Here is a 72,089-nt window from a genome sequence, read left to right as displayed (position 1 = left end):
AAAAAAATGAGCCAATAGAGAAACAATTCAATGAGATTAGGAGTTTCTTCACAAAAGAGATTGAAATCATAAAGAAAAGCCAATCAGTGCTGATGGAGATGAAGAACACAATGGAGGAGATAAAGGAGAATCTGGAATCTTTAAAGAACAGAGCTGACAATATGGAGGAAAGAATTAGTATTATAGAAGATAAGAATGCAGATATGCTCCAGATGGAAGAGGAGAGAGAATTAAGACTAAAAAGAAATGAAGAAAGTCTCCGAGAAATATCTGACTCTATTAGGAAATGTAATATAAGAATTATAGGTATTCCTGAGGGAGAAGAGAGGGAAAGAGGAACAGAGAGCCTATTCAAGGAAATAATAGCTGAGAACTTCTCAAATCTGGGGAAGGAGCAGGAAATATCAGTAAGCGAAGCCAACAGATCACCTAAATACATCAACAGGCAAAGGCCCACTCCACAACATCTAGTGGTAAGTCTGGCCAATGTCAATGACAAAAAACAATATTAAGGGCAGCTGGACAAAAACAAAAAATAACGTACAAAGGAACTCCCATCAGGCTCTCAGTGGATTTCTCAGCAGAAACTTTACAGGCTAGGAGAGACTGGAATGATATATTCAAATTACTGAAAGACAAAACTTTCAGCCAAGAATACTCTATCCAACAAAAATATCCTTCAAATATGATGGAGAAATAGTAACTTTCCCAGATAAAAAAAGCTAAGGGAGTTCATGGCCACGAGACCCCCCACTACAAGAAATATTCAAGTAGGCCCTCAGGCCTGAAAAAAAGAAGAGAAAGGGAATACAAAGCTTGGAGCAAGGAGAAAAATAGGTAGACAAACTCAGAAAAATAGTAGATCTTTACTGGAATAGGTTAGCAACCACTTAAATACCAAAATCAAAGATCAAAGGAAGGAATTAACAAAAAATAAATTTAACCTCATCACTGTAAACACACACCCACAAGACAAGATAGAATAAGGTATAACAAGAAGGACTTAGAAGGGGAAGACGAAAGTGATTGAATTGACTTAGTATAAGGAAATAGGCCATCAGATAATGGACTATCTCATACACAAGATTTTTTACACAAACCTCAAGGTAACCACTAAAGAAATAATCAAAACAAAATCACATATGATAAACAAAGAGAAAACTAGAAGAGTCATAAGACAGAACAACCAAACTGAATTGGCAGTCCGAAACAAATGGGACAAGAAACAAAGGAAATGCAAAAGAACGGGAAAATAAGTGACAAAACAGCAACATTAAGCCTTCATATATCAATAATTACCCTAAATGTAAATGGATTGAACTCTCCAATCAAAAGATATAGAATGGCATGATGGATTAAAAAGCAAGACCCAACAATATGCTGCCTCCAGGAAACACATCTCAGCTCTCAAGACAAGCACAGGCTCAGAGTGAAAGGATGGAAGACAATACTCCAAGCTAATGGCAAACAAAAGAAAGCAGGTGTTGCCATACTTATATCAGACAAAGTAGACTTCAAGATAAAACAGATTAAGAGAGACAAAGAAGGGAAATATATAATGATAAAAGGGACACTCCACCAAGAAGACATATCACTTATAAATATATATGCACCCAACATAGGAGCACCAATGTACATAAAGCAACTATTAAAAAACCTAAAAGGAGACATTAACAACAACACAATAATAGTAGGGGATCTTAATAACCCACTTACATAAATGGATAGATCATCCAGACAAAAAGTCAATAAAGAAACAGTAGACAAATGAAAAACTGGACGAGATGGACCTAGTAGACATATACAGAGCAATCCATCTAAAAACAGCTGACTACACATTCTTCTCAAGTGCAAATGGAACATTCTCAAGGATAGACCATACGTTGGGAAACAAAACAAGCCTCAATAAATTTAAGAAGATTGAAATCATAACAAGCATCTTTTCAGACCATAATGCTATGAAACTGGAAATCAATCACGAAAAAAAAAACTGGGAAAGTGACAGAAATGTGGAGATTAAACAACATGCTACTGAACAACAAATGGATCATTGATGAAATTAAAGGAGAAATCAAAAACTATATGGAGCAACTAGAAGGATGTGAACCTATGACATACAACTATCTACTGGGGCTTTGGGGGGAAAAAAATGAATAAATAAAATCTTTAAAAAAAAAAAAAAAAAACTATATGGAAACAAATGAAAATGAAAATATGCCATACCAAACCATGTGGGATGCAGCAAAAGCGGTCCTGAGAGGGAAACTCATAGCGATACAAGCCCACCTTAACAAAAAAGAAAAAGCCCAAATAAGCAACCTCAAATTACACCTAACAGAACTAGAAAAAGAAGAACAAACAAAGCCCAAAGTCAGCAGAAGGAGAGAAATAATAAAAATCAGAGCAGAAATAAATGAAATTGAGACCAAAAAAAAAACAGTAGAAAATATTAATGAAACAAAGAGTTGGTTCTTTGAGAAGATAAACAAAATTGACAAACCCTTAGCCAGGCTTACTAAGAAAAAAGAGAAAAGGCTTAAGTAAATAAAATTAGAAATGAAAGAGGAGAAATTACAAAGGATACCACGGAAATACAGAGGATTATAAGAGAACACTATGAGAAATTATATGCCAACAAATTGGACAATATAGAAGAAATGGATAAATTCTTAGACCCATACAACCTCCCAAAACTGAACCAAGAAGAAATGGAGGATCTGAATAGACCAAACACAAGTAAAGAGATTGAAATAGTAATCAAAAACCTCCCAAAAAATAAAAGTCCAGGACGAGACGGCTTCTCTGGTGAATTTTACCAAACATTCAAAGAGGATTTAATACCCATCCTTCTCAAACTATTCCAAAAAATAGAGGAAGATGGAACACTTCCTAAATCATTCTATGAGGCCAACATCACCCTGATACCAAAGCCAGACAAAGACAATACAAAGAAGGAAAATTACAGGCCAATGTCACTGATGAACATAGATGCAAAAATCCTCAACAAAATATTGACAAACTGAATATAGCAATACATTAAAAAGATCATACACCATGATCAGATGGGACTTATACCAGGGACACAGGGATGGTTCAACACCCACAAACCAATCAACGTGATACACCACACCAACAAAACAAAGAATAAAAACCACATGGTCATCTCAATAGATGCAGAGAAGGCATTTGACAAGATACAAAATCCATTTATGATAAAAACTCTCATCAAAATGGGAATAGAAGGAAAGTACCTCAACATAATAAAGGCTATTTATGACAAACCCACAGCCAACATCATACACAATGGGGAAAGACTGAAAACCATTCCTCTCAGAACAGGAACAAGGCAGGGCTGCCCACTCTCACCACTCTTATTCAACATAGTACTGGAGGTTTTGGCCAGAGCAATTAGGCAACATAAAGGAATAAAAGGAATCCAAATAGGCAACGAAGAAGAGAAACTCTCATGATTTTATATATAGAAAACCCTAAAGAATCTGTTGGAAAACTATTAGAAATAATCATCAACTACAGCAAAATCGCAGGGTACAAAATCAATCTAAAAAATCAGTTGCATTTCTGTATGCTAATAATGAACTAACAGAAAGAGAGCTCAAAAAGATAATACCATTTACAACTGCATCAAAAAGAATAAAATATCTAGGAATAAATTTTACCAAGAATGTGAAAGACCTATACAATGAAAACTACAAGACATTATTGAAAGAAATCAATGATGACATAAAGAAATGGAAACACATCCCATGCACATGGATTGGAAGAATAAACATAGTTAAAATGTCTATATTACCTAAAGCAATCTACTGATTCAATGCAATCCCAATCAGAACACCAATGACATTCTTCACGGAAATAGAAAAAAGAATACTAAAATTCATATGGGGCAACAAAAGTCCCCGAATAACTAAAGCAATCCTAAGAAAAAAGAACAAAGCAGGAGACATCACAATCCCTGACTTCAAAACATACTACAAAGCAATAGTAATCAAAACAGCATGGCACTGGTACAAAAACAGACACATAGATCAATGGAACAGAATTGAAAGCCCAGAAATAAAACCACACATATACGGACAGCTAATTTTCGACAAACGGGCTAAGAACATACAATGGAGAAAGGAAAGTCTCTTCAATAAATGGTGTTAGGAAAACTGGACAGCCACATGCAAAAGAATGAAAGTGGACCATCTGCTATGGCCATTCACAAAAATTAACTCAAAATGGATCAAAGACCTGAAGGTGAGACCTGAAACTATAAAACTCATAGAAGAAAATATAGGCAACACACTATTTGACATTGGTCATAAAGGAATCTTTTCCAATGACATGCCTACCTAGACTAGGGAAACTAAAGAATAAATAAACAAGTGGGAATTTATCAGATTAAAGAGCTTCTACAAGATAAACAAAACCAGAATCAAGATGAACAGATAATCCACCAGTTGGGAGAGAGTATTTGCAAAACTTACATCTGACAAGGGGTTGATCTCCATAATATATAAAGAACTCACACAACTGAACAACAAAAAAACAAATAACCTGGTCAAAAAATGGGCAGAGGAAATGAACAGACACTTCTCCAAAGAAGATATACAGATGGCCAATAGGCACACGAAAAGATGTTCAACATCACTAATCATCAGGGAAATGCAAATCAAAACAATACTAAGATATCACCTCACACCCATTAGAATGGCTATAATCACCAAGACAAAAAACAACAAATGTTGGAGAGGATGTGGAGAAACAGGAACCCTCATACACAGTTGGTGGGAATGCAAACTGGTGCAGCCTCTATGGAAAACGGTATGGAGATTCCTCAAAGAATTAAAAATAGAGATGCCCTATGATCCAGCTCTCCCACTACCGGCAATCTATCCAATGAACCTGAAATCAACAATCCAAAGAGGCTTATGCACCCATATGTTCATTGCAGCATTATTCACTATAGCCAAGAAGTGTAAGCAACCTAAGTGTCCTGCGACTGATGATTGGATCAAGAAAATGTGGTATATATATGCAATGGAATACTACTCAACCATAAAAAAAAGACAAAATCGTCCCATTTGCAACAACATGGATGGACCTGGGAGGTATTATGTTAAGTGAAGTAAGCCAGAAAGAGAAAGACAAACACTGTATGGTCTCATTCATATGTGGAATATAAACCAGCACATGGACAGAGAAAACTGCATTGTGGTTACCAGGGGCAATGGGGGTGGGGGTGGGCACAAGGGGTGAAGGGAGACATATATATGGTGATGGATAAACAAAAATGTACAACCTAAAATTTCACAATGTTAAAAACTATTAAAACATCAATAAAAAAAAGTGAACCACTTAAATTTTCCCTGTTAGCTCCCATGATAATGATAACTTCTATAACTACTTTTATACAACATTATAATACAAGTTATAACCATTGCAATGAGGCAAGAAAAATAAATAAAAGCATGAGGACTCAAAAGGAAGAAATAAAATATCCAATATTTAAAAAATGGCATGATTAGAGTTACATCAGTGAAAATGATAGAGTCAGAAATTCCAGAAATCCATGCCTCCACAAAAGCAATGAATAAACTGACAATAACTGTCAGAATGAACTCTTTTTGAATTCTGGCATCTAATCAAAAGTTTACAACAATCAAGAGAATGCTTAACAAAGAAAATAATAGAACAGCTGAATTTTGATAAGAGAGCTCCATGGCATTTTAACATACCTTATTACCCTCTATCACTCCCCAGCTTGGGGGAACCTCAAAGATAGCAGCCTGCATTCCTGGTGAAGTTTGATGTTACGGAGGGAGTAACAGACCTTGTTCTCCAAAAATTGTGTTTTTGTGTTCTGACCTTTCTGGTGGTTCCCTGATGGATCCCTGAAGAGTTTGCCTTTATTTCATCTGCCTTGGACCTTCCCCAGAACTGAGGTCACTTCCAGGACAGCTTTTATTGAAAGCCTGTGAAGACAAATGAAATTAGCCACTGACACCTGGGACTAGGGATAACACTTGGGGCAAACAATAGCCAGAACAAAAAATTTGAGTAGAAAGAAGAAGGAGATATAAGGAGGAATTGGGCTTCTAAAATATCCCACATATTATATAGAATTTAGAGTTTTACCAGGGCTGGACACATGCTTGGAATAAACCTGAGAAGACCTTATGTTTACACCTTGTCCTGAAGGCACCACACAAGCAGGAAGTGAAGGCTGTAAAGACACTCAGAGCTGTAAACTGAGCGTCTCAACACACAGCCAATCTTCAAAGACTGGAAGAGTTTTGTTTTTGTTTGCCTGTTTGTTTTGGTTCCACGTATTTAAGGAAATCTTTTTTAAATTACTAGGTGATCACCAAGCTGATGGAACAGAAATTTCAGTGGCCACATATGATGAAAATACAGACTTTACAAAAGTAACTCAGAAATATCACTAAACAAACAACAACCACAACAAGCAATAACAACAGATTCTGGGGAGATGGGAAATGTAATTTCTAGAGTTACTACTTTATAATATTCAAAATGCCCAGTTTTCAAAACAAAAACAAAAGCAGTATGAGGCATACAAAGAAACAGGAAAATATGGCCCATTTACAAGAAAAAAGAAATTAACAAAAAATTGTCCATGTGGAAGACAGATATTGATCTTACTGGAAAAATACTTTAAATCAACTGTTTTAAATATGCTCAAATGGCTAAAAGAAATCATGGTAAAGGAACTAAATGAAACCAGGAGAATGATATTTCACCAGAAAGAGAGTAATAATAAAAAGATAGAAATTATATAAAAGGAACTAAATAGAATTTCTAGAGTTATAATACAATAACCAAGATAAAAAAATCATTAGAGGAGTTCAGCATCAAATTTGAGCAGGAAGAAGAAAGAACCAGCTAACTTGAAGATAGGTTAATTGAGAGTATCCAATTCAAAGAGCAGAAAGAAAAATGAATGAAGAAATAAAGCCTAAGGAACCTGTGGGATACTATCAAGTGTTTCAACATATGCATAATGGGAGTCCCAGAGGACAGGAGAGAGAAAAAGGGGCATAAATAATATTTGAAAAAATAGTGAATGACAGATTTAGAGTCCTGACAATGAAAAACTCTGGAACAATGGTTCTATATCTGGCAAAACTGTCCTCCAAAAATGAAGAGAAAACTAAAACTTTCTTAGCTAAACAGGAATAGAGGGACCTCAATTCTAGCAGACCTTCCCTATGAGAAATGCCAAAGAGAATCCTTTGGGCTGAGATGAAAGGACAACAGAGAGTAATTTGAAGTCATATGAAGAAATAAAGAATACCAGAAAAGATAACTCCATAAGTAAATATAAAAGCCAGCATTAATGTGTCTTTGGTTTATAATTCCTCTTTTCTACCTATGTGATTTAAAAGACGAGTGCATAAAACAATAACTATAGATCTATTTCAAAGGCCTCACAATTTATGAAGGTGTAATTTGTGACAATAAAAACATAATTGGGGTCTATGAAGCTGTATATGAGCAAATTTATGCATACTGTTGAAACTAAGTTGGTATTAATTCAAACAAGATTACTATAATTTAAGATAATTATAATCCCCCGAGTAACCACTAGGAAGATAACTAAAGATTATACAGTAAAAGAAATTAGAGGGGAATCAAAATGGTGTGCACAAACAATCAATTAAACAAAAAGAAAACATTAATAGAGAAATTGAGTAAAAAGAAAAAGACGTAAGACACATAGAAAACAAATAAAATGGCAGAAGTGCTTCCTTATCAATAATCACATTAAATGTAAGGTGATTAAACTTTCTACATAAAAGGCAGGAATTGACAGAATAGAAAGAAAATTAAAAAAACCAAGTATTATCCAACTATTACTATCTAGAAGACATTCGCTTTAGATTGAAACACAAATACATTTAAAGTGAAGTATGAAAAAAGATATCCCATGCAAATATACAAAATATTTGTATATTTATAACAAAAATTTTTACAAGAGACAAAAGACAGTATATGTTGATAACAGGATTAATCAATTTAGAACACATAACATTATAAAAATATACATATCTAACAATACAATCTCCAAATATATGAAGCAAAAACTGACAGAATTGAAGGGATGGATTGATTTTTTTTACAATAATAGTTGGAGACTTCAATACTCCGCTTTCAATAATAGACAGAACAGCAAATAGAAAATAGAATACTTGAACAACACTATAAGCCAAATAAACCTAACACATATGTAGAACACTTTCCCAAACAGTAGCAGATTACATATTCTTCACAAGTACCCATGAAACATTGTCAAGATAGATCTTATATTAGGTCACAAAACAAGTCTCAATAAATTTTTAAAAGATTGAAATCATACAAAATTTTTGTTCCAACCACAATGGAATGAAACTAGAAATCAATAGCAGAGGGAAACCTGAAAAATTTATAAATATGTGGAAAATAATAAATTTAAAAACCACTCTTAAGCAACCAATGAAGTAATCACAATGGATATTAGATGAGATGAATGAAAGCAAAAACACAACATACCAAAACCATGAGATCCAGTGAAAGCATTACTTAGAGGGAAATTTATAGCTGTAAATGCCTACATTAACAAATGAAGGAAGATATCAAATCAGTAGCCTAACTTTCTAACCAAAGGAAATAGAAACAGAAGAGCAAACTAAACCCAATGCAAGCAGAAGAAATTAATAGATGGAGATCAATGAAATAGAGAATACAAAAATAATTGAATCAACAAAACCAAAAGTTGGTTCTTTGAAAAGATCAACAAAATTGACAATTCTTAAGTAATCTGACCAAGAACAAAACAGATAAAACTCAAAATACAATAATCAGAAATAAAACTGGAGACATTACCAATAGGCTTACCTAGATTTAGAGAAAAGGATTTGTAGAGAGTACTATGAACAATTTTATATCAATAAATTAGATAACCTACGTGAAACAGACATTCCTAGAAGCACAACAAATACTGAAACTGACGCAGGAAAAAATAGAAAGTTTGGATAAATGTCGAATAAGGAAAGAGATTGAATAAATAATCAAAAACCTCCCAACCAAAAAAAGCCCAAATTGAGATGGCTTCACTGGTGAATTCTACAAAGCATTTAAATAATTAACAACAATCCTCTCAAAATCTTGTAAAAAATAGAAGAAGAGATAACATTTGCTAACTCATTAATGTGATAATGAAGCTATTACTAAAGGCATTACAAGAAAACTACAGACCAGTATTTCTTATGAATATAGATGCAAAAATTCTCAAAATATACTAGCAAACCAAATCCAGCAGTAAATTAAAAGGATTATATAATATGACCAAGTGGAACTTATTCCAGGAATGCAAGGGTAGTTCATAATGTGAAAAATAATCAACATAGAATGAAGGAATGAAAAAATGCATGATCATCTCGACTGATGTAGAAAAAGCATTTCACAAAATCTAACACACTTTCATGATAAAAAACAAAAACAGTAAAACACTCAAAAAACTAGGAATAAAAGATAATTCCTCAACATGACAAATAGTTTTTATGAAAAATCCACAGCTACTCGATGAAAGACTGAAACTTTCCCTCTAAGATCAGGAAGAAGACAGGGATGCCCACTTTCACATCTGCTGTACAACATTGTACTGAAATTTCTATCCAGAGCAATCAGGCTAGAAAAAGAAATAAAGGCATCCAAACTGGAAAAGAAGATGTAAGACAATCTCTATTCTCAGATAACATGATCTTATACATATAAAATCCAAAAAGAACTCTCAAAAAACTACTAGAATTAATAAGCGAATTCAACAAAGTTGCTGGATACAAGATCAACACACATAAATCAGTTGTATTTCTATACCCTAGCTCATTACAATCTGAAAAGAAAGTTTAAAAGCAATTCCTTTCATAATAGCATCAAAAAGAATAAAATTCTTAGCAATAGATTTAACCTAGGAGGTATAAGACTTGTACACTGAAAACTATAAAACATTGCTGAAAGAAATTAAAGATCTAAATAAATGGCAAGATCCTGCTGTATTCATGGATCAGAAGACCTAAATATTGTTAAGATGACATACTTCCTCAAAGCAATCTACAGATTCAATTCAATGCCTAGAATTCTAATAGACTGTTTCAGAAATAGAAAAGCTCATTCTAAAATTGATACAGAACTTAGAGTGATAGATATATTCATTATTATGTTTGTGGTGATGGTACATATATGTGAAAACTTAAACATATACAATTTATTTTACCTCAATTAAATCTCAGTGAAGCTGTTAAAAGTCAACATATTATTTTTTTCTTTGTGTTCTAAAATGTAGGGAAAACATGATAGAGCACTGACTTGAGAGTCAAGACACCATTATTATATGAGACTCCTCTGATTTCTTGTAATGCAGTGTTCCTGTAACTTTATCACTCTTTTCAGTGTTTTCAAGGGAAATGCACCACTCAAATAGTTTATGTTTGAATTTTTTGACTTTTTTAAAAATTTTAAGTCTTTCAGTAATATATTCTGAATGTTACACTATAATCAATAGTTGATATTCAACTAAAGTCTTCAGTCCTTTCCCCTATCAGAGACACTTTGATTCATTTATATTAGGCATGATTCTCTCCATTAGCCTTTAGTGGATATGCTAATGAGGGTTGAAATGATCAAAAATTAGGAAAGAGAGAAATAGAGTAGAAACAGAGGGATCTGAACAGTTCCCGTAGTGGATATACTGTTCTTGAATAATCAATGATTAACTATATAGTCAGAGCCATTGTAATACTAGCATAGCTCTCTACTTCTACCCGGGATAAAACTAGAGAGCTTTTTGAAATCTCGTTTGCCAGGATAAAACTAGTGTTACTTAGTGTCATTTTTTCTTTATTTTTACATAAATAAAGAATCATTAAACCTAGTCTAAGACCGATAATATATATGGTATTTTGGGCTCTCTGCAGAATATAACGTCGTTTTTTGTGGTTTTATAGCATCTATGTAATTTACTGCTGCAAGACTCAGCAGTTATCAGAATGAGGTATAAATGGTAATGATGGTGATTAACTCCCCTGCTTATATACACTGAGGTTTTAGTATCATGCTAGGATGCTTTTCATAATATTCTTGACTATAAGCAACACACGTTAATTGAACTTCACATCCACTTTGGACTAAATGCATTAGTAGAACATTAGCTCATTAAAAAAAAGGAAAAGACAAAAAGTAGAACCCTTATTTTGGAATCATATGAGAAGTTTACAATTATTTTAAAGTCAGAAGAAATGTTTCCACATGCCATGTCACATTTCAATGCTTTTCTTGATATATTATCAGTATTTCTATCTATCTATCTATCTATCTATCTATCTATCTATCTATCTATCTATCTACCTACCTACCTATCTATCTAATCTTTTTCCCAAGACAGAAGACATCTCATTGTCATAACTTTGCCATATAATATAGACAGAATACATTGTTTTAGGAAAGACCATTTATTAAATAAAATAATCTATTTCTTTTCACCTTTGTAATTTTATAGGCTGACCTTCCTTTCCCTTAGCTTTTCCAGTCATGAACCCTCTGATTTTTGCACAACTCTGTCCAAACGTTAAGCCATTACTATTTTCCATTTTAAAAGGGAAGAAAATGGCTCACACAAATTACAAGGCGCAAATTGTATAGTGTATTGGGGAAAATAAAAAACATAATGTGCTTTTTTGAATTAATGGTTTCTTTGGCAAAACCATAAAATGCTAGAAGAAATTGTTTTACTTTTTTTAAAATTAATCATATTTACCTCAATATCTTAGAGTTTGGGGTCACAAATTTTGACTCTGCTTACTACCTACCTAATTCTAATCCCCCCAAATCATTTCCTCCTTTCTAAAGGAAAACCAATTTGTTTGGATATCCCTTTTCCTCCTGTAACTTGTGCCTCAGGGGAAAGTGTCACAACCCCCTGCTCTAAGGGTAGGTCCTGACTGGTCTAAGCTAATCATGATGGTCCCTTTCCTCTTGCTAGTGATTGGTTTAGCTGTAGGCATGTAGTATCACTCCAGCTGATGAGACATGACTACCACTCTGCTCCAAAGAGAAGTATACACACAAGAAAACTATTTCTCTGATTTTTTTTTTCATTTCTCTAAGTGACACATCGATTTGCTAAACTTGTCTAGTCTGAGGAAACACCTAGGATTCTAAAGGTGAACATAACCTGGAGTCTTCAGGATATATTTGAGCACTGAGTTGATGAAGTCTAGATTCTTCCTATGCCTGATCTTCTTGTCATATGAGGTAATAAATTTCCTTATTGTTAAAAGTCACTCTGGATTCTTAATCATTATTGTTCCTTGCAACAGAATATATTTAGGCACCTACTAAATATTTCATTAATTTTTATAATAGTAGTCTAGGCTATTCCTAGAATTACTTTTGCTGAGAAAAAAATCACTTTTATGGGTGAAGGAAGGTATGACTCTACATTACAAATACTTCTGTAAATGTACAGAGGAACAAAGGAACATGGCATACTCAAGAAATTACAAGCAAGGTTACCAGATTTTAGATTGGTGGCAATCTGGCCACATGAGTGATGGGGGAATCACATCCTGTGCCTTCAAAAGCAGCAGAGTCTTACCAGAATCGGCATCCAGGTGGCTCCAATCACACTCCACATTGAGAAGTGAAAAAATTTAATATATTTTTTAGCAAAACTATCCTATGAAGCCTATAAGGTCTAAAGCATTTAAGGCAGAATTGATTTGATTACACCTGACCAAAGGTAGTGTATGCTTGTCTGTAAAACTACTGCTGAGGGGAGAAAACTGAAACAAGGATGAATCAGGGTGGATCTGGCAACTGAGTGGACTGCTGCTCCCATAAATGCATTCTTCATGCCAGGTATGTTTCCTTTTTCTTTTTCTTGATAGAACATTGCTTAATTTCTTAAGAATTACATATAGCGTGTGAGAAAGCCAGGTACTTTCAAAATTAAAGATTTTTAAAATATATCCAACATTGAAAATACCAAATTTATCTTTTTACTTGCTAGAACAACTTCGTCATTTTATTAGAAATGAACTTTGATTAAAGTATTGAATGCCTTAATGAAAATTAGTTTAAAAAGTCATTCAGTTGAAATAAATATTGTCTTTTGACTGGGCTGTTTGCTCCTTTCAGCTAAAATGTGGTTAACACAGGTAGTCCATATATGGGCAGTTATAAATTTGTCTTAAACAAATTAAAAAAATATAGAAGATAAACATATGTAAACATCAGCAGCTGGTTTGGGGAAGGTAGCTTCAGTATCAGGAACTACAAGGGATAATTTGATGTTTTAGTATTGCCTAATTTCTGCTTGATTTCCAAGAAACCTACCCTTAGTCAAGATAAAACAACAAAATGTGTGAAGTCCATTGAGTGGACAGGTATTTTGAAAGGAATTCTTTGGTTCTTACATCAGGAAATGAAGCTTGGAGAAAATATTTGTATATTGCCTCTCACACTGCATAGTTAGGGGCATCGTTTATCAGATGTACAGTGGGAGTTCAAACACAAGGTACCCAGTTGGGTGGGATCCTTTTTAAGTCCTATTAACCAAAATAATCGGGTTTGAGAAAAGGAAAGTGGTGGTAATGAATAGTCCAGGTGAATTATGGACATTTTTTTAACACGATTAGAAGTTATCTATTCAAAATTGTGAATTTGAAGATGCAGCGTTTCTTACAATTAGGAACCCAGTTGGAAGGGTGACCGTGACACTATTTAAAAGGTATCTGCTATGAAACATGGTATATCTCAAGAATCAGTGAGAATGATAAAATATGTTTTCTGTGCCCTGGCAGTGAGAATGAAGTCCTGGAATCTCCACACTCAGCTTTTCAGAGTCACATCTGAGCAGTCTTCAAAAAACACCTTTTTGTTTGATTTAAAAAAAAAAAAAAAATGTTTCCCCATTCACTGACACCTGAAATATCAAGACAATATCTGGGAAATTTTCCATTTTGTTAAATCAGCTAAGAATTATAAGACTCTAATATATCTCTTCAAAGGACATTATTAAAGGGCAGCGAAAATGGGATTTTCTATTTGGGTTCCTATTACCTTATCTTTGAAAATCAGTTTAAGCAATATGAAAAAGTTGCCAGATGCTTTTTTCAGAAGGAGTTGAAGGTTATGGGAGAACATGAACTGATAAGAAGAGGTAATATAACTTTAAATTAATCAATTTTTAAATGAAAGTAGAAATTTATTTTACAATATCCAATAGATAAAAGAGATCAAATTTATTCTTCAACTATGACTAGTAAATCAAACTCTGATGGAAAAATAGAATGTATTCTTCTGTAAAATGATCATTTGACATGAAAAAAAGTGGCTTGTCTGAAGGCATTAGTTTATTCGTAATTATGTCTGGAATGCAATCGCTTGGGAAGCTTGCAGTTATATCAAAGCAATGATATTTTATGTATTGTGACAGACTGAACAACCAGCAGGATGCTGAGCAAAACAATGTCGAACCAGTTTTGCTGCTGAACCAATGCAAAATCTGTGAAAATAATTCTTTCTTTAAATGACCAACTCTCAGCCTGAATGTTTGTTTCCTCTTTAAAGTGAAGAGACATTTTACATCTTGTTCTTACCTTATCTGATGTAATGAGAGTAGAAGATGCTCAGTGAAACGCATCATTGTTTGAAGAGTTTAAAATTTATGGAAGAAAATGTAACAAATAGTTGTGATTCCTCTATGAAATGCATTTGTGCAACTATCCAAGTGGAGAACTAGATATTTCTATGTACTAGTTAGAGCGTTTGAAGTTGGGGTTTTAATTTTTTAATTTCAGTTATTTCATCAGAGACAAGTAGAATCACCCCAAACCTCAGGCTCTGTGAATGTGTATATACAGGGATATGTATAAATTTAAAATCTGTTTCTAAAAAGATTCTGGAATCCTTTAAATCACTTATGTCTGTGTTCTAAACAGTTCAAAGATTTCAGATATTAACCAATAATAACAAAGCTGGTAAATTTTTGAAATAAATTCAGCAAAGGAATAACCTTTAAAATAACCTAATATAGGGGCCGGCTGGTGGCGCAAGTGGTTAAGTGTGCGCGCTCTGCTGCGGCAGCCCGGGGTTCGTCAGTTCGGATCCCGGGCATGCACCAACATACCGCTTGGCAAGCCATGCTGTGCGATGTCCCATATAAAGTGGAGGAAGATGGGCATGGATGTAAGCCCAGGGCCAGTCTTCCTCAGCAAAAAAAGAGCAGGATTGGCAGATGTTAGCACAGGGTTGATCTTCCTCACAGAAAAAAAATAAATAAAAAATAAAATAACCTAGTATAAATGAAACAAGTCATTTCAAGTGAGAACTACCATAATGTTAACTCTATAAAGATGAGAACAAGAATTTACAACAGGAATGAGTTTAATATTACTTTTTAAAAATTGTCTGAATATTTGTGTAATTTTAATTATTATGTTTAAAGAAGTATCAATATCTAAAAGGTTAACATCAATGTATCATTAACAAAAGGGCATGACAAAGAAAATCAAATGTTAATAAAAATTTTAAAAGTATTAACAGTGAAATCCAAGTTCCCTAAAATTATTTCATGATACAGGTTTATTTCATGAGTACCCATTAAAATAATTATGATGGGATTGTATTTCTTAAACTTTTATTTCATTTTTATCTTTTAATATAAGCCCCAAAGAGCTCTTTTCTTTAAAAATATTGTTTTATTTGATTAACATATATATGAAAAAGTCCATAAGGCTAAACTTTGATTGGGTTTTATATGTCCTATTTACTGCATATAAGCAATAGAAATGAGAACAAGAATGTGTATTAGAATTGTTTTTAAGTGTAGAACTCTCCAAATGTGTACAATATTTTAAAAAAGCTAACTCCTTTGGATGAGGAAAAAAAGTTGTAAACTAATAGTTTTTTCATTTCATTTATCTTAGCTTCTTTCTTTTATCAGCAAGTGGCCTTTGTTGTAGTGTTCTTGGCATCTTTTCTGTCTTGAGTAAACTTACACCATGTTCTGTCCTATTTAATTATTCTCTCTGGCTTAAAGCATAGTCAGCATTAAACCAGCTGTGCAACCTTGAATGGATACCTTTTCAATAATACATTGATTTTTTAAAAAGCACAAGGTGGCTATTAATTTTACTTGAAACCCTCCCTCCTGACTATTGCCTGTACACAGTTTTAGAAGGTGTATCCATTTGCTGCTAAGTAATATTCCTAGTACACTTATTATACCAATGGATTCTCTCAGAGTCTGACACTATGACAAGCCAGACAATCATTAATAGCCAGGAAAGATACCTTTTGAGGAGAAGGCATCCTTAGTATTATGACCATCTGGATCATAGAAAATCTTTCTAGTAGCACAAGAAATAGACCAATATATATAAGTATATAAGTAGTCCATATGTTAAGATGACCTACATGTGTTGATAATTTATTATCAACAGCAAAGTTAGATTGCTGGCAGAAAAGGCCTTAAACACTCCAAAAAGAAGCACATTAATCATGAACATGTAGCATCTAGGTCTGAATCTTGGCCAGTGATGAAGCGTAGGATTTACAGTAAATGAATTACATGGGTTTTGGCATGAATTCTAAATATCAGATTTCACCTTGGGTGACCCATGCAGCTTTATAGAATTATGAAGTTCTAAAAAATGATTGCATGCCACCATCCTATCCCAGAGAGGTTATCACAAAATCGTTGATTATTAGTGCTGGAAAGAACCTTGGTGATTCAATCCAATTCTTTAATTAACCAATGAAAACACAAACAAACTAGGAGAGCTCAAATGATTTAACAAATATGCAAAGCCTATTTCTTTTTGTCATTTTTTTTTCTTATCATTACTACTGTTATTTTGAACTTTGGATAAAATTATATGTTGTCACATATACATGATATATTGTCACAGTTTAGATCTTTATTAGTTAGCATAAATAATAGTGCCTTCTATAACAACCCCCAAATCTCTGTTCTTTAACACAAAATGGGTATTTTTTTCCTTATAAAAAATCCAAACTTAGGCGTTTCTGGGCACACGCCATATTCAGCCCGGTCGTTCAGGATCCAGGGTTTGTTGCACCTTCTAGATTCACTGTGGCGCCTTGTCCTTTGCTGGATCATCTGCAATAAGCAGCACAAGGAGGAAGACAGAGTGTGGAGGATGATGCAGGAGAATTTTATGAACCAGGCCCGGAAATTGGGTACATCCATTGATCAGGTAGCCGTACCTGACAGCAAGAGTGGCAGAGCGGAAAATGTCATTTTGCCTTCTGCCTTGCGGTGTAATAGATGCTGTGGTGTGTCATTCAGATTCCCCTTCAGGACTGAGGGACTTATTTCTCCAGTTCCTGGAGTACTGGTAGGGGATAACTTTCAGCTAAGTCCTTCTCTGGAAATTGCCCTCAGGTGAAAAGATCTGACACGGCTAAGTTCTTGCCCCATCCTCAGAGACAGCCCACTTCCATGACTGGTCAATGTGGGCTGTAAAGGTCTGGCCCACTTGCCACAAGGCAAGACAACTCTGAAGGGCCATCCCAGCTTCAGTGTTTCCTGTGGGATGGCTTCGCGGCAAATTCAGAACAGTTTAACTCCTCGCTTAACAGAATCCTACATTTTTCACTCGTGCGCACAGGTACACAAACCCATCTGTACATCTTCATCTCAGAGTCTGTTTTTTGGGGTGCTCAATCTTAGACAGGAAGGTAGGAGGAAAGCAGTATCTGCATAGTCTGTCTGACTTTTAATTAGCAAATATCTGTTTTACCCTCCCTCCCTGTTCCCCCACATTTAGGACACAGTAACCCTAGGAGACAATCCAACATCCTATCTAGTTATTCCATCCACCTTAAAATTTTCCTGGTGATATACCGTTCTCTTCAGCAGGTCCAGCCATATTCTTCTGGCCTAGCAACCAATGAACCAGAAAAGACAAGTTATCTGTCCCTAATACATCAAATACACTATGGTGGAGAAGGTCCAGATAACATAAGAAAATATGGAAATTGAAAGATACAGCATTGCAGATGCATTTCAATGTTTGATATCCTGCTGAGCACGCCTTATGAAGACTCACACTTACAGTGGATGTTAGTGAGGAAAATTGATGATTAGAATCTGTTCTTGACTTCTAGGAGAAACATCCTATTCTCTCTATTCATTGTTCACCCAGGGCCTTGGCTCCACCATTGTAAGGCATTTCTTTTTTGATATCCTCTGTGATCATATCTTATGTGAACAAAGGAGAGTATGTCCCGATTGGGGTCTACATAAGCTTGCAGTTTACCTACTGTCAGGTTTTTTTTTTAAAAAACTTGAAAAGCCAGAGGCATTTTTAGACAAGATTCTTAGTTTCTTTTGGCTATATAATTCCCAGAAAACTTGCTAAGCTTCTGATCTGAGTCCAATCTGTCCCATGGGCCAATAAGCACACCCAAGTTCTTTCCCAGACAAAATTCCTAAATACAGTTTAGTGTTGAGTTTCCTAGCTCTCACACTCTCTATTTCTCTCTCTCAACTATTTATTTACCTATTTAATTTTCACGAAACCATTGTGTTTTTTTTTTTTATACTTACTTTATAGAGGAGAGTCTAGAACAGTTGCCTTTCCAATCCTTAAGTGCTTTTGATCTCTGGATATTCGCCAATTCTTTATAAACTTTGTAACATATCTTTCTAGAAACACTTTGCTAAAGGCAGCCAATGGTACCCAACACACATTTTTACTCTGCCTTTTCCCAATCACATTCTCTAGAGCAGTAGTCTCGTTATGTATATGACTTGCCTTCCAAGTTATGACAGATGGAAGTTTTGTCACAGCTCAACAAAATTTCTAGGTTTCAAGCCTGTGATATCTGTTTTCTTGTTGTCCATTCCCTGATTGTTAAACAAATGCCACACTGTTTAGTTTTTTAATGGCAGCACATCAATTACAGTTAAATTTTTTAAATTGTTTAGGGTAAATGGGTAAGTATTATAACAAATGCACCTCTGAATTTCAGTGATTTAACACAATATGTTCATTTCTCTCTCACATAAAGAACAATACGGATATTTCCAGCCTTTGCACCGCCTTGGACTTGGTCATCTAGGGGCTTAGACTCTTCATGTTTTGTCTTTGCTGTCCTCAGGGCCTCAGAAGCTTTGATGGATTATCTGCCTCTGGCTGGCAGTTAGGGGAAGAGAGGGCTTGGAAATTACTTAGAGGAGTTTTTTATGGGCCAGGCCTGGAAGTGGTGTACTTCAACTTCAAGAATAATCCTACAGCCAAAACTTGGTCATATAGCCACATCGAAGTGTAAGGGATGCTGGGAAATGTAGTCTGGTTTCCCCATCAGGGAGTAGAAACACATTTCATGAACAGAAAATATCTGCTACAGTCTTACTGTCTATGGATTATCAGGTACACATTACAAAGAACATTGTTAAAAAAACTGTGTAACGAAGATCATCATGTAACATTGTTGTCATTGACAAATTTCTTGAGTATCCAGGGTTAATAATTTTATTTTTCATCTGCAATATTCTTATACTCTCAAAATAAGATACACAACATATTAAGCAAGTTATGTCATGTCAAAAAATTCTTCTGGGACAACTGTGTAACTTTATCAATTGGTTTTGGACAGGGGCAAGGAATGCACTCATATCCAAAGAAAATGACTTTTGGAAAATAACTATTAACTGCTAGAATGTATAGATATTCAAAACTAAATTTTATTTTGTTTCCATTCTCCTGAAATGTACCCTATAATTACATTTAATAGTCCCTAAGTAAATACCATGTAAACTGGAGTCTTCTTAAAAGGAGAGAAGCAATCACATATTCACACTGTAATGATGGGGTATTTACATGGCAATTACCAAGCCATTATATTGTCTTTCCTTTAATTTAGTCAACTCCATCTCCTAAATCTTGTTCAGGCAAAGTGGCTGAGCTAAATAACTTTTAACTACCAATGTGTATATTTCTTAAAGCAGTTGTCATTGGCATTTTTGGAGTTATTCTGATATTTGTTTTTCTTATTTTAATTATTTGGGAAAAGAACATTTTAGACATCAAACATTTATGCAAATAATCTGTCAAACTGGATGTTTTAAAAATATTCCGATCATGATAATTATCCATATTCACTATGGAGAATTGAATATTAAATTACAGATAAAGAGTACAATAAAATTATTCCAAAATACAAACTTGTATGAAAGTAAAACCAAAGATTAAGTTACAAAATAATCCTTTTAGTTACATGTCTGAGTGTCATGTTTCTTTTAAACTAAACTCTTAATTCAAATATAACATGTATACAACAGTGCACAATTTATAATTTTATAGCTTGAGGAATTCTCATAAATTGAACTTACCCATGTAGTAATTCCTCATATCATGAATAGAACATTACGAATGTTATAGAAACCCCTTTCATGCCCTATTCCAATCATTATTTTCCTAAAGTTACCTTCTATCCTGATTTCTATTGCTATAGTTTTATCTCTAGTAAAATTGTATAAAGTTGGAATTATACAAACTATAACATAATGGATCCTAGGTTGTGTTATCCAAATCTCCCTTCTAGACTAAGGCACTTATTCTCATGGCTGCCACGAATATTGGCTGCTGACAATTCACATATGTGTTCCTCTAGGGAACACATTGCCCTTGGAGGAAAGAAGCTACATCACCCAAGATTACGCACTCTCCATGGAGGCAATCTACATCTAATACTATGTGGGGTATAATAACCAAGCACCTTTACCTCAATTTGGTACCAATCTAAAGGGCCATCTCAGCTCCACAGTTCCCAATGGAATCATCAGAGACTTCTGTTGCAACACATTGCAATTGAACATTTTCCTGTACTCAATTTAACTTCCCTCAATCTCTTCAAATATTGTTTCTGAGAACATCCTCCAAGAAACTTCTGTCTTGCAAATCTCCACCTCAGAGACTCTTCCAGAGAACAAATCTAAGACAGTTGTGTAATGGGAGTGTCTCTAGGAAGAAGTCTCTAAAATGAGTTTTTGGAGCCGGATTGCCTGCTAGCAGGCAGACAATGAAACGTTATTGAAAGTAGGTGGAATACTGATAACTCCTGGTATACATTAATGGTGTAATTGTCAAAATTCTCAGTGGTGAATGAGATAGGAGAGAATGCACTAGTTATGCAATGCCTGGAGTGTTAGAGAAGTATGGGAGAAGGAATTAAAGTACTATGGACATGAACTGCTATTGCTGGGTGATCTCAAGGCATCGAAGAAAGACAAAGTCTGAGTTTCATTAGTCACCGATTAGGATAAGTTTGAAAGCCAGAGGGCCTCTTTGGAAGCTTGGAGACTCTCACCTCTTGCAGTTGGATGCATAAAGAGCTGAGGTTGAGACCTAAGGCTTAATTACATAGGGAAGCAGAACTCCAGATAGGGTGAATTCTCAAACCAAGTAGATCTCCTATTCCAAGATTAGGGCCTCTTATTGGGAAGAACAGGGACCATGAAATTTGGCATGAAAACATTTGGGTCAATTTATTTGAGAGGTTTGAAATTCTGAATCCCTATTATTCTTTGGGTCTTACCACATTTAATGTCATATTAGCTTGACAAGATGTGGGACACAAAGGGAAGGAGGAGTGAGGCTTAAAAGACATGAGCAAACATTGAAAAACGGAGTCAGGATCTTCATTACAGATACTGAACTTATTATTATTTGTTATTTTTAATGTCTGTGTTAAATATGATGAATATGTGGGTCATCTGTGCATCATTAGTTGATTTCATAGTCCAAGACTCACTTGCAATCTTTGTATAATTTGATCAATGTTGGTTTTGCCCAGTTAAACAGTATAGCCTTCAAGGGTTTCTGACTGACCCCATTGTATTTTCAAGGATTACTTTCTGAACCCCTATTTTTGTCAGTTAGGAATAGTAAAACTGCTGAAAATCCCATGGTTTTAATTTTATTTATATTTACCTTTCGGTTTCTTACCCCTCTGGTTGGTCTTCGTATAATTAGAATTTGGAAAATGCCTTCTGGAAAAGCACGAAAATAAAAGACTCATGTTTCTGTGCCTCTCTTCTCTTTGGAATCTTGGCCCCATATGTACCAAATGCTTTTAAAGCCCAGAATGCGAATTATTGCCTTCCAAGTCCTATAAGTCTACAAAAAAACGTTCTGGTTCATCTTTTCCTCAGCCGTAGCCTTCTGCTTAGATTTGCCAAAAACAGGCCACTGCCCTTAAGGCAAAATTGACTTACTTCTGTTTGATTTTCTTTTTTCTGAGATCTTAGCACTTTATTTATTTATTTATTTATTTTTTTTTTAAAGATTTTATTTATTTATTTTTGCCCCCCAAAACCCCAGTAGATAGTTGTATGTCATAGCTGCACATCCCTCTAGTTGCTGCATGTGGGACTCGGCCCCAGGATGGACGGAGAAGTGGTGCATCGGTGCGCGCCCGGGATCCGAACCCGGGCCACCAGCATCGGAGCGCACGCACTTAACCACCAAGCCACGGGGCCGGCCCGATCTTAGCACTTTAAATCTTTGCTGTCTCAGCACATCTCCAAGTCTTTTATATATCTAGCTATATATCTATGCATATTCAAATATCAATCTGATTATTTCAGTGGGATGGTTAGACTTCTGCAAGTTGTTCCATTTTAGCAAAGAAAGTCTCTCACTGACATTTTGAGATTAAAATTTTACATTTTGTTTTTAAGCCTAGATACAGAGAGAAATATTAAGTGTCTAAAAAATAAATGAGTGAATTCAAATGCAATTTATGTAAAATGTTATGGTAAGTCTGGGCAATTGTAAATTTTGTTAAGTCATTACCATCATTTCCCTATTTTGATATTTGATAGTGTAGTTCTACCCATTTTGTAAATAAATTTATTTTTCATAAAAAACTAAGTAATTTTTTAAAAATATAATGATTTTATTACTTGAGTTCAGCTCCACTCTTTTTTAATCCAAGACTTTGTATTTTAGCATTATCTCCAATTAGATAGATTTCAAATTTAGGGTGTTTTTATACTATACTTTATCATCCTGAAAGTTAGTGAATGCATTAATCTAATTTTAAAAATGAGTTGTCAACTCTACAACTCATTTTTTAGTTACCATTTAGCAAAACATTTTGCAAGTAGAATCTTGTCATATCTAAACTTGAAATATATTTTATATTTACAACTCCAATATATTGCATATTTTCTACTTATGGAGCCATATAATCCACTTTTTAAAAAACTTTCAATTCATGTAAGATTTTTTGTGTGTTCCTTTAGAAAATGGTTGATCTTGGTCAGTATCAGTTATAAATTATCTGCAGCAGAAAACTAAATGTTTTATTGTGATTTTTTTTTTTATATTGAAAATCAGTACCGCAATATAACACTGACTCTTGGGATGTAGGAACATTATGTGTGCTTTATGGGTCTTCTGTTTCCAGATAAAAATGTGCCTAAAATTGTCTGATATGTTTTAGACTTCACAACTTTTTTGATGTATTTTAGATACTAAGGGAACATTGATATATTTATTGTCTTAAGATTTAAAATTTTTACTATGGCAAATTTTGTAGAATTATAGTACATATAGGTTAAAGTTTAGAAAAGCTCAGGGAGAGCAGTGAATGAGATTCTAAGGACCTAGTAGAAGGTATTTTGTTTTTATTTTTTTAATATTTTCTCTTCAATTATTTTTATTTATGTAATTATTATCGTTGTTTTATTTATTTTTTTTGCTATTGAAATTGAGGCATAGGTGTTTTATTCCTGTTGTTATACCTAGAAAATTAAGCTTTGCTTTTAGGCCTTGAAAATAAGTGGGAATAGAGTAAATTTAAAAGCTGCAGGGTACCATTAGAAATAAACAGAGGAATGTGAAATGTTGATTAAAGATCAAAGAATAGTAGCAGAATTAATTATCTGGAAGCTGTGAAATCACTTCTAAACTGCATAAAGCCAAGGCAAGGGAGTTGAAAACTTATTACTAATTAATTCTTGTAATACATTAATAGAACAGACAAGGCACATCTTAATATTTTAGTGGAAATTTGACTGTAGTATCCAAATTCATTTCTGAAAGGTATATGATTCAATTGATTAAACTTTAAAAAATTGGCTTCAGAACATGCACATTTGAGTGGAAGACAGATTGCAATGTATGTGTAAGTGCTACCGAGTTACTAGCTTTGGGTGTGAAAATTATTAGGGGGGTTAAAGAATATGAATGTAACAGCATAGTTATAGTGAAGTGTGCCAATACCAATAACTCTGTAGGGAAAAGAAAGTAGTTCAAACCCAATCACTAATTACAGAGCAAATGATATAGAACAAAAAGCGAGGCATAGCCAAAGAGACTAAGATGATTCAATGTGAAAGAGTGGATTTATGCAAGAATTTATACACCGTGGTTTTCAAATAGTATACTAGCTTTCAGAGTAAGAAACTTCTAAACCAGGATTCCAGACTTAATGCCAACAACAACACTTTTTCCCCAAGACTATCAACTGTCTTAACGTCATGTTTATCCTTAAACTCTGACTACTCCAAGCATTGAATGAAACAAATAATCTGTTTTCACCTTTATTGTTTTAACATTGTTAGAGAAAAGTGCCCAAACTTGAAGATTGGAGCTACAAATCCATACTTTCCAGTCATACCTGGGATCTAAACACAGTCATACAGCTCTTTGTAGTGCCATAGACTCTGCAAAACCCATAGACACCATTTTTAAGTCTTTAGAAACACTGCTTCCCTCTTCTAAAAGCCATATTCATACCTCATATTTTAGAGATTAAAAATAATGTCAGAAAAAAATCCTATCCTCTTTACTTCCTAATCATATCTATTCCACTTTTTTGTTCTGTCATAGGGGTTATAATGTCTCTCATTTTTCAGAGCTCATTTCTCTTTTCTTTCCTTCTGCCTTCTACAAATTTTTGTCAGAAATCTTGTACCTCTAACTGTCTTCATTATTCTTTCTCTCCTTTCTGTCTATTGCTCTCGTTCCGTCTTTCTCTCTTTGATCCTTTATTCTCTTTCAGCCTTTGTCCCAATTCTTGTGTATAAGCATTCTTTCGCAATGGAAACAACCAACCGACCAAGAAAAAGACTATCATAATCCATTTCCTTAGAAAATTATTTTTTCCTTCACCACATATCATCTTGAAATAATGTTTTGTGTTTATTTTCTCAACTTTCTCAAATTTCTCAGTCACACATTTCTTAAGACATTAATGTCTGGCTCTCTCTGAAGTATTTGATAACGTTGTCTGTACCCTCAGTTTTACAATATGTTCTGCCTTGGCTTCTGCAGTTCATTTCTTCTGGAAGCACCTGAGTGTCCCACTACATTTCTGACCATTCTTGCCTTTGTCGGTCATCCTCCCCCATCAAACATTAAATGATGGGCTTCCTACCCATTTTCAGTTTGATTACTTTACATTCTTACTTAAACTCTTACTTGATGAATATTTTATAGCATATTATTAACTTTGATAGTTTTATTTATCATTTCTCAGCTGGGTAGTTTTTTTTTTTTTTTTTTTGGTGAGGAAGATCGGCCCTGAGCTAACATCTGCCAATCCTCCTCTTTCTTTGCTGAGGAAGACTGGCCCTGGGCTAACATCCATGCCCATCTTCCTCTACTTTTATGGGATGCCACCACAGCATAGCCTGACAAGTAGTGCTTCACTGCGCTGCCGGGATCCGAACCAGTGAACCCTGGGCTTCCGCAGCAGAGCGAGTGCAATTAACCGCCTGCGCCACGGGGCTGGCCCCTCAGCTAGGTACTTTTAAATTGATATCTCTTTCTCTAAACTAATAAATTTTAAATTCTCTGCTGAATTTCAGAATTTAATTACTGAAAGTTCATAAAAATATTTTCAAATAGAATTGCCACTTAGAATTATTTTAACTCAAACTATTTTATTGAATTCATGACTTACGTTCCCAAGATATTATACAATGTATGTAAATTCTCCTGTCAACAAATTCCATTACTATTTATTCTCTCCTCCTTTTTTCTTTCTTATCATAACCCAACTTCCTTGACGTTTCTACAGTCATTTTATTAAATCTATTAATGAAATTGCTCTTGAATACAGATTTTCCTCTCTACCACACTACCACTGTTTAAATCATTACTGAATAGCCTTTACTTGGACTATTCCAAGAGAATTATTGGGTCTGTCTACCAATAATCTCTCTTCAAACTGGCTTACCATGTACTGTATTGCCATATTTCTTCTAAAAAAACACCCAAAACTAGAGACGTGTATACCAACCGGTTGTTAGTGCCATCGAGTCCATTCCAACTCCTAGTGACCCTGTTTACAGCAGAGTGGAACCCTGCCCAGTCTTTTTGTGCCATCCTCTCACCTTCTGGTGCTATATCAGACAATGCTCTACTGCTATTTATAGGGTTTTCATGGCCAGTTTTTTGAGAAGTGGATGACAGGGTCCTTCTTCCTAGTCTGTCTTAATCTGGAAGCTCTGCTGAAACCTATTTACCATGGGTGACCATGCTAGTATTTGAAATACCAGTGGCATAGCTTTCAGCATCATAGCAACATGCGGTTTTCATAGGATGGCAACCAACAGATGGATATCAACCAGGCTTAAACTTACACACTTATCTGTGCCATAATAGATAATATCAAATTCTTGAGCTTAGTCCAAGAGGCCCTACATCATCTCTCTCTTAACTTATTCCCACACTTCACATACTCTGCCTTCTTTGTACCTTGTTATTTCCCAAAATGTATTAGTTTTTTCTTTCTTCTTTGTTAGATCGCTACCTCATAGAAATGAAGACGACAAAGATGACTGTCTACTTGAGACATTCTTTAGTTACATATGTCCTATAGTTCCATATTTTGGAAGTATTTTCCTTATTTCTAATTGCCTCCAGTTTGTTCCCCAATGTCTTGATCATATTATCCTTAGGCAAATTTTTCTTCTTGATAGACTTTGCTTATCTAAATATTATTCATAATAAAGACAGCAGAGCATAAAAATGCATCCATTGACAGGTTAGTAGACAAGACAAATATAACAAATAAAAAAGGTAGATAAATGGTAAAAATAATATTCATGAAATTTTTATTTAACAAAAAAGTCAGATAAATCCTACTCCCTATCATAAAATAGAGAATATGACTCTTAAGAAAATAAAAGCAATGCAAAGTATTTGATAACTCAGAAGAAAGAATATGATAATAGGAAGTAATAAATAAATTTTTACTTTCAGTGAAAGATACCTAAGGTTTAAATAAAGACATAAAATAGGTGAAATAAATTAGAGGCAATAAGAATTAGGAAGAATACACCTTGAAACTGAGTTAAAGAAAGGAATGTCAAGTTTTAAAAATCATACAATTTGCAGTAGAGAAAAAATAAAAATACACAAATAAATAAGACCCAAGAGATGGTGATGTATAAAGAAGTTAGGGCAAAGGTGTTACAATTTAGGTATAGCTGATGCACCTGAAAATTATTAACATTATAAAAGAGGAATGTTGTCATTAGATAAAAACCTGAATCTCCAAATCAAATGGCATATTTGTCCAAGAGAAATTTATAAAGTGCTGTAAATATTAACTGATATCCTTGTATAGCCCTGAACTAATAGAGTAAAAAAATGTATCATATGGAAATTTGAGGGAATCTCTACTTTTAGTTGTCACCAAGATAAAGAAAAAGTCCTATGGATATTCAGGCGAAAACAAGCTACAATAAAATAGGAAAAATTTGGTCTATCTCAATACACTACACTACAACATTCAACATAAGATGACTTAAGAGCAATGCGTTACAAATTTTAAGGGAAAGTGAACATGAACCAAGAATTCCTTTTTTTGGGGCCAGCCAAGTTCTCATTCAAATACAAAGAAGACAGAAAATCTCAAACATATAAAGCACTTGGAGAAGATAGCATCTAAGCATTCCTGAAAAAACATGAAAATGTTAAAATTCGGCTAACGGATGTAATAATTAAATAAATTAAAATAAATCAAGGATGATGAAATTATGGTATAAGAAGACTATCGGTAAGCATTGAATACATTTAAATATATAACAGAATTAAATATGATATGTCTTGTCAATGGGAAACTTGTAAAATAAAAATATGACAAAATGAAATATTATACAGCTTTTAACACAATGAAATATGTTTTTTTCATACCAGTATGGAAAGATATCTAGGATGAATTGTTAAGCAAAATTTCCTCTATAACCTATGAGTGTGGGTGTCTGAAATTCTTGTATATGTGAATGATCTCTACGGCATTTGTGTTAGATAAAGTGACAGTCTACTTACTGAAACATGAAGACCAGAAAGTGGATAAAGAACCAAATAAAATAGGATTTATGAATTTCTATGTAACTGCTCAAAGACAGATGTTTCAGGTCAACAGAAAGGGTCCTTCTCTACATAGTCATTCAGGGATGCAGACTGGTGGAATCTTTGCCTCCTCAACGTGTGGTCTTCATGGTCAACACGAGCATTTCTACTCTACCCTGTTAGAGGAAAAATAGCACAGAACACACCAAACGGTTTTATGGTCTATGGCCTGTAAGTGGTATACAACACTTCCATTACCATTTCTGGATAGTAATCAGTCATGTGGCTACACACACCAGCAACAGAGGCTGGGGAACGTATGCCTAAAAAGAAATGGAGAACACAGCAGAATGTGCCGGTTTCTTCCATAGCATTCGTGATAAGTAAATGAAGAAATATCTTGAGGATTAAAATATTGAGATATTGAAATCTGATCAGAATGTGTTTATCAGCTTTCCTTTTTATGATCAGAGGGGAAGAGAATGTTAAGGCCAGAGGATACTTGAGGGATGCTGTTCTGGAGGATGTGACAGAACATATGGGAAGGAAAACTTGAATGAAGAGTTCAATTAAAAATTTACTGGGGCCAGGCCTGTGGCGTGGCGGTTAAGTGCCTGCACTCCGCTGCTGGCAGGCCGAGTTCGGATCCTGGGCGTGCACTGATGCACCGCTTGTCAGGCCGTGCTGTGGCCAGCGTCCAATATAAAGTGGAGAAAGATTGGCACGGATGTTAGCTCAGGGCCAGTCTTTCTTAGCAAAAAGAGGATGATTAGCATGGATGTTAGCTCAGGGCTGATCTTCCTCACAAAAAAAAGAAAAAAATTACCTATTCTGGGTTTTGTTGATGCTGCTGCTGCTGCCAGAAACACACCAGGACACCAATCCTTGCTCAACCCTACCATATTCTTCCACATCATCGTCAACAATGAGCCCTTGGACAGTGTCTCCTTTGAGCTATTTGAAGACAAAATTCCAAAGACAGCAGAAAACTTTTGTGTTCTGAGCACTGGGGAGAAAGGATTTGGTTATAAGTGTTTCTGCTTTCACAGAATTATTCTGGGGTCTATGTGCCAGGGTGGTGACTTCCCATGCCATAATGGCACCTGGCAGCAAGTCCATCTATGGGGAACAATTTGATGATGAGAACTTCCTCCTGAAGCATACAGGTCCTGGAATCTTGTCCGTGGCAAATGTTGGACCCAACACAAACAGTTTCCAATTTTTCATCTGCATTGCCAAGGCTGAGTGGTTGAATGGTAAATGGGGTCTTTGGCATGGTGAAACAGTGCATAAAAGCTGTAGAAACTATGGAGCACTTTGGATCCGGGAATGGCAAGACCAGCAAGAAGATCACCATTACCCCCTGTGAGCAACTCGAATGAGTTTGACTTGTGTTTTATCACAATCTCCAGACTATTTCTTTTTAGCTGAGGAAAGCACCCTTCCATGTGCTGTCCATATCCTATCATCTTTGTGCTTTTGCTGCAGTTTCTTGGTCTGTATTTTTCTTATCCCCCTCCAAGTCTAGCTAGATTGCAGAGTTAAGTTTATGATTGTTAAAGAAAAACTAAACAACAATTTTAAAATTTTCACCTATTCTGCAGTTTTATCCAAATCTAATCAAAGGACAAAAGCATCTTTCAAATACCTCAAACCATTTTATATACATAAATTAGTGAATGAGCTCAATCATTTTGCTATACAAGGAGGGGAGTTTCTTGACTCTTTGCATATTACAAACAAAAATTCTGAAATAAAGACCGTGAAATTTATCCAAATCTGTGTTGATATTCAAATGATAAAAGTCCCTTTTTATTTACACTTGATTTTCTTGTGGGTGAGTTTTTCAAATGCTGTGTTCAAATATCAGGTTTGATCCCTCAGTAAACTGGGAACTTACCTTGTAGGGAAATGATTCTTTCTCTTCAGCTGTACTTATGGTAGTATACTGTCATTGCAGGCAGTATACCTGATGCTAAAAATCCCCATTCCCTTACTCTTTTCTTTGTCAATTATTTCACATACCTGGGAAGGTAAAATTATTGAATAAAATAACTGAGCCCTATCTGTTTAAATAAAAGAAAGCTTTTCTGAAAAATATGGTTTAAGGTACAACACCATCTCGAGATTTAACAAAAACATTAATGCATTTTACATTTTATCATGTTTTATTACTGCCTAGCACCTTATTTACAATAAAAAATGAGTTGTAAAGATACCTATTAAGAGATTTCATGAGAAATGACTTAATTCTCACCATAGACTAAATGTAGGCAGCAGCACAGTATTGTTCAGAATAAACGACTGATAGCATGATTATACCAGGAGGGATAACCTTCTCTGTGGTGCACAAAGATTCCCCGGCTCAGAAATCCAGCCAAATACAAGTAGGAATATCCCTGAGAGACCTTTCCTGGCAATGGATGAGTGCTTTTTCCTTTAGGACATTCAGAGGTCACTGCTTACAATTTCACCAGTAACCAATGTCTATTTAAAATGTCCCTTGTTAAAGAAATGATGGTGATATAGACTCTCCTCAAATTTAATTCCGAAAGATAGGAAGCACTGTCAAGAACAAGCAAAAAAGAATATGGTAAATGTATATGATGGCATAAAACTGAGCACAAGTTCTTCTACTCTATGCCTATAAATGAAGCCTTCACAAATAACAATGTATATGGTAGTCAAGTAGAAATCAGGCCACGGAGCTTAAAGCCAAAAATATCCTGTGTGCGGAGAATCGTATCCACCCTTTCATTTCCAGAAGTGATCATACGTGTGGCATAACTCCGAAGGATTGTTTTTTAAGTCTCTCTCTTTCTTCTCTCAATCTCAGACTTTGGGGTATTGATGGATAGAACTAATGATGAATAAGAGAATGCACATAGAGGCAAACTTAGGTAAAGTAAACTGTTATACTATAATAATGATTTTGAAAAACTTTACGATTCTCAAGATTCGCATGTAGGCGTAATCCCAGATCAGTTTTAGAGTCACTTAGCTTGCTTGTACACCTTGGGGAACTATGGTATAAACAGGAACTTTTTTTTCTGAAACTTATTAGAAGATATGTTTATGTGCATTTTGGGAGCTGAAGATCAGGGAGGGGACTAGGTAAGGAATACAGTGAATTTGGAGCTGGTTTTAAAGCACTCTGGATACATTAGTTCAGTTATTGCGGTAGTGAGTTCACAAGCTATACTGCAGAAAATTTGAACAATCTCTTTGGGAAATGGGAAAGGCTGTTTTGGTCAAGGACTCCATTTTTCTTAGTGCCACATAGGTGACATATGCATTATTTATACCTAAAATATACAGTGATATTTATTTATTTATTTCCCAAGGATACAAAATTTAACTTAAACAGTGGGGACTATTGTCCATAAGAATACCAAATATTCCTTTTTTTTATTTTTTATTTTTTTTAATTGATGTCTTAATAGTTTTTAACATTGTGAAATTTTGGTTGTACGTTTTTGTTTGTCAATCACCATATACATATCTCCCTTCACCCCTTGTGATCTTTTTATTTTTGAGGGAATTATAATCGGAAAAATTTAAATGAACAAAAGAAGTGTGTGTGCGTGTGTGGGACAGGGTCTCCAAAATCATTGATAATAGACTTTTTGAATTGAATACAGTTATCTGCTGTACGTGATAGAATGGTAATTTCTTAACCATCATTCCTTAAATCCATATTTTCTTCAATGCTGTGATTATTACAAATGAGACATTTTACATTGTCTTCCTCCTGCTTCCATGCTGGGAACTGAATGAACATTTGCCAAGTAGCAGCAGAATATTGTATTTTTCAATTCAAATATTCCCACGCTTGTCCATGATAGTTCATAAATCTTTTACCCAGGATACTGGTCACAATTATAAAACCCATCTTCAGTTGTACATTGTCTCTCTCTCTCGTTCTCATGTTCACTCTTTGCTGGCTTTACTCTATGTCCTTTAAATCCAAGTGAATCTATTTAAAATAATTGAGCCAGGTACATTTTCAAGTTGTTTATTCTCTCTGTACTCTTCATGTAGAACAAGCAACATAAACATATTGTCTGTCTGTCCAAAGCAGGGTTAAATCAGAGTGTTTCCTTTCTTTATAAAATACTTATTTATTCAATTAAGATGATCTAAATTGGTCAGAAGGACACAGAAATCTCACAGAAGGAATAATTATTCAGAGAATTTCAAACTGTTTTATACTTCAGCACACGTCTGAGGTCAGGGGCACTTGGATCTCTAGCTCAGAAAAGAAGTCCTGTACCAACTTCGCTGAATTCTCAGATGATGATGATCCTTTAAAATAATAAGCATGGGGAAATAAAAAACCTTCCACCTATTTAATTAAGATATATTTCCTTACTCCAAAAAGCTATTTTCATATATGCAAGAGGTGCACTTTCTATTGGGAATTTAGACTGTCAATGAATTTCATAAATCTTTTCAAGACTTATTTTCAAAGTTGGATCTTCTAAATGAAGACCATTTTCCAAAACCTTATATATTTATAATTTCTATAAGGTGTTTTTACAGGTTTTCTATTCTTCACACCTTTGGAGTTTGGAAGGATAAGTATCATTCTTTCTATTTTACAGGATAAAAAAGCAAGAGAGCTTAAATTGTTTATCATTGGTCGTATCTAGAAAGCACTGACTCTGATTCTTATTCAATGTTATTAACTATGTAGTTATTTTCATTTCCTATTCTGGGATCTTATTTATTCAGGCTCAACCACGCATAGTTTTCTTTTGGAAAACTTGTACAAAGGTAAAATAATGTAAAAGGCATTTGGTCATTTAAAAATATCTATTTAAGCGCCTCCTACGTATGAGGAAATGTGAAGGAATACAGGAATAAAACAAAATATAGATTCCTTCTGGTTAGGATCTATTTCAGTGAAACACACGACAGAGAGGCTGTTGAAGAAAGTTTTGCCATATTCTTAGTTCACCTTCCCTTTGCAGAATATTCCAGCATTTGCAATATGAAATATGCCTTGTCTGAGGCCCTACCAGTAAGCAGCAGAAGAGGGAGCTGTGGGTGCTGGTTCAGTCTCTAACCACACCTCTTCGCTTAGAGAGATTCATTTTATCTGTCATTGTGTTTGTCTGTTTTATGGACTCTTCGTACTACTTTTTATCATTTAAAATCTTCAAGGTTTAAAAATACGTGAACCCGTTTTGTGCATTTCAGCATTACTCAAGTTCTGAAGCTTTTAGTCATGTCATATTGTCCATGAAATATTTGATATATGTGCTCTTTCCATGAGCATCATATTTGCTTCTGCAAACATATCTCAAAGTATACGGAATTGGTAATTTTCATCATAACGACAGCACTGCCAGACGCACTTCCCTCAATTGACTTGGTGCATGCTTTCGATACACATAAATTATGGAAGCAGCATTTATTTGTTTACAATCTTAAATTCTCAGAGTAGCAAAACAGATCATAACATAAATTTGTTCAAAATTAAATGAAAATGATATTCAAGTTATTTTAGAATGAACACTTTGTATTTTATTATAGAAAGTTAAAAGTATTTGAAGCAGCAAAAATGATGCAGGTTAGAAGAACTGTAAAGCTAATAAACACTGTAAATTAAATAAACAATCGGTGCTAATAGAGCACATACTGCTTTCAATACACATTGCTAAGCTGCCTTAACATCAAAGAGTATTCTGCTTTGTAGATTCCAGGTAGTAAAGTGTTTTATGTTTCAAGTTTCAGCTCGGTGCAAATTGAATCAGCTGAGTCGCGAAATCCAATTTATCATAAAAGCGGTAACTGACCATTAACCACTATGTAATGCTGTAAACATGACCCTATTGTGAAACTACAAGACGGCCTGTTCTAGAACATGACAAACAGTTAGAAGGAACAGGAAAAGTCAGTGTATTTGTCACTAGGAACAAGAAAGATAAAAGGAACATGATCTTGTGCAGTTTCATTGTTTTCTTCATAATTTTAAGACACTCACTATGCTCTTAATGGCAAATGCCTAGAGGAATGGTGCCTTCATTTTAAATTACAGCTATGTATGTTTAAGATATTGTAACGGCATTTTCAAGGAGTTGCTTCTCTGTATTAGATATTTTGTTTTAAGTGCAGCAAAAGGCCAAGCTCAAATTCATTTCTAATGAGCCGTGTGTTAATGTCAAAGTCTCTGCTGTCCACTCAAATGCCAAAAAACACATCTGACTTTATAATGAGCCAAACAGTTGTCTCTTCATAATCTCAGTTAGCCTTCTGTTAGATAGCTGCATCCAAAATTTATAACAGTGGTGGAGGTTGTTGCTGGGATGGCTGAAATCCAATCAAAGATGTAAAACTTCTCAGATTGTGTCGATATTATTGCCAAGTCTTTACCGTTCTATCTCCACATCGAATAAACTGACCCAACAAATTCCAGAGGGAATATAGCCTGATTTTGATCTACTCTGTACACTAATGGGGAAGAGATCAAAACCAGATGATAGGCATTAAGGCAATCAGCCAGTGGCAGGGTGGCTGGAATGCAGGCAAAAGTTTGAAATGGCACTGCCTAAATTTTCTTTTCCCCAGAGGACACTCTTTCCAATTAACTACCTGATTTCTTAAACATCTAGATTCTAAACCTCATTTGGTTTCCGATTTGACACTTTCTGACATTCAAAAAGTTTAATGTTTATCTTTTCTATTCTCTAGATAATATGTTGTACCTGATTAAAATGAAAATGAATGCATTCACATAGTCATGGGTAACGAAAAGCATATCTAGAAATAACGGGGTTTAAGGATGTTTTGAATGAAGTGTCATACAAACACATTACATCTGTGAGTTGAGATTAGGTAGATCATTCAGGCACATCTATAAAATTGAGAGACATTTACATTTTTGTTTCATTTCCTGGTGACTCAGTTTATACTAATGTAAGTTCCTAGATAGATTTTTCAGGTATTTACTCTCAGGTGTAATAGGGAAATTAGAATATTCATACATTAAATTGAAAAATATTTTACTTTAGTAGTGACAGAAATACATAAAAATATACCAGAGGAAAAATAAGAGGTAGAAAAACCAACATTGGAAAGAAATACAGTAAAATGTTATTGTCTTTGATTGATGAGACTATAAGAATTTTTACCTACTTTCTTGGATTTTCCAAATTGTCTGTAATAAGACTGCATTTTTTAAAAGTTTCAGTTGGAGTAGATAGATATCCAGCTTCTGGCACCATACAAATTAAGCCTGAGAGTGGGTTTTGCTCATTGAAAGAAGGGGGCAAGCATATTAAAATGATGTCACTGTCTGAATACTTCTGCTACATGCTCAGGTTCTTAGTTTTTGTTTATTTGTTTGTTTTTTTAACAAGCTTTCTTTAAACATCTTTTAGTAATAGACTTAGGAACTAAAATGTAGTTTATGCATATGCAATTTCTTTTAAGGTATATATTGATAAAAATTCTCATTTTAAATGATATTAAATATATTAAGTATCTAGTTATTAATATAACAAAAAATTCTGCAAAGCCTGGACAATGATTTTGTAGAAATTGACAAGTTAATTCTAAAATTGGTATGAAAATGCAAAGGAGCAAAATAGCAAAGGTGTTTTTTAAAAAGGCAACAACTAGAAGACTTACATTGTCAGATATCAAAACTAATTACAAAACTATTGTGATTAAGACAGTGTTGGAAAAGAATAGAATATAATCATTGAACAGATCAATTTGCTTCAAGGTTAAAAGTGGAAATTGGCATAGTGATGCAACTCCAGATGAGGAATAAGGGGGAGTGATAGCAATAGAAAGAGAGAGAGAGATTCTCAAATCTATATCTTTGGCTCTAATTTCTCCCTGGAATTCCAGATTCATTTACCCAAGTATATAGTTGGCTACATCATATTGTTGTCTAATATTTACCTCAAATTTAGCATGTTCTAAAGAGAACTCTTGATTTCTTATACTATTCTCTCAAATGTATGTCTCTCTCATTCAATAAATGAATTCACAATTCCTTTCAACCAAAAACATGGGCATTATCCTTATTTCCTTCGTTTTCCTAACTCTATCTTCTCTTCTTTACCACTGCCAATATAGTCAAAACTACATTTATCTCTTGCATCAAACAAAGCAAGAGTTTCCTAATTGACTTCCTGATTCTACTCCCCACTTCTTTACAATTTATTCTCAGCACAACAGACTCACACTTAACATAAATAGTGCTTCTGCACAAAAAAACAAATAAGATAATAATAGACCTAAGAAAATAACTGGGACTTTTCCAAACTCTGCACACTCTTTTTCTTACCTACTATACTACTATACCCAGCTTCACTGATTTTTTTGTTGTTGTTCTTTTTCTAATTCCATGAACAGATACAGCTAGTTTCTACCTTAAAATCATTTGAATAAGCTATGCCTATTGCCTGGAATGGCCTTTACCTTGATCTTTGCTTGGCTATATCCTTACTGTTGTGACCATAGCTTTCATGTTACTTCCTCCAGCCGTCCAATCCATTTAAAATAAAATCCTGTAAACCTAGGCTATTCAATTTTTAACATAATTCTTATCATAATCTGATATTTAATTTTTTTCTTATTTATTTACACAACACCCATAGAATGTTAGACTCCTCATAAACGGGATCCTTATTCTTAACTGTATCCCTGGCACCTAAAGTAGTGCCTACCATGTGTAGGTTTTTTATATTTATTGTTAAATGTTGAATGAATGATAGATTGCAACAAGAAGGCATACTTTGACAAGACCGATGATTGGATTAGGACTGGAACCTTAGTTCTAGAGTAAGTAGGAACAAGAGTCAAACTAAGATAAAATATTAGAACAGCCTCATTGAGAAGAACTAGTAAAATAATCACAGATAGGAGAGATGTGTAATAAGCATATACAACAACAACTTCCTCCTCGCCTGTGAAAAGAAGATTACTTTTCTTTTATCTAGTACTAATATAGAAAAGCTAGAGGGTATGACAGTGTTTCACCGGTATTTGCACATTGCAGACCTAAAGTTGGTGGCTATATTTCTATCTTCTAGACCTCTAAATTTGCTAGAACATTAGTGATATTTGTTTCCTTGGGGTATTGGATGATATCATGGGTGAGGTCTGAAATTTAGCTAAATATATTATCTCTAAGGAAAGTAATGCAAGGCCATGAATATTAAAATTTTAAATATTTAAATTGAAGAATTCAGTACTAATGAAGCCCTAATATTTCCATGTATCAAATAGGAAACTAAAGTGTTCCAAATGTTAAGCATGAGGCTTAGTCTTATATAATGTGGATGGAGGGCAAAAATAAGCCAAATTAAGGAATGCCTGTTGGGAAATTGGGTTGATTATCAGCTACTTCACAAAATCATATGTGGAGCTGTATTTCAATGATTTGCTCAGATCGGTTTTAATGTCTCAGTGTGAAATTCTGGTATATACATAATTGATGAAATGAAGTAGAATTCACAATGAAGTTTTGCTCATTGATATTCTATCTGCAAAAGAAGATGCCAAAGGGGCAAAGTTATTCATAGTGTTCTTCCTCTCTTAGAAATTTGTCTCAGATTGGAATACAATACTTATTAGTTTTCACATACTTTGAGTAGCTATATTGGTATAGGACTTTGATAAATGTACAACTTTTTACCACTGTACTAACCTGAGTCACTTGTATTAGAATCCTGAACTGTCCTTTTGTTCCAACCTAAATAGGTGTAACAAGTACCTACTGTTTATTCTAACTGGAATTTAGATAGTCAGGATACCTTGTTTTAATTGAATCCCCATTGAAACTATAGTAAAGAAAAATAGTATATAGTAAGCACTACTTATTTTCTTTCCATTATGAAAACCATAGCCTGTTCAGTGTGACTTTATTCATTGCTTACTTTGTCACTATTTAATTTGTTCTAAGAATTGCTGATAAAGCAATATTAAAGCAATAGAAAAATAACTGTTTTAGGATAAACAGCATTCTACCTATGATTCAAAATTGTAATTCAGTGTTCATGAATTAAATTTTTTCCCTCTAGGAAAAAAACAGTTGTGTTATGACAATACAATGTAAATCGCATTAAATACATGGTTTAGATTTATGTTCTAATAAATAACCTCCGAGAGAAAACAACTAGACAGTTTAAGAAAATGCTTAGCTTCAGTTATAAAAGTGAAGGAAGATAAATAATTATCAAGTGTATCTAAATATATGTAATATTTTATCTAGGACTACATTTGAGGATATGATAGTACTATTAATCATAATGGGAGTTGTAAATTACTGTATTTGATTTTTTTTTTCTTTTTGCCTAGCAGTTGTTTTTGTATTCCCATACTACTTCATTTTTCTATGGAGATAGTCCAATATGAATTCTTCTTCTCATATTAAAGATTTAAATATTTTGTTAATAAATAAGGAATGATCTTATCAGCTCTTTTGTAATACTCATATAAGTATATGGTTATGGATTTTTTAATCACCATAAATATTTATGGGTTTACCATATACCTTTAAGCCAAGATTCATATACATTTTCAAAATATCAGTATGATTTTATAATTATTTTCTCTTTAAAATAAGAGAATTTAAGATAACGTATTATTCTCGAACATACTCTAATAATATGTATTAGAGTGTAATAAATTAATAATCATTTAAGATGGAGCAATAAAATGATATTTAGTAAGTGTTTTGCATTTTATGCTGTTAAAAATTGTAATACAATATAGTTTCAATAAATATACTAAAGCTTATATTTTAAGGTACAACTACTTGATGGTATAGCTCACATTTTACATTTACAAAGCATTAAAACTCATTGTAACTGCTTTATGGAATGAATCAATCACTTAAGAATCATGACGTGAATAATCGTCTAAATACTCTTCTTCCTTGGAATCAAAGGATCAGCCTTGGCAAAAATCATATTTTAGATCCTATGCAGCACTTAAAGATGTGGTATTTAAATATGTGACTGCCATATTTGGTTAACAAATCCGAACAGACTTGGTAAGACTCACAACCCAGATATCAATTAATGGTATATAGGATAACAACTGTAAAGGATTAGAGGAATCCACTTCTGTTTCGCCCCAGACTTAAAAGGTCCTTGTTGTTTCCTGATAAACTCACACGACAACCGAAAAGAAAAATAACCCTCTACATATTCTTCCTTCTTTCCTGAGACAGCCACCAGTTTCTTATAGAATGAGCCTTAAAAGTTGACAACGAACTGTCAATATCCAAAGACTGTTTTGAGATTACTGTGGATATTTCTTCTAAATTCATTCCAACCACTGACTACGTGATCTGTGCTGTGTTATTGCACTCTTATCTCAGCCAATGCCAATCTATTCCCTGAACTACCCTGGTTGAAAGCTTAAATCCTGGATTAGACTTCCCTTGTTCAAAACTCTGGTCTGCGACTTAATAGCTGTTTGACTTTCAGTAATTTACTTAATGTCTCTGCATCCCAGCTTTCTTGTTTATAAGAAGGATGTAACAATGTTATCTAACTGCTATGGTTTGAATGTTTGTGTCCCCCTAAAAATTCATGTATTGAAATCCTGACCCCCAAAGTTTAGGCGGTGGGGCTCTGGGGAGATGCTTCGGTCATAGAATGGAATCCTCATGAATGGGATTAGTGTCTCACAAAAGAGGCTCTAGAGGGATCCCTTGCCTCTTCTACCATGTGAGGACACAGCAAGAAGGCATCAGCTATGAACCAGGAAAAGGTCCATCACCAGAGGGTGACCATGCTGGTGACTTGATCTTGGATTTCTCAGCCTCCAGAACTGTGAGCAATAAATTTTTGTTGTTTATAAGCTACCCAGTTGGTGGTATTTTGTTATAGCAGCCCAAGCGAACTAAGACACTAATAGGTTGCTTGTGAGTAGTAAATGAATTAATTTGTCTAAAGCACTTGTTGAGAGGGGAATCCTTTCACGGTATGTACATATATCAAATCATCACATTGTACACTTTAAATATCTTACAATTTTCTTTGCCAATTACACCTCAATAAAGCTGAAAAAAGAAGTTTTACTATTATCTAATGAATGAGTGATAATTAATTATAGAATTGTCAGGAAGTTTTAAGTTCTGCATCTTATTCAAGTTTGATTAGTCAGAATAGGCTAGGATATATGCTTCACAAATGACCTGAAATTCTTAGTGGCTTAATACAACTGAGGTTTATTGCTCACTCACAATCTTCTTCAGGTCTTTCCAATTCTCTAAGAAAGCATCCATGGGATAATACAGATACCTAGGTTGGTGGAGGTTCCACTCTTCCATGGGTGCATTATTTAGAATATGTGACATCTTTTGTCAATGTGGCATGGGATGAGCGAACTTGATTGCTAAAAATTGAAATTAAATTCTTCACTTCTAAAGTGATATTTGTAACATTTCATTGGTCGCATAGCCACATCTAACATCAAAAAAGACAACGATATGTGTCTCTTCATGAATTATAAAGAGAAATAATGTACAAGTAAACTTTTATCTCATGTTCAAATTACTCATGAGATAGCACCGATCATTCTTCAATGAAGAATACCTCCTGATGTGGGTAGAGCATTATTTTGGAATGAGAGAGATCCTAGCTTCTCTACATAGTAGCTATGACATTGAGCAACTTATGTAACATTTCCTAGCCCTGTTTACTCCTTTGTCAAATGATGATAGTGCTCTCCCTCTTACAGAGCTCTTATGGGCACTATATACATATAAAATTTCTGACTTGATTTCACTGAACGTAAGAAAAGAACCCAAATGCCACAGTGTATGTGAAAACCCAGATTCTTCCATAATATCATTGGAAATTGAAGATCATAAACGCCACAAAGAGAAGATGGCAGGGGGTCTTACAAAGGATGAATTAATGTACCTTGTTATTCTGTAACTTTCTCTCCATATAGAAGTGTTTCTTATGTTTGGAAAGGACAGATACGACGGGAGATAATCATTTATGAAATCTTTAGAAAGTTTATCCAACTGAGTGAGTGTTAGATCCAGATATATTCTCATTCCCTTCATATTTCTCAAGCCATAGGTCATTCAACTTTTCTAGCAGTCTGTCAGCTAAAAAAATTCTAGCTTAATTTATATTACTCTGGGACCTTAGGATCTATAATTTGGGTGTGGTAAGGCATTAATTTTTACATCCAAGGCATCAGCTCATTGATTTCCTGGGTATGCATTGTAATTAGGAGATTCCAAGCTGCATAGAAAATTCTATAGAATCTACAAAGATAAAATGAATAGTTCACCTTCTGAGGATACATGCATGTAAAGAAGCAAGTATGGTTATTTATTCACTACAACTATTCATTCATTCAAAAACTAGTTTTTGAGCATCTATTATGTGCCAGACATGGTTATGTTTACTGCATATACATCTGGAAACAATAACAACCAAAACAATCTTCCTGTCTTCTTGGAAGAAAGAGATAATAAGTACGTAAGCAGACGCATCAATAAGATCATTTCGGAGAGTGACGAGTGCTACAAAAGATATCAGAGAAGATAATTTGATAGGCAGAAAGAGAAGGGAAAGTTACCTTTAACAGCGTTTGGGTCAGGCTTCTTTGAGGAGATGACGTTTGAACTGAGAACTGATTAACGAGATGGGTCCAGTCATGTGAAGATCCGAGGAAGAATGCTCCAGACAAAGGGAATACATAGCCATGCTAGTGAAATAAAAATGACTTTATCTGCAAAAAGAATAGAAAGAAACTCTGTTCAGTGTAGCTGGAACAAATGAGGGAAGAAAATCTTAGCAGGAGATGAAATTAGAGAGATAGGAGGGACCATATTTTCAAAAGTCTCCTGAGCTGTGATAAGGTATTTGGGTTTATTTCTAAGAATATCTTAATTCTCCTGAACCTCATAGATAGATAAATAGAGAGATAGAGAAAAAGAGATAGATAGATAAATAAATGCACCTTTGATTAATTAAGACGAATAAGTAACATGAAACAAAACTGCTTTGTTTTTGGTAAGGTAGTTCAGCCCTGAGCTAACATTCATTGCCAATTTTCCTCTTTTTGCCTGAGGCACGTTGTCTCTGAGCTAACATCTGTGCCAACCTTCCTCTATTTTTTGTGTATGGGACGCCTCCACAGCATGGCTTGATGAGCGGTGTGTAGGTCCTCACCCGGGATCCAGACCCACGAACCCCTGGCCGCCGAACCAGAGCATGCCAACTTAACCAGTATGCCACCAGGCTGGCACCAACAAAACTGCTTTTAAAGAGAAACGTTTCACATTCACTAACCTTGACAGTATCAATGGCCAATGAAGTGTGGCTCCTTCACATCTTGAAATTCACCATGTATTCTGACAATTATTTTTCTACCTTGCCAAACTCAGCACTAGATGCTTTGCTGTTTCCCTTACATATTAATAGAATAAAACATCTGGATAACTTTTCCTCTTGGATTCTTGGCTCCAGTATTATTTATTATTGAATAGTGTTGACTGAAAAGGATATAACCTGAAAAATCTACACTAGGAGCCAACTGTATCCATTCACATGCTCCTAAGCTGGTTAATGTATTCTAGTACTTTATCCTAAAAATCCTTCTCTCTCCCTGCCCAAATGAGAGTATAAGATTTTTATAAATGTTACTGCTAGTGGGTGCTAAACTACTGGGTCATTGTTTGCCTCATTCAATAAGCATTTCTTGTAGCAAAACATAGCTGATATAATACACCCTTTAGAGGATCATAACGTAAAAGAAAAAGCCATGTGATAAGGTGCATAATAAAGGTATTACAAATTTAGGTGAGGAGAAAAGAGTATGTATAAAATTACATAATAAAGATATCTACAAATTCTGTGAGGGCATTGAATAAAAATCTCAAGTATTGAAAGAATAATTAGAGAGTCTTAACCTCAGGAATTCAGAAAAGTTAGAGTTATTTGTTTGTATCTCCTTCTCCTTTTCCAATAAGGTTGTTGGACCCCTTTCAGAAACACACACACACACACACACACACACACACACACACAGGGAGCCAAAATGCTAGCCTGGACCATTCACCAAAGGGAACCAAACGTACTCTTAGTTTGGAATTGCTAAAAATTTAGCAGGTCAAACCAGAGAAAGATAGTCAAGGGAAACACTGAATTTTCCTGTTACAAAGCTCTATTCACCAGATACTTTCCACAATAAGCAAGCACTAAAACTTAAACATTTTCATAATAATAGTACATGTAGTGCCTTTCATAGAGTGCTTGCTCAATAAATATTTGAATATATAAGTAAATATATTCTGGTTGTTGTGCTAGGGTCTCCCCTGATTGGTGCTCTGTCTTTTGTAATACCCAATTATACCCTGGGTTGTATTGATCAAGAGTTTGTTCATTGTATCTCTTGCTCAACTGGGAAGTTCTTACTTACATTTTTTGGCTGTCTGCTCAGTATTCACTTCTATTTAGGAACATTTTATTCACTATTAATGTGCTGGTCTAACTGACCATTCAGATCCCTTGAGATATGTTCATATTTCACATGGTGCTTCTTCTATGGCCAAGACGCAAGGAATACAGATCTAGTGAAGAGATTTTGTTATGTGTTTCCTCTTTGGTTACTGGATGGTTTGTCCTTAGAAATTCTGGGTTTTTTTCCAGCTTCTCATCATGCTAGTGTTAATTGAGTGGACTAGGCAGATAACCTTAAAATAAAAGATGCTCCTAGATTTTTTTACACAAAATGAACTCTTGAAACACATTATGATTTTTATGCATTTGTTAATTATAATATTCCTTTTCAAGCCATTGTTAGACTACTTGTTTAAGATTTTATTCTTTTCTGTCAAAAATTTAGTTGAACTTAGGTAATGTATATAATTCTAGTAGAAAGTAAAGAGTATAATTCTGAAATCATTATTTCTCTGCCATTTTAATAAAAAATTGTTTCACTTTGGTACTCATATCTATGGCAATCCATATTATAGCACTTAACCGTTATTGTAAGTAGTCTGTTGTATATCAATATTCACTCAGACTGTGAGTATCGTAATGGTCCTCCTAATTCATACACTTTAGTTGTACCAATACAGGGCATTATGTTTTTCAGGGATATAAAATGTGCTCACTAAATTTTGGTCAAAGATATGGATGAAAGAGAAAACCATATTAAAATTTCTATCAACATCAGTAGCAAAGTAACATGGGATGTATCTTTAAAAAGAATGAATTTTTTTTCAGAACTTCAAGGACAATAACTTTAATCTTTTCTTAAAATTAGGCAATTTATTACTTTCTAATCTTTCATAAATACTGATATTTTTAACTATTCATTACATGTCTTTGTCAATGTCCCCACTAACTCACATTTTAGTTCTCTTAGGATTTTCTGATAAATACCATCTGGTCCTATTGATTTACTCTAATTTCTCATCTGGCTTCGTAATTTACTTCTTTGAGAATTTTGGCTTTGCCAATTGCATATTGTGATTTTCCTTAAAATGCCTTTGGCGTAGTGATTTCTCTATTTTATATTACTCTAAAATATAAGGTATATATGCAAAATTTTTTCTATAGTCTTAATTCTCACCATTTTCTTGATGCATTAGGGTTGAAATAAGACGTCATTTGATATATTGTTACTTCCCATATATGGTTGCTCTTTATGTAATATAATGCTGATAAAAGTTTTTCTAGCATTTAATTTTATTTCTTAATTTAAAGTTTTATTCTAAATATAGTGCTTTTACATACTTTGACCTCTTTCTGTTTTCTTGATTTATAAATGTAATGAACATGTATTGGTGTAATTTTTAAACAATCTTTTTCTTCAAGTTGTTGTCTATCACTTTGTGTACGGGAACAAAATTTACACCTTTGTAAATGAGATCATTTTGAGCACTTAAGTGCAGTGCAAGAACTGTCCCTTTCTCACTCTGCCACTCTTCTGAATCCCTCCAAAAAAAAAAAAAAAAGCAAAAAAACAAAACCAGAGAAATCAGAAAACTGGTAGAATTTTCTCAACCGTTCTTCTCTTCCTGGGACTCTCAGGAATATCTTAATCCACAATAACTCATCTTCACCTTGAAACACCTTAAAGGATAAGAAAGAAGAAAGAGATATTTTGATACTCCTTTCTCACTGTTGACTTTCGTTGTCAGGACAACTTACGTACTTATTATTTTTTTGTTCACCTTTTTTCCTTTCCAATTTGTACAGTTTAAACATCTACAATGCATAGAAAATACTTGTCATTAAAGGAAAGTTTAAAAATTTTTGATTGGTTTCAATATATATAATATAATATACAATCATATATTACCTAATATTGGGCATTATCAAAGTCAGGCCATGACTTCATCAGCCTTATATTGTCATATAACTTTTCTTAAACATTTTCTAGGATAATATGAAGTTAATGCTCATATAACCATCAAATTAACAAAAAAGAATTCTAATGATGAGAGTTCCAACTCCTGGAATATTTTAGACTTTCCCCACCAAGGTATTTGAGTTTGTCATTCATTATTTGTATGGAGACAGGAGCAGTTTCTTACTATTTTACAGCCGTGACCTCAATGCTTAGCTCAGATCTTGCGATGTTTTGGGTGCTAAATAGTAGTTACTCAATAAGGACTACATTTGGATATTAATAAATGGTATGACAATAAAAATTCTTGCGTTAATTTCAAGCATTTAATCAGGTTTGTAATTGTAAGATAACCAATCCGTAACTAGTCTGTTGCTGCATCTTTCATGATTTAGCACCAAGAAATATGAAAACAAATTAAAATGATATGATTTTTAGTTACTCTTCTACATCCTAGAATCTTAGAGAGATTTAACGTTCTGTGTTCTTTAACAAAACTATTATGGGTTTAGTGAATACTTTATCAAAGAAAAACGACTACAGGACATTCCTGGACTTATTTCTCAAGGAGAGAGGTTCTCTTTTAACTTTATTTGCTTCAGTTTGCAGATTTCAAATGTTGCGCTTTTGGTAATCATTTTGCATTATAATACAGAATGTTTCCCTAGATTATTTTATATAGACTTGTACTAAAATAGCATTTATTTAAAGTAAGAGTGACTCATAAGATATAGACCAAATATTGTAAAGGGTCATAATTCCAACCTAATCTGATTAAAATAAAATAAAAGAAAATACACCTAAGTGAAATTTAATGTTCACACACACCCTGAGCTTACTAAGTCTTTGAAAATAATAACTGAAAAATGAGGAAGTATAAAAATTCAAAGTAAACTTTATGATGGTTCAGAAATAAAGATTGTAAAACATAAACTTTTAGTCAAGTGAAGATTGATGATAAAATGTCTATTGTTTCTCCATATAGAAGCAGTTGAAATTTTAAGTGCAGTTAACTAAATGTGACATTTTATTTTAAGCCCGTTCCAAATTTAATATTCCAAAGGAAGGATAAAAGTGAATTGAATGTGGAGAAAGTTGTAGAGTCACACAGTAATTATGTTATAGTAATTATAATGTACAAAATTATAGAATATTCAATATCTCATATGAAGAAATATGTATGTATGATTAATAGTATAATGAAAAATTATACAGTATAATCTAGTAATTTGTTTAAGACTAAGTACAATGGTACCCCACAGAGTTTTAAAAACAAAGGATCTTTGTTATTTGGCTATAGAGTTTGAAACTCAAAATGAAACCTTCTGCAGATGTCATATCTTCTGCTTCTTCATGTTTACTGAAATACCACCTATCCATTAGGAAGATGATGTATAAATGTAGAAACATCTTCCTCTTCCAAACTCCTAAGTCTTAGAAGTGATTTGGTAATATCGTAACTTTAACTCTGATTTTGTTGAAAACAAACTGACTTTTACAACAATAATAAAAATATGTGGATGGGAATGTTGCAAGCACAAAATGTTAAAATATTTGATTGTATTTCTCCTTAAAGTCTCCTTTTTTTCCAGTGTTTTAAAATAGCAACATTGAATTTAATTCTATCCATATATATTTGATATTATAAAATTAATACATGCTCTTTTAGCAACTCAAAAGACATGGAAGATTCTGAAGAAAAATCTGTCAAGTATTCTCATCTGACTTCCAACCCACCCACCCTCCACCTCCAAAACTGCCTTTCTAATGTAGTCACTGTTAATCTGGTTGATATAATTCTGTATGTTTCCTCAATTATACAAACATTTATGCACACAATATTTAATTAATATCATATACATGTTTTCAAGCAATAATATGTTATACTCAATTAGAAATAAACACCTATTGCCATGGCAATTGTTATAATGGAAGCTTGCATTTTTAATTCAAAGAACACAATTACCCAGTTTCATTGTAATTCCTTGTAAATAGCCAGTAAGAATACTTACAATTTATTACTTCTGCATAAATGACTGCTTCTGTTAGAGAACATAAAAAATAATATATTGAAATAATAGCTATGCTGGAGCATTGAAGAAAGTTTTAGACCAAATCTTAAAATCACAAAGGCAGAAAATAGAAAAATTAAAGCTTAGCTACCAAGGCTATCGACATTGGGTGTATTAAAAAATTCAGTTTCAACTTGAAGATGTTGAATTGCTGAACAATTTTATATACGGTTCTTCCGAATTCAAAGTAACTACATGAGGAAAATCAGCATGTCTTTAAAAAGGTACATGATTTGTGATTTAGATTTTTAAACAATAAAATGTTTATAAACTTGTACTTTGTATATATTAAGATAAATTTTTAAATGTAGCAAGTACATGGAAAAATAATGCAATCTCCAGAATTTCCTATTATTTTATTTAATGTTTTAGGATTTCAAAATAACAACCACGCAAATAGGGAAATCTAGTTAACATTTAAATGTTTTGAAATGAATAAACATTCAAAAATTGTTTAGGGTGTATATACATGGAGATTTTAAAAAATAATTATAGTGAAAACTTTATCACCCTCTCCAAATGAATACCTTCTTTGGAATAATACAAATCATTAGCGATAAAAATATGTATTTTCCTGGTTCTATAAGTCTAAATTGACTAAAGAAATAACATTGAGAATTCTTACCTCAAAATAGATTTTATTATTTCATAAATGTTTAGGAATCTTCTCTATAGAAAGGGAGCATGCATGGAAATTATAAAAGAAACAAAAACATATGCATGCATAAATAACTAAATAAGTAGCTTCAATTAATAAGTATTTGTTTAACAAGTACTATCTGCCAAGTATTGAAGACTGTAAAGGATAATTTGGCGGACAAACAAAGGAGTCTAAGCTTGGGAAGTTTATACAGTCAATATTAAGAGATGTGGATGGAAATGAACAAAGTATTAAAGGTTTTGAAAGCCCTAATTCTGAAGTAATCCTCAATCTAATGCAATGTCCTTGTTAATACCGCACTCCACTGGGGGATGCTACGTGCATTTTTCTTTGTAGACCTTTCAGATCTCTTTTTTGGCAGTCAATCATTTTAAAGAAGAGGTCATGTCCCAAGAACGTGATACAACAGTCTCTCACTACTACAGAAACATTGTACAGTGTATATATCAATCAAAACATAATTGGCATAAATTTGCCTTTATTTTCCAATTCTCCATATTCAGCATCTTTCCTACCCAGTCAATTGGTACTTTCTAATAAACTCATTTTCGATAAGACGTGAGAGATGACATATGCTACCCATCTCAGGGGCATTTCTATTTTAAAAATAAGAAAACCTTAATAGTAAGAGATTGTTCCAAACAACTTAAATTTCAGAGCAAAAGGAGTTCTTCAGTTTCCTGTTGGCCAAATTTCTATAAGTTTCTATGTAATAACCTTTCGCAACCAAATTTTGAAGTAACTCGAGTCATTCTTACCAAACAAGCTTAATTAATGAATAAATATATCACTAAAGGTGGATTTCAAGGTTTTGTGCAGTAAAAAAAAAAAAAAAAAAAAAAATGTGGAGGAAGTGTTCCTTACAAAATCCCTCAAATCAAGCCTGTGAAAGCCTGGCTACTCTACAGACTGATCGGGTCAGTGCATCTTGTTTTCCTTTGAGAGTCAGGTCATATAAAAGGGCATTCTATCCTAACCAATGAACTCAAACTGGTTTGATAGAGACTAACCAGAGTTCAAATCTATCAAAAAAGTAGTTAAAGAAAAATGGGAAAAAAATGATGACAAGTCATTGATACTAAATTTGTCCACTGATTGAAGTAGTTCACATCGTTTCCAGTTTGTATTAGATAATAATTTCACTGAGGCAGGGTGTGAGTGGGCTTAGAGAGGAATGGTATGAAGATGTTTCGTTAACTATATATGTGGTTTGATTAAGGAAAATAAAATATAAATCACTTTCTTTCATTATACAACATATTCCTAGGGAAAAAATAAATTATGTTGGAGTAACAAAGAGCTTATATTTTAGCAAGAGAGCAATAATCCTATTATTCTACCTTCCAATAGTTTTCTTAAATAGGAAAATGTATGTCATGATCATGATTGATTTCATTTTCAGAGTAGCTCCAATTATCTAAAGTTTTTAAGTTAGGCATATAATTAACATTTTATACCAGCCATATCTCTTTTCTTATATTGCTCATGAGGATAGATACATGGAAAGAAAAATAGATAGGTTAATAGGTAATAGATTAATAGAGACACAGATAAAGCGATTCTAGCATTCATTGAGCTTTCAACACGTGCTGGCCCTGTCGTGGCACCTCAGAAGGTGTGTAGCATGTGGGCAGGACAAAGAAACGATTAAAATGAAATTTCTGCTTTTGGAGAACTTTTGGTTTAATTCCAGTAATAGATGCATACAAATATGCAAGCAACTGATGTAGGTATGGAGGAGGCGAAGATGGTATAGGGCAATGCTAATAACAGACCTGACCAACCACAGGGTCTAGATTGGAGCAATAGCTTTAGATCATGTGCCACTTTAAAAATCACTTCTTAATGTGTGTTTTGTGTCAATAAGTTTTACAAACTTGAAATAGAGCTATAAAAGTATTAAATATAATAAGAAATAATGAGTAGTAGTAGTAATAATAATAATAATAGTAATCCTATGTGACTCTTGCAATGAGCTAGAGTTTATTCAAGGCATTTGTCATATATTAACTTAGTTAGTCCTACCCTATAGGATAATTACCATTATTATACCCTTCTTGCAGATGAAAAGATTGAGATAGACAGGAGTTAAAACAACAACAACAACACAAAACTTGTGCAGGATTACAATCCTGGGATTTGACAACAAATGGTATGGCTCCAATGTCTGTACTATCAACCACTGTTGTAGACCACTGCTTAGTGAAATGGTTGGAGCAGCTACATTTAGTTTTCAAACACCTTGGGTGAGCACGTGTAAATACTCTTTTTTTTTTTTTAATTTTTTGTTTATTGCAGTAGCATTGGTTTATAACATTGTATAAATTTCAGGTGTACATCATTATAGTTCTATTTCTGCATAGATTACATCATGTTCACCACCCAAATACTACTTACAACCCATGATCACACACATGTGCTGAATTATCCCTTTCACCCTCCTCCCTCCCCCTTTCCCCTCTGGTAACCACCAATCCAATCTCTGTCTCTATGTGTTTGTTTGTTGTTGTTATTATCTACTGTGTAAATACTCTTAAATATATTATTTAATAATTATGATTTATAATAACTTTATATTAGTTTACCAATTATTTTATAGCCCATCCTTTTTGTGTCCATTTAACTCCAGGGTTACATAAACTTTGCACATCACTGTTTTTAGTTTCCTGTATATGGTTTCATTCTTCAATCGTTTACTGAGAATCCACAACGTTAAAAGTGCCATGTTGTATACTGGTGAGGAAGGCAGACAGTCCCTGCCCTCAAGGATTTCACAGTCTAGGACAAAGCAATAAGAAAAAAGGTACTTAGAAGCCAACTTGCCAAATGCAATGATAGGAGAGGTTATCAAACCCAGCATGATTTATTTAGTGCTTGATTTAGTAAAAAGGAATATTATTGCTCAAGTTTTCACAAAAAGGCAATATTTGAGCTAAGGTTTGAAAGCTTGTAGAAATTAGATGGGTATGGAGTCAGTGGTATAGAAAAAACAGGGAGGAAGAAAGATCAGCAGGAAGAGGGCCATGAGAATTTAAAATCTTAGAAATAAGAAAGAGCATGACTTATTCAAGAAATTCTTGGACCGAGAAAGTACATAATAAGCCTCAAAGATATTCCTGTAGTATAAAGAAGGAAGTCCTTGAAAAATGATGGAGGTCACCAAGACATACACAACAGCCAAGAGTCCCCCACTGGCCAAATCTGAGACAATTTTGGCAACAGAATACATAATGACAGTAAAAGATTGTAACTATAGAATAAAATAAGATTCCATGACTCCATAATTATATACAGAAATTAATAAATAAATAAATGGATAAGGGAATACTCTTCCTTGAAGTGTAATTTCAAATAATAAGTGTAGAAAGCATGATGGAATTTGAAAATTTAGAAAATGCCATAACAATATTTGTTTCAGGCAATATTCATCAATGGATGTTACATTTAATGAGCAAAAATATCATAATAAGATATTTACATATTCTCAAAGTATATCCTTATAAATTATCTGTTAACTCAAAGAGAAAAATAGAGAAGCCTGACAGCACTTAATCCACTGAGCAGTGTGTACATCACCTGCAATGAGACAAATGGATGTTGTGTGCCTCATGATATGGTGCACCTTGGGGGATACAACATCACCTCTGTGCTGATTCTGCCAAAAATCCACAACCTATATCAAACCATGATGAAACATCCAAAGTGAGGGACATTGTACAAAATGACTAGTCTATAATTTAAGAAGTGTCAAGGTCATGAAGGATACCTAAGGAACAGTTCCAGATTAAGGGAGAAGAAAGAGACATGAATGCCTATTTTTCCCCATCAAAACTTTATGAATACAAAATTTATAAAATATTTCACGGTTTTAACAGAGAAAAGAGAATATAATAAATTATATATTTCACATATATACTTGGTACATATTTTACACATATATTGCATGCATATTATATGTATTATATATACATTATGTGTCCAAAAATTGTGCGTGCGTGTGCACGCGCACACACACACACAATTCTTAGCCAAGTGAAAACAGAGAAATCTAAAAGAATGCCTAATTTAGGGAATGTATAGTTAATGATTACAGGAAAATAATGGCTATACAACAATTGTACTTGATTGCTTTTAAAAATAGACAATAGTAAAAAAAGAGAGTAGAGAACTTCCGTCATTAATGAGCCAAAGATCATTATTAAAGCAAAACAGATCTTAGAGACCCACAGCTTGGTTTTCTGTGACCATTTTGAGCAGGGTAATAACCTCCTTTGAAAACCAGTAGTCTCACATTAGTTCTCCCCTTTAATAAACAGTATACTGTATTAGAATAAGAATGCTAGAATTTGTGCTCAAAGTATTAGACTACAATTTAAGATGTACTAAATGTAAGTCCAGGAAAATAAGAATGTATGATCTTATAGACTGCAAATCTCTCCGTAGGAACAGAAGTCTATCAAAGATATTTCATATTGTATATGCCTAGGGAACTATTTTTCCAGACCAATTGAATGTTTTGAGGACTTAAGAATATTATATCAATTAGAAAAAAAGGAAGGGGTGTCAAATTTTTTTCTGAAACATATACATTGTTTTAAATGACCACATTTCTCTAGGGTACCACAACATTTAAGTTGCTAATTCCTATTTTTATCTCAGCTTGGATTACATGTGAAAAGCAACATTTAAAAAACATGAACTGAATCCATGTAATTGAGTGTATATGTGTGTGTGCATACATGCATACATTCGTGTGCGCTGAATATCTTTGATTCAGTATAAAATAAAATAATTTATAGGAGAGAATAACTTTTTGCAAGTTAATGTCCATCTTGAACTACTCATATTTGGATGTAATATTGAAAAACACAATAACTGAGGCCATGTCCAAGACAAAAGACCAATAGCTAGTAGATACGGATATTGATATAGTCTTTCACATTCAAGCAATTATCCAAATTTTACAGTGTTTTAAAAATTGTGAAAATATGGTATGCTCCATTATATAGTCCAAGGATACCATCTAAAAGTTAAAGTAAAATGAGTTCTATAATGATAAATGTATATGAAAATCTACTGAAGAAATTATGCCCTGCTCTGCAGGGAAACAGAAAAACAATTATCCCTAACAGCAATTGCTTCCATTCTAGTGGAATAACCACATACTGGATTAGTATAAGCTCATAGCCCTCTCCTTTACTTCAACTATAATGCTGAGTACTGATTTGCCAATCTGTTGTCTAATAGAAGTCAAAGTTTCCGCCTTGTAAGTGAAGGTTATATATAAGATAAGGTGGGATAAGTGGGTGTAGGGGATGAAAACCTGTGAAGAATGTGAGAGTTGCTGATATAGAACTTTCAACTGAAAAATTCACTGCTTATCTTGGATATACCATTTAAATTGCCCATTTGCTTGGTATCTTAGATCTCATCTCACGATTGCCTTCTCCCTACTCTCCTATTTTCTTGTAGAGTTTTGGGACAAATGACGTAACCTCTCTTACCCTCAGTTTTCACATCAGTGAATTGGGATAAGAATGGTTTTGAATCTCATGAGGTTGTAGTGGGAGATAATATCTAATACACAATACAGAAAATGTACTGAGAAGGATGCTGGCTCATAATTCATTTGTCACTCTTCTCACCTAACACGTACACAATAAATGTGTATATGCACACACGCACACACCCCAAGTTGCTTTCAGGTTCTTAAACTTATAAAATCATGCTTATTAATTATTATTTTTTATCTCCATTAATGCACATCACTTAAACACATCATTTACAAACCATATGCATATCCCTGTAAGTAAGTGAGTAGAAATGATCAAATGAAGGGTATAGTTATGCCTGGTGGGAGGAGTTGGGGAGGGAGACCTCAGATTTTCTTTTGGATTCCAGACTAAAAGAAAACACTAATTATAGGATTTCAAAAAATACAAACACTGTGTGAGCAGGCATTATCTTTAATGAATTAATTGCTTGAACAATAAGTGCAGTATCCAGCTTTGATGCATTGGCAAATGGTTTGAATGAGCACTGAGAAAACTAAATGGAAAGCAACCTGAAAAGAATACAGGAACTCAAAACCACAAACACCTGTTAACTACTCGGAGTGTCTTCAATGCTGATTATGTCATTTGGTTTGGCACACTTTGAATGCATGGCATTGAAATAGTTTCCTGCCAGGCGATCTAGTTAAATGAGAGTACTGTGTTTTCTATCCCGATTAGAAGCAAAGAGTTTGTGGCATTTCTATATCCTTACGGAGCGCTTCCTTTCTTACTTAAATACCTAAAATTGAATCCTGTCTTTCTCTAGCAAAACACCCTCAAACACAGTCTCTTAGGTCAACACCTTTGCTTTATTTTCTCCTCTGACCACCTGCTTGACCTATTTTCTCATTGTTGACTACTTGTTATTCAGTTAAGGAGGACTGTTAGCAGTGCAGCCCAGGAACACTTGGTTCTATTTAAAACAAAAGCCTACTGTTGAATTCATTGTCAGAGCCGAGGTTTATAGCATTGAAGAATTGCCTTGATAAATGGCCCTGACATTCCGGTTTCCACGATCCACCTTCAATGTCATCACAACACAGCGTAACTGTTAAAGTATGGCCATTGCTGCCTCCCCAAAACATATTAACTTGGTGCTTACTCTATCTCTGGATCCCATAGGCACAATAAATGGAGAAAATAACACATTTACAAACTGATAAAACCCGGCAAAGCTAATAAAATCAGACACTTTATAGCTCGGCTAATCGTGTCCTTTGAAGGGCATCAAATAACACATCATGTACTGCTCAGGGGGAAATCAAATTAGGTGCAGCAATGTCCCTTCAGAATTCACACATTTGAATAGACAGGAGCTATTGTAGCTAATCAACTCGTATTGTAGATGCTTTATCATTAATACAATATTTATATTAACTGGGCATTATGCAGCTTTGGGATGAAAAGGAAGAAAAATATTCCTTAAAGTGTTGCTCAGTTTGCATTCTGAAATCTTTTTGTTTTGATTTTATTTTTAATAAACGTGTGTCACAATGTGGTATGCACCCCTGAAAATGGCGCTCAAAAATTGTTTAGCCTATAACAAATTGACCAAGTTACTCAGTTTTCAGAGACATCCTTCCTTCCCTTTGCCCCTCTTCATATCCCAGACTCTAAATGATCACTATATATTGGCTTAGGAAAACATAAAGGAATGTTTGTAACAAATAGAACCGTGTATCTTGCCCCAGAATGTTTAGCTCTGTCTTAAACCAAAGTCTATGAAGGGAAAGTGTTTATATTCTTTCTTCTCCAAATTCTTGAATTTGGAGTTACTATTCTTTCAGTTATGTACAGAAGAATTCCAAATGGTTTATATAGTTACTCCGCCCTTAAGGAAGTGGACATTTACTTCACATTCCTTAAATGTGAGCCGTGCATAGAAACTTCCTTCCAAAGAGTACAGTATGGAAAGGAGGAAACAAGAGTAACTTTACAGTGAGAAACCTAACAAACACTGACTCATCCAGGTGCTGAAGGTCAATATCAACAGCGCTAAGTCACGTTGATAGTATGTACCCTTGATATGATGTGACAAAAGTGACATTTCATGTCTATGGTCTTCCTCTCAAAAACACATAACCACAGTCTAATCATGAGAAAAACATCAGACAAGTCCCAACTGTGGGACATGCTACAAAATACCTGACCAGTACTCCTCAAAACTGTTGTCATTACAAACAAGGAAATTCTGAGACACTCTTACAATCATGAAGAGCCTAAGGAGACATGACCGCTAAATGTAATGTGGTATCCTGGATGGGGCTGTGGAACAGAAAAAGGATGTTTAGAAATTAGTAAATCTGAATAAAGTTTGGACTTTACTCAGTAATAAGTATATCAATATTGGTTCATTAATTGTAACATATATTCCATACCAGTGTAAGATGCTAATAAAAGGGAAACTGGGTGTGGCATATATGGGAACTCTGTACTATCTTTGTAATTTTTCTGTAAATCTAAACATTGCTAAAATTAAAAAGTTTATTTTTAAATATCTGGGAACTATATAATTATAATATTTGATCATTTTCTGACTCCAGATCTTTTCTATGACTTTAAACCCAGTAAAAACTCAAACCTCTCATACATAAAGAAAATGATAAAGAAAGCACAAATCAGAGAATAGCATGTCTCAATCAATGAATAATATGAAACTCCTTCATAAAAATGCTTAACTATTGTAAACGGTGTAAACAAAAATTAATTGTATGTAGATTACCGCAAACCTGGACTCCAGGATCAATTTTACTTCCTGTGGTACTATTCTGACGTGTTCACCATACCAAGTAGCTGCTGATTGGCTTCAATGACTTGGCCAACTCCTCACCATTATTTCCTAAGCACCAATCACTCTGGAGGACCTACATCTTACGGAAGGCTAGAGAGGGAAGTGATGAAACTCTCCACTCCTTTTGTTTCACTTTTTCCTCTTTCCTGCACTTCTGTTTAGTCTCTACACTTCTCTCATTGCGCTAGAGAGTTCTAGCCCCGTAACTCTAGGTGGCGGTGGGGGAGTTATACCTGCATTCCATAGTATCATTTCCTCTTTAGGAAGTCAGTAGAACATTGGAACCATTGGAAATGAATATGTCAAGATTACAAAATTCATTTATTAAAGTACGTTATCGTTATTCTGAGGCATCAAAAAGAATATGGGAGAAAGCGATTTGTGTTTTTACACTTGCATGCTGTTTTTAAGTTTACAAAACATGTATTCATATTCATGTTTCTGGCAACTTTTCCCTTAGAAGTGCACAGCCAATGTAGATCAGGCTTCAAATTTTGCATGTCATTTTTTTTCTATGTGATCTTTTGAAGGTTGCTTGAAAAATTTATTTCAGTTTTCTCACCTTCAAAATAGGTATAAAGATATTAATGGCATTACTAATGATATCATTATATCATGATGATATAATGAAAGTATACTTTCTGACACTTAGTAAACGACCAATAGATGATAGTTATAATTAATGATAATAACAATATTATAGCTATTATTTTCATTCCTTGGGTAGCCAATTGTGATTCAAAACATTAGATGACTTGTCAATTATAATACAACTAGCAAATGGCAGTATTAAGGTTGAGCTCTTGCTTTCAGGATATCCTTATTTGTGCACTTACTTATACAAGAAACATTTGTTTATGACGTATTATGAGAAACTGTTGTAGGTCCTGAATCTTAGATTCAAGTAAAAACAGAGGGAACAATAAAAATGAAGGATAAAACATATAGCAGTTTAGAAAATTCCATGTGTAAGAAGAACCACAGGGAATATGGGAAGCAGAAAAGAAACATTTTGGCATCAGAGTTACTAGTAAACTGAGCTGGCTCAACAAGAATAAAGACACACAAGACCAATATAAAGAATATAGAACAATTTTTATTATTAATGGCCCTTGAATCTTTCATATCTTAGTATTTAAAACATTTTCTTACTATAACCACCCTCCTGCTAGAGACAGAAAGTGCTGTCTATATACTTTAAAATTTCAGAGATGAAGTTACAGGAAATGGGATGGTCATTAGAATGCATGTCTGCTAATAGAGACATAGTTGTATTCTTTCTTTTTTTCCTAGAAATTACATAACACTTTTTACTTCAAGTAATAGACAACCTTCTTTGAATAATTTTGTTTTTATGCTCTGAAACATTTTTCTGCTGTAACCTTGTCTAGTTGTTAGAGGGTAACATAAAATAAACATCTAAATTATTCAAAAACAAGAGTTGAATATTATTATTTCAAAGATAGTTGACCATTGGAGGAAAAAGGAGAGGAGAAAAATGGCAAGCAGCCTCTTAAATATATTTTTAAAGTATGTTGTATGTGAAAAGATGTGTGTGATTAATTTCCAGAAGCTGGTTCCTGCTGATTTCAGCAGCTCTGGAAAGTTATCAGATCTAGACTTATTATCATAAAATTTAAAAATAAATTAAAAATTCAAATGTTGCATTTGTGATAATAACCATCATGGATTATGTTAGTAAAGATTTTGCCTCTGCTAGCTATACCACTAACCAAAACGTTATAATGTCACTATTTTTAGCATGTGTATAGTCTAAGCAAGAGTTTTGTCCAGAAAAGGAAATAATTATTTTGGCATCAATGATGCCCTAATTTCACAGATTTGTATTAATCTCCTTTCCTTGGAAGCATCATCCCCAATTCCTGACCATATTACAAGAAAAAAGCAGAACCTGATTCCAGAATATAGGAAAATATAGATTTCTCAGGAGGAGATTCTTGAAATGATTATATTTCTCTTGAAAAAAGTGAAATTTTTACCACTCTACTATAACATCTGTTATTTTCAGTGAAGTCCACTGAGAATCAGAGAGAAAAGCAGCCACAAAGTTCAAAGAATTATTACTACTACCCTCTTACATGTGCTGCTAAAATGAATTAGGTTTATTTTTCACACAAACATGTAATGGCTCTTGCTTCTCCCCTTGTAACTAAGGTTCATTGTCATCTCATTTCTCTTAGCACCTCAGTGGACATTACTTGAGGTTAAAATCAAGTCAATTAATCACGATCTTCAGCTGGTTACAGAGAATGTAAGTTTTCTGCTTGCCAGAACACCTGCGCTCCTCAAATGGCCTTGGCGCTTGATTGTTTCCAGGTGCAGCACATGCTTGTCTGGGGCTAACTCAGAATTGTGAATTTCTGCTGCCAGGGGACACACTTGGGAAGTTGGAGTTAACTAGTAAGAGAATTAACCCTCAGTTAGAAGAGGTATACGTGCTACTTATAATTAAAATGGAAATTTGCAGAATATTCTTTGTTGTTCAATTAAGGAACAGCTTTTCCTTGTTTAGCTAACAGATCCTACTCTTGAAAACCTGCGAGATACATTTATATGTCGGTGATAATTTTGTGAAGTTCACTCTGTAAATATTTATTGAACACCCTCTAAGTTTCAGGTACTTGAAATAGGGCTGTGAGCAAAACAAAGACCCTTCATGGAGGTTTTGTCCTACTGGGACACATTTCTTTTCTTTCTTTTTCCTTCCTTCCTTCCTTCCTTCCTTCCTTCCTTCCTTCCTTCCTTCCTTCCTTCCTTCCTTCCTTTCTTTTTTCTCTACTTTGGTATGTCCTTAAGTAGGGCAAACATCTCTTTCAGAGTCTCGTATCTAGTAAATAATCATACCTAACTTTATGCCAGCTTTGGAGCTTGAAAATGAGTAGATAGGTAGTTTGGTCTTGCTCTGCAATTTAACTTATCTTCAGTTCAGGGTACCAGAGATTAAGAAACCCTACTTTGGCTGGCGGCCCGGGTTCGGATCCCCGGCTCGCACTGACGCACCGCTTCTCTGGCCATGCTGAGACCGCGTCCCACGTACAGCAACTAGAAGGATGTGCAACTATGACATACAACTATCTACTGGGGCTTTAGGCGAAAAAAAAAGAAAAGGAGGAGGACTGGCAATAGATGTTAGCTCAGAGCCGGTCTTCCTCAGCAAAAAAGAGGAGGATTAGCATCGATGTTAGCTCAGGGCTGATCTTCCTCACAAAAAAAACAGGAAACCCTACTTTGGAACCTGGTCTGCCTTATATGTTCTTATCTGGTTTTACCAGAACTAATGCTCATACTCTGTTTTAATAACCATATTATATTTATTTCCCAATTGATTAGGACATTGGAAGGAGAGTGGATCATCATTAACTACTGTAGCCCTTTCCCACTGTACTCCACTTTTTTCTGGAAAATATTAGCATAATAATATTTCAGATGATCAGGATTTATACCCTGTTCCAATGAAGATTATGAGGTTCCTACCTCAAAGCAACATGTCACCAACAGAACCTTTGGAGGAATTTTGAGTTTAGACTCATTTGTTTCAGTTTCGTCCTGCCAGGTGGTATTGCTAGGATATATCCTCTGAGGGTAGGTACAACAAGGAAAAGGAACTATCATAGATCTAGGTATTCGCAGAGTCCACGTAACCAACATCCATGAGAAGGACTGCTGATAGAAGAGTCTGGTTCTTTGCTGATTTATTTTTCTTTTTTCTTTTTTGGTAGGTGAGTATATGCCATCCAGTTTGTTTATGGCTAGAAAAAGATCAGAAACCTGGAAGTCAATCTTGTCTGCAATTAAGCCAGAAGCAGACATCATAGGATTACTTCCCTGTTGGTTAAAGATCTTCATTTATTCTCTAACTGTTCTTCCCTTGTACTAGTGTTTTGTGAATTAGGACATGAGAAAGAATGATGGTGCAGGCAAATGACATCTCATTGTAAGGTTAAAAATAAATTAATGACTAACTACATTGGCATGAACCTATGATTATCTCAACAACTCTTTTAAATACTTCAAAAAGTAGTTGTTGTTATTATTATTATTGTTATTTTAAGTGACATGTCAAAGCTGACTGTTTATGAGTTACTTTCAAAAGGGCATGGAGCTGTTTCTCAGGCAGATTAGTTTCCGTTATTTTTTAATGTATTTTTCTTCCTAATGTATCTTATTTTTTTGAGTGTTCATTGCTTTTTCAATTCTGAAATATGTTCATGTTTAACTTAAACTGATTATTCCTTAGACATTTACCCAAGTCATTTATGTCTCTTCCTCCGTCTCTTTTTATACTGTCATTTCTCTATACTGGCACTCTCCAAATTGTGTTTCACAGAACACCAGTATCTTGTGGATATTAACTGCTATTACTCCAAAAAGGAATTAATGCTCTACCAGCAGTTATGTTCATTCTGGGTTTTAATAGATATCCGATATTTATTTCCCAATTGACTAGGTCATTGGAAGGACAATGAGTGAGATAAACACTGTTGGTTCTATGTTCAAGAGCCATTCTCTCTTCTATGCTAACAGAACTCTGGATTTTCCCCAAATGTCTGCTCTGATTTCCTAAATGTGTCAAACATATTTTAGGAGAGGCTTACCCCAGATTGGTCTAAAGCAATTACGGCAGTCCCATTGTCATTGTCATCATTGTGTGATAAAATTCTGGCAGTGATGAATGAGGAGAAATGTAGTCTTGCCTCTAAGACACAGAGGAAAGATGATCTCTTTCTGCCTCAGATATGAACTTTGTCATATCTGAGTATCATTATTACAATTGATGCAACTCTTTCAAACAAGTTTACAAATTTTATGTTAATATAGGTGACTCTTTCAAGGACTGCTGGCTACAGAGGGGAGCAGAGAAGTGAGGTGGAAGGTTTCAAGAAAAGTGAAGATATGGAAGAAAAATTTTGGATGCTGATGAAAAAGATCCAGTAGAGAGGAAAATTAATGGCACAGAAGAGAGTTGGGGAGGATTGCTGAAGTCATATCCTGAACAGGTAATCAGGGCTAAGAGCTAGGGAACAAATAGAGAGATTTAGATAGGAGCACAGATAATCCATGTGTGTTGTCAGGCAGTGGGGAAAGATTTGTGGGTCTGGATGAAGGTAGATGAGAACATAAAGCAGTGGGAGTCTTGAGAGCGTTCTTCTAATTATTTCAATTTCTGAGTTATTCTTATATTTTCATAATTTGTTCAAAGTCACATTACTAACAAAGGGAAGAAAGAGTCAAACTCAGGAGTCTATTCATATGTTTTTCCTATAGGCATCGTAGCGTCTGAGAGTAGGCAGGTATTACAGACAATGTTGCCACGGCACGATCCAAAAATATCTCCTTTCTTAACAGAACTTCAGTTATTTTGTGGTGCAAATGTGAACAAATCTAGACATTTGATCATAATTGATCTACAACAATTATAACAATGCTCTTCTCCCTTTCCCAGCATCACTTGCAGATATGGGTTGTCCAATTCTGGACAGTGAAGTACAAGTTTATTACAGATGTCTCTGGAAATTGTTTCTTTCCCAATTAAAAGAGACCAATGCGGCTAGCACTATCCCTGTGTTACATTCTCCCTTTATATCTCATTGAACACTCATGATGGCTGGAGCTAAAGCAGCTATCTTGCCATCATCACAAAAGAAAAGGAAAAAAAAAAAGCCTTTAGTGCTTCAAGGTTGGTGGATTAGAAAGGAAGAAAGAGCCTAGATTCCTAATGGCATCATGGGACAGCTGAACTACTTGTAGATGAATAAATGGAAATTTGATTAAGTTACTGTTGTTTAGGTACTTGCTGCCTAATGTAGTTCTACATGATATGGGTAGAATTCCACCATTCTTTAACTTTCTGGAAGAAATAAAAAGAACCTAAAACTGTCAGTTATAATAGAATTCTCAAAATACAGATATTAATTATAAAACTACTGATCTCATGATTCTGCTGTGTTCTAAGAAATGCAAAATTAGTTGTAAATTTTTAATCAAGATAGAAAATAAATCCTACCACTAAATATTTAAATAATGCTTGCCCTCTGGTCATTTAGAAATGTTATTGCTTTCATGTACTGCTGACCCAGTATATTTTAAAATTCTTAAACAAAATTAACTTTATATTTGCTTGAGTTAGGAGAAATTAGACATCAAATTAAAAGTAAAAGTTTGAAAATTAATGCATATGTCTAAATGAAACATTTTTTTAATTGGAAAATTTCCCTTAATACCACTTTACAGAATTACATAGACTAATTGGCTTGTCAGGAAAAAGTATTTCCAAGCATATATATATATTTTTTTTCTTTTTGCTGAGGAAGATTGGCCCAGGGCTAACATCCGTGCTCATCTTCCTCTACCTTTTACGTGGAACATCTGCCACAGCATGGCTTGATAAGCGGTACATAGGTCTGCACCTGGGACCCAAACTTGCGAACCCTGGGCCGCTGAAGCGGAGTGCGCAAACTTAACCACTGCACCACCGGGTCGGCCCCTCCAAGCATATTTTGATAGAAGATTTTATGGTATGAAATTGAAAAATAATTGAAAAGTTGATGCTGGCAGTGAAAAGAAAAAGGATCCTGAGGGCTTCCTAGTTGTGTTGATCCATTGAAGTATCCAATTCAGAAGGTCCTTTACTCATGATTTCTTGTTGCAAGAGATGATAAATGGCCAAATTGGTTAAACCACTTTGAGTTGAATTTACTGTTAGTTCTAGCCAAAGTATCTTAACTGATAGAATAGTCAGACAACTCTGGGAAACACTAGATTTGACAATATTAAAGAACATTATTTATTTGGGGAGTTGGTTTTAGTTTGTTTTCTGTTTTTTGTTTACTGCAGAACTTCACGAAGCCTTTATTATGCTAAGGTGCATATTGAATTCCCTAAGCAAAGAATAAAGCAGGCAGTGTTTTGTAAACGTATTTGATCATGGACGTTGTTAACTTAGAAGCTATTCTCCCCACAGACACTCGCTAAAACACATATTAAATGGATTCTAACATTCACAGAATTAACTTTCTAGCCCTGAAACACAAGAAAGGAAAAATAACCAAAACATCTAAAAACCCAGGCACATGTTTAAAACTGGTGTTCCACTGTTAGCCATGTAGCTTTAGCCAAGTGATCTGACTTCTCTGAGGCTCTATTTCTTTGTCTGTAGATTGGAGAAAATAATAGTCCCTGTATAAGAATACCGCTGGGAGAATTCAGATGTTGAAATTTATTGAGTATCTGGAACATACTGAGTACTCAATCAGTGATGATATTTACAATGGTTGTTTTACTAATACTATCAGCAATGCTTATGGATATTATTAAAGTGATGTTTTTAATATTATTATAGATTTCATTTATCTATGCTATACCTGACCCTGAGGGGGGCAAAAAATGACTCCTGCCATTTCAATAGTTATTTTGCTCACGTAGTATATTATAAATCTGAGATTTATTGAACCTATGGCAGGATAGGAATAAACAATGAATAAAGTTCAAAAGTTTAATTTTTTCTGAATTATCCAAGTGGTAAGAGTGATAAATTCCTTGGATCTTTAGATTTATAGAGAATGCCACTCAAGTTACGGGTTACAGATTTTTGTAGAGCATTCAGTGCAGAAAGTACTATTTTTTTTCCTCACCTAAATAAATGGAGATGTAGAGTCAATTTACTAATTTATTGGTAGGAAAATAGAGCAGTTTCAGAAGTTTCTGCTGGCTTTCTCCCAATATGATTAACTCTCATCTCACAGGCCAAGAATCCAGTTTGGGAGTTATTCCAGCTTCCAAGTATGTCCATCAAAATTTGCCCTCACAGACTGGGGAAATGGCCACTGGGAAAATTTGTGGACCCAGTCGATGCATTTTAAACCACACTTTAGCCAGGCACAGTTTAGTACTTCTCACCATATTTACCACTAGATCCCATATGCCCCCGTATGTGCTCCATTCTAACTGGAGGGCCATGGTGATACTTCAGATCTCTGGGCATCAATATCAACTCAGCTGCTATGCCCAGTGGTCCTCATAATCTCTGGGCTTTGTCTTTTCCCTATTGTGCAGTTACCTGAGTAAATGGCCAGAGATAATTTTAGGGATGGACTGGGGAATCTTCATAGCATATACTTGCCACAGTGTTGCCGGGTCTTCATCTTCTATGAGTTTGTTCCAGTTCTAAATATTGACTCAGATCTGGGAACCGAGCAGCATATTGCTATATTTTATCTACATAATCACACTCAGCTTCATACATTTCCAGTCTTTCCTTTTTATTGTACATATTCAGAAGCACCCGCATTGGCTAACCATTTATTTTTCCTCTAGCGTTACCATGTTTATATCTCCCTGAGGGTTCAGTACTGTTGGCTGCCATTCTATCTTTTCCCTCCCGTCTTTACAGTAATTGCAATCTCCTAGATTCTTGTGTTTAAGTGCCACCACCTTGCCTCTGTTATTTCAGTGTCTCATTTTCCCCACGTACATTGAGACCAGCTCTGTGATGGCTGAGTTAGTCCTGGACTGCAGAGAAAAGTGGCCTCTAAACTCCTTATTGATGCAAGCGCTTCTCTCAACAGCATAGTACCGGTTGCCTTGGGTGAGTGATGTGTCCTCTGGACTTTCCTGTAAAATGTAATCCTGGGTCTTCTGGCCTTTCCAGTATGCCCACCTTACTGAACCTTATTTCTTTTTCCTCCATCTTGAAGAAAACAATAGACATTTCTATTTCACTTAGTATGGGCCATTCTTACTCCAGTCTTCGAGAGTCATCCTAGCAGCAAGTCTTTTCTGTCCCCTGAGGTTCTTGTTGATATTATACCCTGTATCTTCAACAAGTGACCCCAAATTAATAAAATTTTAAACATTCAGCCTTACTTTCTGGTCCCTTTGATGAAACAACCTCAAAATTTAATCTCACAGATACTCCCCAGGCTCCCACCTATACATGGTAGCCAATATTTGCATCATCTTCAGAGTGTGATCTCTTTCCTCCCAATCAGTCCCAGCATATCCCCAGCTGAGAAATGTTGAGCTAGAATCAGCAGGACTAGGTAACTGATAAAATATAAAAATCCAGGAACAAATGAAAGCCTCTTATTCACTCTTTTCTACTTTTCTTCTATATATAATGATATTGACAGACATTCATTCTTCATTTTAGTTAGTTTCATTTATATATTCCAATTTTCTATCCTTCTAAAAATGTAATTTACTTTTTTATTAATGTTTGCTATAAACCATCATGATATGGAAAAAAATATTTGGATTAATAAGAAATGCCAATGTAAATATTTAAGAGACTTTAACCATAGCATCTTTTAAATGATGATATATTATATGCCTTCCTAATTGTTCAAACATCATTGATTAAAAGGGAGCCCAATTCCATTGACTACAGTCTTGGAGCTCTGTAGTTAATGTGGACTCAGATCCTGGGTTTGTTACTTGTCAGCTCTGTGACTTGATATATTATAAAAGCCCTAACATAGTTTCCACAGCTACCTAAAGAGAATATTTATGCTATCTAGTTCATTAGGCTGATGTGATAATTTATGAACTAACTAGTACATTGAAAGCTCTTAGCATAAGACTTGGCATAGAGTAAGTGCTCAACATATAACCTACTGGAGGATTATAATGACATGTCACATAGTTTCTTACTTACTCCCACTCAGCATATATTTTGTCATCAAATCTCAGCTCAAATTCTACCTTATTCATAAAATATTTGCATATAATTTTAGCTAAAATAATCTTTTGCTGAATGTCAGAGAGTTTTTTCTGTACCTTGCTTAGGTCACTTGTACACATTGTATTTTGATACTCATATAATATCTTGTATCCTATGATACCATGGGCACTTTTTCGAACAGCCATTCTGTTTTGAATGTAGTCATGTGCCACATAATGATATTTCAGTCAACAATGGACCGAATATATGATGGTGGTCCCATAAGATTAGTACCATATGGCTTAGGTGTGTAGTATACTATACTATCTAGTAGTTTGTGTAAGTACACTTTATGATGTTTGCACAGCCACAAAATCATCTAAAGACACATTTCTCAGAACACATCCCAGTCGTTAATTCAGGAACGACTGTATTACCTTATCCTCCCATCCCATTCCCATAGTGTCTTCCATAGAGCAGGCGTTCAAAATATATGTCCTAAAGAAATTAAAATAAAGAGCACTAAATCCTAAGTAACATTGATTTTATCAACAATAAAGCTGTTAAAACTACTATATCCACTCACAGCCGTCTTATCCTGACAAATTGAGATATAAAATATAAATGTGAAAAGTGAATTGGGGAAAAACGTTCAAAGCAAATATAGAGGTTAAAGTAGAATTTTCATGTGTACTTGTTTGAAGGTTTCAGATTCTAACTTCATTATGTAATTATGTAATGAGTTTTATAACCTTCAAGGACAAAGATGTAGTGAAATTATAGCGTTGGATAATGCTGGAGTCAGCCTTCAAACACAATTGTATAATCAATAGCAAATCCTTAAGCTTTTGAATGAATCAGAAAAAAGACAATTTTTGCAGCTTCTTCCCTCTATCTTTCATCATCTCTTCTCCTTGCTTTTGTCTTATTTCAAAGCCTAAGTGAATCAAAAGGAAAAAAAATGTGTGTTTTGTCCTCACCGTTATGGGCCCTTTATAAAGCATTTAATTAGCCTCTCCTTCTAAATAGAACAATTGTATCTGTAAAATATATGATCCTTTACTTCTCTAACTTTAAGTGGACAATGTGAACGAAACAGAGTGGCTTCATCACTCTTCTTCTCCACACAGCTTAATGAATGCATATTCACTTAAGTACAAAATGCATACTCATTTTAATTGTACATTAAAAGAGCTTGAGAATTATTGTTTTAAACTTTCCTTGGATATTTGTCCCCTTCTAAAACAGTTATCACTTCTCTTTTATATTTGCAAACTACTATGAAGCAGAAATGAGAAAATTTTAACCACAACTCCCACTTGAGGGTTTTTTTTTTTTTTTTTTTGGTGAGGAAGATTAGCCCCGAGCTAGCATTAGTTGCCAATCCTCCTCTTTTTGCTGAGGAAGATTGGCCCTGGACTAACATCCGTGCCCATCTTCCTCTACTTTATATGTGGGACGTCTGCCACAGCATGGCTTGATAAGAGGTGCATAGGTCCGTGCCCGGGATCCGAACCCATGAACCCCGGACCGCTGCAGCGGAGCACAGGAACCTAACCACTATGCCACTGGGCTGGCCCCTCCCACTTGTTTTTGAAGAATCAGAGAAAAGGTAACTTAATTGGTGTCATAGAGTGAAAATATATCATATTCACATTAAAATGAAATCAATCAAGCTCTACTATTTCCATTCACACATACACACACAAAGTGTTGACAAAGATTCACTTTTCTAAGTATAGTATTTGGATCTATGGTAACTCTCATAAATAAACTGTAATATAGTTTACTGGTTAGCAGTTAATGTAATCAGTTTCCAAAATATATTTTCTTGGATGTTTTCTCCATTTCTGTTCTGATAATAATTCAAAGAACATTTTACCAAGGTTACCAATGATTTATTTCTAATTAGTTTGAAGTAACAGAGGTCTTACTATAATTTCTTTCTATTACATATTCTTTATATGAGGAAATACGAAGTTCCAGAAAATTCAAAGAACCACTTATTCAGTGGGTGCAGCTTTCAAAAATATAGATCAATGTCTCCCTAATTTAATATTTTACTTAATATATTGCTTCTATTTTGCAAGAACAAAAATGTAACATTTTTACTTCCTCTAGTAAAAAAAAACATAATGACTGAAATAACGAACAAGAAGTTCGACAAAAAAGGTATTGTTAGAATATCATTTAATGCCATTGATATATTTGTAATTAATAATAGGAAGCATGACCAGCAGAAAAAGAACAAAATAGAAAAACAGTCATCAAATGACATGGACTCATAATACAGTGTTAAGAGGCTATGCATAGGTGAGTTAAAATAATTTGACCTCATGGGGGCTGGCCCCATGGTGTAGTGGTCAAGTTCACATCCTCTACTTTGGTGGCCCAGGGTTTCTGTGTTCAGATTTCGGGCATGGAGTGACACACTGCTCATGAAACCATGCTGGAGAGGCATCCCACATACAAAGTGGAGGAAGAATGGCACAGAAGTTGGCTCAGAGACAATCTTCCTCACAAAATAATAATAATAATAATAATAATAATAATAATAATAATAATTTGACCTCTGATTATTTTCTGTTATGTCAGTCTCTTTCTAATAAGAAACTGAAGATTCAATTTATCCTAAGCAAATTTAGAACTTCCAGTTTACAGACTTAAGTTACTATTACTGCATTAAATGAGTCCTTATCATAATGCTCTTTATTTCAAGACTTGCTATAAAGCTACAGTAATTATGACAGACTGGTATTGATGTAAGCATATACATTGAGACCAATGGAGAAGAATAAAAATCCCACAAGTAAGCATATACATATATGGTCAATTGATTTTTGACAAAAGTGCCGAGATAATTCAATGAAGGAAGACTAGGTGTGCAGGGTTTGAGAAACCCAAGTCTGGTGGGCCCCACATGCCTACCTGACTGACTCTCAATAAAAACTCTGGACACAAAAGCTTGAATAGGCTGTCCTGGTTGGCAAAATTACACAACTGTTGTCATACCTCATTGCTGGGAGGATTAACAAATCTCCATGTGACTCCATTGGGAGAAGATATCTAGAAGCTTGTGCCTGGTTTCTCCTGGAGTTTATCCCATGTGCCTTTTCCCTTTGCTGACCTTAATGTGTATCCTTTCACTATGATAAACCATAACCATGAGCATAACAGCTTTTCTGAGACCTGTGAGTCCTTCTAGCAAGGAGCTAGAATCATTGAGCCTGCTAGTAGCCTTAGGGATCTATGACCCAAAAGAATTTTTATCAAATGGTACTGGAATTTCTGGATATGTATATGGAAGCAAACAAAAAAACAAAAACTTAACCCTGAATTCACACCATAATAAAAAGTCAATTGGGAGAGCCGGCCTAGTGGTGTAGCGGTTAAGTTCGCATGCTCCACTTCGGTGGCCTGGAGTTTGCTGGTTCGGATCCTGGGTGTGGACCTATGCACCACTCATCAAGCCATGCTGAGGCGGCATCCCACATAGAGCAACTAGAAGGATGTACAACTATGACATACAACTATCTACTGGGGCTTTGGGGATAAAAAAGGAAAAAAGGAGGAAGATTGGCAACAGATGTTAGCTCAGGGCCAATCTTCCTCAAAAAAAATAAAATTCCATTAGGAATGGGTCACAGATCTAAAGATTTAAGCTAAAATTGTAAAACTTCTAAGCAGAAGTATTAACAGAAAATGTTCATTAAGTTAGGATAGGCAGACATTCCTTATATAGTATGCAGAAAGCAAAAATCATAAAAGAAAAGTTGATAAATTTTATATTATCCAAATTTAGAAACCTGCTCTTCAAAAGACATAGTTAAGACAATGAAAATATAAGCAAAGACTAAGAGAAAATGATTGCGATACGTGTGTGTGTGTGTGTGTATTTATATGACTGCTGTGGACTAAACTGTGTCCCCCCCCAGATTCACATATTGAAGTCCTTACTCTCAATATGACTACATTTGGAGGTAGGGCCTATAAGGAGGTAATTAAGGTTAAATGAGGTCATGGGGTTGAGGCCGTGATCCAATAGGATTAGTGTCCTTGTAAGAAGAGACACCAGAAAGCTCACTCTTTCTCTCTCTGCCATATGAAGACAGAGGAACAATGCAGCCATCTGCGAGCCAGGAAATAAGCCATTACCAGGAATCCAATCAGCCAGCACCTTGATCTTGGACTTCCCAGCCCTCATAACTGTGAGAAGATAATTTCTGTAGTTGAAGACATGCAGTCCATGGTTTTTTGTTATGAAGGCTGAGCTGACTAATACAGATGACAAAGGGTTCATATTCAGAGTAAAGACCCTAACAACTCAATAAGAAAAGCAGCCCTCAAAATGGGCAGAAAGTTTGAACAGACACTTAATTAAGAAAGAAAAACAAATGGCCCACTAGCACATGAAAAGACATTCAACATCATTAGTTACAGAAAAGCAAATTAATACCACAGTGAGATACCAATAAATAACCACTAGAAAGACTTTAATCAACAATACCAAGTGATAGAGAAAAAGCATAACTTAGCTTCTTTCATTGCTTGTGTGATTTTAAATGATATGGCCACTTTGGAAAATGACAATTTCTCATAGAGTTCATTATATATACTTACTTATTGAGTATATACTATGATTTTATACTTATATACATGACTAAGCAATTCCACTCCTAGAAATTTATCCAAGGGAGATGAAAACATATGTGCATGGAAAAACTTGTATGTAAAGTTGCTCATGGCAAATTTATTCATAAGTGCCAAAAGTTAGAAATAATGTAAATTTGTATCGATAGGTATATCAACAGATAAATAAAATATACTATATCTACACAGTATAATATAGTTAATGATAAAAAGGAATAAACTACCAATACATAAAAACTACACGATAAAACTCAGAAACATTATGAAGGGAGAAAAAAATCAGGCACAGAAAGAGTACATACTATATGATTCCATTCACATGAAATTCTAGAAATGGAAAAGCTAACCTATCATGGTAGAAAAAAAGATCGTTGGTTTCTTGGTATGATGTGAGGAAATCAGGTGCTGATTGAAAAAGGGCACAGATGACCTCCTGGTGATGTTGGAAATATTCTATATCTTGATTTGGTGATATTTATACTGTGTGTATATTTGTCATATTTCATTGAACTTTATATTTAACTAGGTGATTTTGTTTTTTGTAAATTATACCTCAATAAATTTAATTTTTAAAAGAGAACGTAATGTTAAGCATATATATATTTGATCTGCAATTGCAGCTATTGTCTCTGTTAACACATGAGAAACTGCAAATATTGGCTGCTTCTGTAGAGGGCAACTGTTTCGAGAGTGTCATTTCATGTTGTTCTTTAGTATATCTTTTGAATTTGGAATCAAGTAAATGTATTACCTATTAAAAAAAAATTACACTTTTTCTTTGTATCCCAGAACCTAGCACCATTCCTGGAACAAGATAGACATCCAGTAAATGTATACTTAATTAAAACTAAGACTATGAACTGAATTATGACTCATAGTTTTCCACATATTGAACATACATTATAGAGATAACTTTCAAA

The 72,089-nt window shown here is 34.4% G+C and overlaps 1 pseudogene; it reads left to right on the top strand.

Annotated features, from left to right (window-relative positions):
* Positions 1 to 29,474: 29,474 nt before the first annotated feature.
* LOC101395735 (peptidyl-prolyl cis-trans isomerase A pseudogene) lies at positions 29,475 to 29,791 on the top strand (annotated as a pseudogene).
* The last annotated feature ends 42,298 nt before the right edge of the window (positions 29,792 to 72,089 follow it).

This window comes from Ceratotherium simum, chromosome 3, assembly GCF_057802395.1.
Source record: "Ceratotherium simum simum isolate JZ-2026a chromosome 3, ASM5780239v1, whole genome shotgun sequence".
Lineage (NCBI taxonomy): Eukaryota > Metazoa > Chordata > Mammalia > Perissodactyla > Rhinocerotidae > Ceratotherium > Ceratotherium simum.
Note: the sequence above shows the minus strand (reverse complement) of the source record. Positions and strands in the feature narration are given on the sequence as shown.